Source organism: Grampus griseus (assembly GCF_964374135.1).
Source record: "Grampus griseus genome assembly, chromosome: 8".
NCBI classification, from domain to species: Eukaryota; Metazoa; Chordata; class Mammalia; order Artiodactyla; family Delphinidae; genus Grampus; species Grampus griseus.
In genome coordinates, this window is record NC_139002.1 from 21309230 (window position 1) to 21381318 (window position 72089).

The following is a 72089-nucleotide window of genomic DNA, read 5'->3' on the forward strand; positions in this document are numbered from 1 at the left end:
CAAGGGAAGCCCCCTTAGTTCATTTTGATATTTCTCTTTTCTCTTTGCACTTAATATATTCACTCTACAATTTATGTCTTCCATTAGTAAGATAATTTTATTATTTAATACCCAAATTGCATTTTGAAATCAACATTATAATATTAGAGAATGCTGGTATATATAACACACATTTATTATATTAGCCCAGAATGTTGTATATACATTTTCTTACACGCTGAGTTATTTTTAGTGGGCTAACTTGGTTTCCAACTTGATGCATGATACATACATTTTTGTGCCCTCTAGGACAATACCACTTAACCGTTGTGTGTGCTCAATAATGCACATGCAAAATAAAAATAAAGTAGGAAAAAGGCTTGTGGTAAATAAAACACTTGTAGGTAATCTTATCAAAAAGAAGCATCATATAGTTTGATTCATTTAGTTTATCAGTAAATCAGTTTCACTTAGTAGATTAGGCAGCTCTAAACTTAATTTCTTTTGGGTTCAAATTAATATTACATGACTGCAGAATTTTATTAGGTAACATTTTGCAATTTCGTTTCAACAATTAATGTGACTTCCTTTGTATGTGTTTTGAATATAATGGGAGTGAGTTCATGTGTGGGTTTTAGACTAGTTCATTGCTTTATAAAATGGTGCTGCTTAGTTGCTGTTATCAAAAAATATATACTTTCTGTCAGAAGTGGGATTTTTGCTAAAACAGCTATCTTTTTCCCCTCACTAGCAATGAAGTGCATTTGCAAACGGGTGGATGTAATTTGCAATTTAAGGAAGAGAAGCTAATGAAATCAAATGGGTCTGATTTTAAGGCTGGCTATGACATCAAAAGTCCAATCAATTTAATGTTCAATTTAGATGATATTTTAAAATTATCTTGCCTATTTGAAAACTTCTATCATAAATAGTTTCACTTTATAGGTGAAGGTTAGCTAAAACTAAGAAGACAAATGTGTCAAATTTTCGAGGTAAATCTTTATTGGAGAACCTTGAGGCTTGAAGATACCTTAGTGATCAAGTTGAATTCCCTCATGTTAAAATGAAGAAGTGTGATTCTGGAAACTGCTACTTCTACAAGGTCATTTTGGTTACTTTCATGTTTTGAACCATTTGAATCTCTGTTCCAGGCTTAATGAGAAGGTAAAGTATGTCTGTGATGCTCTGTTTCCTTCTGTTCTTCATCCTCATTCTGAGTGACCAGAAATCTCATGCATCCCCCATTTTCTGTGGTGCCTCCACCAGGCTTTCTCTGCTCTTCCAAACCTCTCCAGCCAGAACACAATTCTTTTGTTTTACTATGGATGACCCATCTGACATTGTCCAAAAGGAAATCCTGGGGAGACAATGTCTTAATCAGGGAATAAATGTCTGATAGTGGGAATTCTGGACATTACTTAAAAACAGTGGGAGAGCTGATTTTTTTGTCTTCTAAACTCAACACCCATTTTCTGTTCTACTTAAATATGAAGTTGGATTAGGCTCACCCAGGCTGAACCGTCTGCTAAATTCTAGTTTCCTTTCAGTGGACATTACTCTATGGGTATTAAATTGCCATAAAAAACTCAGTAGACCTCAATCTGAACCAACCGTTGTTCTTTTTATACGGGTTCTTCTGCTGAACTCAGTTATTTCAATGATAACATTATTGTCTTGGTTACTAATGCTTGAAACTTGAAGTAATTTTGGAGTATCCCATTTCTCAAGCTCTGTATCCAAATGGTCTTGTGTACATATCTGAGCTCTTTCTCTAGATCATAAACTTCTTGAAAGGAAAGTTGAAATTTTTTTTAAGCCCACAGCATGTAGCAGTGTCTAATATGTAGTAGATAAGTCACTGAATACACTGAGTAAATGTTAATTATAACAGAAGGTATAATTGTCATTAATGTGTAGGAGGTGATTTTAATAAGGTGTTTAAGATCATCATAAACAAGTAACTGAAGGAAGTCTTGCATGACGTATAGTTTCTGTTTGATTGTTCTTTCCTGAAGTCTAAGTACACTGTTATTCTACTGTTCTATTCACAATTTCCAAGGCCTGCCTGGACCTGTTGCAGAAAACAATGCTAGTAAAGGGTTCAAAGCCTCATCAGCTAATGTGTTTCACCAACTCAGAGGGCAATAGAATGGCATGTCATCAGGAAGGTGAAATAGTGAAAGAATTATTAAACACCATTTTAATGTTGTAAATGCAAACACAAACCATTTGAAAAGGAAAAATTTGAGTATATGCTAATAACATATGTTGCCTTTGGTTCTGAAGCAGATTTTGTTTCAGCAATATATGAGTAGTTGTCCTGATTTTCAATTTTGTCACCGCTAACATAAGTTAAAAAAAAAATCTTTGGAAAAGTTATCTCAGCAAAGGCTAGAAAAGATGAGAATAAATGATGTGAATTTGTCATAACAATTTTTGTTAAGCTTAAGGCATTACTAAGCAATCAAAAGTGTAAAATAAAATTAAAATCTCCTTGATAGCTAGGAGATATCTATCTTAACAATATTCCACCCTTGCTGCTCATTAGAATCACTTGGAGATCTCTTTTTTTTTTTTTTCCGTACGTGGGCCTCTCACTGTTGTGGCCTCTCCCGTTGCGGAGCAGAGGCTCCAGACGCGCAGGCTCAGCGGCCATGGCTCACAGGCCCCCCCCCCCGCTCCGCGGCATGTGGGATCTTCCCAGACCGGGACATGCATCGGCAGGCGGACTCTCAACCACTGCACCACCAGGGAAGCCCTCACTTGGAGACCTTTAAAAAATCCCGATGCCCAGGTTACACTCCATCCCAATTAAATCAGAATGTCCAGGGGGTAGGAGCCAGGCATTTAAAAAAGATATTTAGGTGATTCCAAGTACAGCAGTTTGGGAACTCCTGCCACTGAGTGAGGGGAATGAGAAATATATCAGGAGAAGCTGAAATAAGTAACATACTGTGGAAGGAAAAGGACATTAAGGTCCTAGTCTCACCTTTATCTTATGTGTTCTGTGCTTATAGTAGACACTTAAATACTTACTGAATTGAACTGAACTAGCCTTATTAAATCGTGCCATTACTAGACATCAAGGTGCTCACCCATCTGTTTCTATGGTCCTTATATTACCATTTCTCATACATCTTAACATCAAAGATATTACACTAGCCAGTGCACCTCCTAATATGTGTTCCATCTCAGTTCATCACTGATGAAGTTTGTAACAATCACAGCACTCCAGCATGCCAGGAGCCATCTACATCCATATTCTAGTACCACCAGCCATGAGGTTTTTATTCCAGCCAGCAGGTGAGTAATCCACTTCCCAAATCCCATTTTAGACTCTGCTTCCTTACACATTCCTGTTACAAACTGTCTTAGACTAAGCTCCTTAGGAACAGCCTCTGAGATGGGGAGTTGCATGCAGAAAGTTTATTGGGGAGTTTTCTTGAGAAATACACACATAAGGGAGTGAGAAAGATAGGATCGGGTAGAGGGAGAGGTGGACCAGTGATTTGCTTGTAGTAGAGGCCTCTGCCTATCTTATGGGGAGCTCTGGAGATGGGATGGCCCTTCAGAGTTGTTACAAATTGAACATGGGGGCCAGGCTTTTGTACCCCTACACTAGCCAGTCAATGGTTGCAGGCCACCCCTTGGGCAAGGGATAACTATACCATGAGGCAGTATCTGAGAGTAATTCCCAATGAGAGATAGAGCCTTGAGCCATCATCATCTGATAGTTCCAGTAGTTGGGGGATGATTGTATTGACGCTGAAGAGGGGAATGACTTATTGTTGGCCAATGGGAGCTCTTCATGTAGGTTTTTGTATCTTTTGACCTGACCCATTGGTTTTTTATAGCTTTCTTGCTTTCTGGTATAATACATTGCAGGCTAAGCTAACATATTACCTGAATAAGAACTGGAATCGACCATTTCTCCAAGGATTTTTTTTTAAAGTGAGAAATTGTAATTAGAGACCACAAAATTAGTGTTAGCATTATTTATTGATTCTAGGCCTTTTTAGTGGACAGAACTAAAATACATATTTTAGTATGTTAAAAAAATTACAAGTTCAGATTAATAGTGCCATTTCAAATTTAACATTATAGGATTTTTACTTAATTTCTTTGGTACTTTTATTCTTTTTTCCTTACATTGAAAATCTTAGTACATGACAACATGGAAGTAAATATGTATATTACCCTATTCTATTCTCTCTCTTTATATGTATATATTATATATATATAGCTTCAAATTGTAATACTATTACTATAAACATGGTACAGAATGACATTTTAAAAATATATCTTCATAGTTTTCTCTAGAATATATTCCAATGTGTTCTAGAATCACTTGAAATATTTCTTTTCTTTGTGTAGTTGTCACTGATATAATTTTTGTCTTGCTAGTAAAATATAAGCATAGTAGATCCTAAAATTAATTTGACTTTCCATTCATTTTGAAGTTTTGAGTGAAATTCATTTTACGATAGAATTAATTGGTTGAAGTGAAAATGACTAGTGAAGGAACACCATTTTGAAGTGGGATCTCCTAGGATTCTGTCAAATCACTCTTCTTGATCTTAATACTATTCAGCTTGTTTATTTATTACTTGTAGGAGGACATATTCTTGTCAAATTTACAGATAACATGTAGCCAAAAAGATAAGAGAATTTAGTGGATGACAAAATCAGGGTCACAAATAATCTTGATTCCCTAATGGTCTAAATTTAACACAATGACATATGACAGGTACAGCTGAATATGTAGTTATCTTTTACTCTATTTAATCCATAAAAGCATTAGAAAAGACATAATAAAATGATAAATGTAAACTTACATTTATTAATAAGAAGGGCATTTTTGAGTACTTAGTATATTCAGTAAATTCAGTTAGGATCCAAATCTGGCAGTCTGATTCCAAGACCTTAAGTACACGTCTTACCCACCTTTTTACAGATGATATTTTGAAGATTAAAGCAGTTGAGAAACCTCTCCAAGTTTCTAGTAAGCTAGAGGACTGGGAGTCAATCCCATGATGCTTGATCTTATAGCTGATTTGTTTACTACTCTGCTGTACTGCCTTCCTGTAACAACTGCTACATACCCGCCACCAGGTACTTTAATACAAAACATTATTGACTGTAGCTTGCTAACAACCCTATAAGGTCACTATCATCCCTCCCAATTTCACAGACAGGCAAATGAAAGTTCAAGAAGTTAAGCAAGGGTCTTCCCTGGTGGTGCAGTGGTTGAGGGTCCGCCTGCCAATGCAGGGAACGCAGGTTCGTGCCCGGTCTGGGAGGATTCCACATGCCGCGGAACGGCTGGGTCCTTGGGCCATGGCCACTGAGCCTGCACATCCGGAGCCTGTGCTCCGCGACGCGTGAGGCCACAGCGGTGGGAGGCCCGCATACCGCAAAAAAAAAACCCCAAAAAACAAACAAACAAAAAAAAAGTTAAGCAAGTTGCCCAAGGTTACATGGATAGTGAGTTGTAAAGTTGCCATTTATACCTAGTACTGTCTGACTCCAAAGCCCATATATTTAAAAAATTTTTAATTTATTTTTAAAAAATTAAAAAAGATTTTAATACATTTTAAAGGTTACTTTCCATTTACACTTGTTACAAAATATTGTCTGTATTTTACACCCAATAGTTTGTGCCCCCCACTCCCCCACCCCATATTGCCCCTTCCCCCCACCTCACTGATAATCACTAGTTTGTTCTCTATAGCTGTGTCTGCTTCTTTTTTTGTTATATTCACTAGTTTTTGTAATTTTTTAGATTCCACATATAAGTGATATCAGACAGTATTTGGCTTTCTCTGATTTGTTTCACTTAGCATAATGCCCTACAAGTCTATCCATGTTGCTGCAAATGGCAAAATTTTATTCTTTTTTATGGCTGAGTAGTATTCCATTGTGTGCGCGTGTGTGTGTGTGTGTGTGCGTGCGTGTGTGTGTGTGTGTGTATGCCACATCTTCTTTATCCATTCATCTGTTGATGGACATGTAGGTTGCTTCCATATCTTGGCAATTGTAAATAATGCTGCTATGAACACTGGGGCACATGTTTTCTTTTCAAATTAATGTTTTTGGTATTTTTTGGTGTATACACAGGAGTGGAATTGATGGGTCATATGGTAGTTCTATTTTTAGTTTTTTGAGGAACGTCCATACAGTTTTCCACAGTGGCTGCACCAACTTACATTCCCACCAACAGTGTACAAGGATCCCCTTTTCTCTACATCCTCACTAACATTTGTTACCTGTGTTCTTTTTTTTTTTTTTTTTTTTTTTTTTTTGTGGTACGCGGGCCTCCCACCGTTGCGGCCCCTCCCATTGCGGAGCACAGGCTCCGGACGCGCAGGCCCAGCGGCCACGGCTCACAGGCCCAGCCGCTCCGTGGCATGCGGGATCCTCCCGGACCGGGGCATGAACCGGTATCCTCTGCATCGGCAGGCGGACTCCCAACCACTGCGCCACCAGGGAAGCCCTGTGTTCTTTTTGATGATAGCCATTCTAACAGGTGTGAGGTGATATCTCATTGCGGTTTTGGTTTGCATTTCCCTGATGATTAGTGATGCTGAGTATCTTTTCATGTGCCTGCTGGCCATCTGCATTCCCTCTTTGGAAAAATGTCTATTCAGGTCTTCTCAAAGCCCATATTCTTAAGCATTATGTTGTGCAGGAAGGAAAGATGTGACAAAAACAATAACATTAGCGGAAAAGACTAAGTGCTAGTTCAGCGTGAAGCAGAGGTATGATGTCACTACCACCAAGGCGAATGCCACCTGAGGCTGTGTTCTAGAAATAAGTTTTCAGAGCAAGGGAGGTTAACAGTCCCATTCTATTCTGTCATGGCAGAGCACACATTGGGAACATTGGGCTTCTGGGCTTCACACTTTGAAAGAGGATTACTGATGCACCTGAAACTCATCCAGATGTGAATGCTGAGCATGGAGAAATATCTGAGTAACATGTTTATGGAAGAACTGTGGAAAAGCTAAGAATAGTTAGCCACTGCACCCAAAGAGGAGTCTCAAGGGATGCTGAATAGCTAGTATTTGAAGCGTCTTCATGTGGTGGAGGATTAGATACAATCTGTATGGTTCCAGAGGAAAAAAAATAAGCTGCAAATACAGGGAATCAAAGAGTTGGATGTAGTTTCTCAAGGAGAGGAAGGACCTCCTGGCATTTGGAACTTTTTAGAAAAGAAATGGGCTTCCTTGTAAGAGAATGAATTCTTTTTCAGTGACAGAGAACCTGAATGACCACTTATGATGGGTGTTAAAGACATATGCCAGGTGTTTTGGTTCTTAAATTTAGTGAGTATAAGAATCACCAAAGGGAACTTGTTAAATACTGACTCCCAGGTATGCCTTCAGAAGTATTGATTCAGTGGATCTGGGATAAGGTCCTGGAATCTGCATTTTTAACAAGCAGCTCAATGGGTCCAAATCAGGTGATCAGCGACCTACGCTTTGAGAGCTAGTGAGACTAGATAAACTTTGAGGTCTCGTCTACTTATTTTACAAATAAGCATTTTAGTGAAAAATGTGTGTAGTCAATATAATGACTATTAAAAGAGAGTTGTCTTTAGTTTCAGAATAGATCCAAGACAAACTTCTTTAATATGTTGATGGTTATGAGAGACAAAAATATTGGAATGTAGGCTCTTAGGATATGGAAGGAGAAGGCTTGATTCTTAATCAATGTCATAAAAGATAAGACTTTAAGAGCAAAATAGAAGATAGAAATCCAGTTTGAAGATCTTTAAACACTGTAAGTAAGGAACCCACTCTGCATATGCCAAGGAGCAATCTGATGGGGACCTGGAAAAAGCTGTCAATTATCCTAAAGGACAGCACCTGTGTAAGGTTAACACCTGACAGGTTTGGGGGCCCAGGTTTATATAAACTGCAGCCTAAAACTGACAAAACAAGTGTGGTGAGAGTGTCTTCTAACTCTGGCCCACTTTCTGTTGGGCTAAAGAGCTTTTGCTGGCAAGTTTAATATATATTTGATTAATCTTAACTTTTACTTAAAGCGTGCAACCTGAGAGCCGCATTTTAGGAACTACTGTATCCTGAAATGTTTTTGCTCTCTGTAAATAGGTTTTCAACACTGGTACTTGGAGTAATTTACTGTCCCATGTCCAGACTTTTAAAAGTATTTAATTTGCATAGTGATTCATTTGTTTAAGTGTATTACAGTATTTAAAAGATGTTTTTTTCTTTGAAAATCATTCAAATGATTTGAAAATCGTTAAAGGTTAGTTGAGGAATTGGTGTTCCTGGCTGTTTTGTTGATTGATAGTATTGATGTGCTTTTTTTTAGTTCATTAAAGACTAACAAGTGACCTCTGTTTTAAATTTAAGGTATATAAAGTTTCCAAATGGCAGTTACATGTTGATAATAAGTTAGACCCTTGTTTCTGTTTAATTTCTCTTGCCTCCTTTTAATGGCTGCAGACCTACTTGTCGACTCTTCTTGAATCATGAGAGATGAAATAGCAACAACAGTCTTCTTTGTCACAAGATTAGCAAAAAAACATGATAAATTGAGTAAACAACAGATAGAAGACTTTGCAGAAAAGTTGATGACGATCTTGTTTAAAACATACAGAAGTCACTGGCACTCTGATCACCCTTCTAAAGGTCAAGGCTTCAGGTGAGAGTTGATATGCATGGCAAAGGGAAGTAAGAAGTTAGCAGTAAACACCTGCAATGATTTTGTTGGCAGCCTTTAAGTAATGAAAATTTTATGGGCTCAAATTTATTTGTTTGAACTTGGACTTGAAAAAAGGAGGTGTGGTAGGTAATAGTACAAGTCAAAAACTATAGAGCAAACCTCTTTATGTGAGGTGGATTAAACAATTTCTAACTTGTGTTTACCCTGAAGGTTATACAGTGAATCTTTGGTGTGACTTAGTAATGGAATCCATGTTCTGAGTTGCTGTGTAAAAAGTCGGTATTTTACTCTTGCTGTAAAACTGGAGGGTGGCCAAGGAGTTGAGGAAAGATGGGAGTGAGGTGGGAGCTGTGTGTATTGGGTTTCTTGCCTACAACATTATTCTCCAGCTAAAGTAACTGTCACCACGTCTTTGATTCCCTTTCCTTGTTTTTAAAGGTGTATCAGGATAAACAATAATCAGAGTAAAGATCCTATTCTAGAAAGGGCTTGTGCTGAAAGTAACGTGGATTTTTCTCACCTGGGACTTCCGAAGGAGATGACCATATGGGTAGATCCCTTTGAAGTGTGCTGTAGGTGAGTAATCTCATTGGAGTTAGTTTGTGTGCTCTGTGACCCTTGGAAATCTTAGGGTATTTAGTCAGCTCTATGCACCTTTGTGAAAGGTGATGCTCCAAAGCCCTGGATTAGCAGGGAGGGCACAGGGTGGCTAAGACTAGAGGCAAACTATATCAGACAACACAGACTTCCCAATTAGGGTGGATGGAGTTGGAAGCACAAAGATTTTTGCATAGTATTTGAAATTTGACTTTAATCACTGCATCATATTGCCAACTGTAGATTATAATGTCCAAGTATTATAGGCAGTATCAAGGGGGAAGAGGAGTTATTTACCAACAGCAATTCAGTCCGTCAGTTGAATCGAAAGAAAGTAGTCTGACTTTATCTTAGTTAATTCCTAGAAAGCTTTTATAGAATCCTTGACCCCTGCCAATTACGACAGTATTAGTAGCTGAAGGTCATAATGTCTCTCAATGTGCTTTGCTGTCAAGCCATTTCAATTTGTTTTTTTTTTAAATTGCAGTATAGTTGATTTACAAAATTATATTAGTTTCAGGTATACAACATAGTAATTCAAAGTTTTTACAGATTATACCCCATTTATATTTATTATAAAACATTAGCTATATTCCCTGTGCTGTACTATATCCTTGTAGCTTATTTATTTTATACATAGTAGTTTGTACCTACCCCTATCTTTCCCCTCCCCACTTCCCTTTGCCCTGCTGGTAACCACTAGTTTGTTTTCTATGTCTGCTGAGTCTGTTTCTGTTTTGTTATATACATATGTTTTATTTTTTAGATCCCACATATAAATGAATTAGTACAGTATTTGATTTTCTCTGTCTGACTTACTTCACTAAGCATAATACTCTCTAGGTCCATCCATGTTGCTGCAAATGGCAGAATTTCATTCTTTTTTATAGCTGAGTAGTACTCAGTTGTATATATACATGCCACATCTTCTTTATCCATTCATCTGTTGATGGACACTTGGGTTGCTTCTGTCTTAGCTATTGTAAATAGTGCTGCCCTGAACATTGGGGTGCATGCATCTTTTCAAATTTCCTGGATATGTACCCAGGAGTGTTTTTTTTTTTTTTCTGGATATATACCTAGGATATATATTGCTGGATCATATGGTAATCCTACTTTTAATTTGAGGAAGCTCCATACTGTTTTCCATAGTGGCTGCACCAATTTACATTCCCACTGATAGTGTACAAGGGTTTCATTTTCTCCATGTTCTCGCCAACATTTGGTATTTGTAGACATTTTGATGATAGCCATACTGACAGGTGTGAGGTGATGTCTCATTGTTTTGATTTGCATTTCTCTAATAATGTAAGATGTTGAGCATCTCGTTATGTGCCTGTTAGCCATTTGTATGTCCATTTCTTTGGAAAAATGTATATTCAGGTCTTCTGAACATTTTTTTTGAATTTTATTTTATTTATTTTTTTATACAGCAAGTTCTTATTAGTTATCCATTTTATACTTATTAGTGTATATATGTCAATCCCAATCTCCCAATTCATCACACCCACCCCCCACCACTGTACCCCCTTGGTGTCCATATGTTTGTTCTCTACATCTGTGTCTCAGTTTCTGCCCTGCAAACTGGTTCATCTGTACCATTTTTCTAGGTTCCACATATATGCGTTAATATACGATATTTGTTTTTCTCTTTCTGACTTACTTCACTCTGTATGACAGACTGTATGACAGTCTCTAGATCCATCCACGTCTCTGCAAATGACTCAATTTCATTCCTTTTTATGGCTGAGTAATATTCCATTGTATATATGTACCACATCTTCTTTATCCATTCATGTGTTGATGGGCATTTAGGTTGCTTCCATGTCCTGGCTGTTGTAAATAGTGCTGCAACGAACATTGGAGTACATGTGTCTTTTTGAATTATGGTTTTCTCTGGGTATATGTCCAGCAGTGGTATTTTTGGGTCATATGGTAATTCTATTTTTAGTTTTTTAAGGAACCTCCATATTGTTCTCCATAGTGGCTGTATCAATTTACATTCCCATGCACAGTGCAACAGGGTTCCGTTTTCTCCACATCCTCTCCAGCATTTATTGTTTGTAGATTTTTTGATGATGGCCATTCTGACAGGTGTGAGGTGACACCTCATTGTAGTTTTGATTTGCATTTTTCTAATAATTAGTGATGTTGAGCAGCTTTTCATGTTCTTCTTGGCCATCTGTATGTCTTCTTTGGAGAAATGTCTATTTAGGTCTTCTGCCCATTTTTAGATTGGGTTGTTTGTTCTTTTAATATTGAACTGCATGAGCTGTTTATATATGTTGGAGATTAATCCTTTGTCTGTTGATTCGTTTGCAAATATTTTCTCCCATTCTGAGGGTTGTCTTTTTGTCTTGTTTGTAGTTTCCTTTGCTGTGCAAAAGCTTTGAAGTTTCATTAGGTCCCATCTGTTTATTTTTGTTTTTATTTCCATTACTCTAGGAGGTGGATCAAAAAAGATCTTGCTGTGATTTATGTCAAAGAGTGTTCTTATGTTTTCCTCTAGGAGTTTTATAGTATCCCATCTTACATTTAGGTCTCTAAACCAATTTGAGTTTATTTTTGTATATGGTGTTAGGGACTGTTCTAATTTCATTCTTTTACATGTAGCTGTCCAGTTTTCCCAGCACCACTTATTGAAGAGACTGTCTTTTCTGCATTGTATATCCTTGCCTCCTTTGTCATAGATTAGTTGACCATAAGTGCGTGGGTTTATCTCTGGGCTTTCTATCTTGTTCCATTGATCTATATTTCTGTTTTTGTGCCAGTACCATATTGTCTTGATTACTGTAGCTTCATAGTATCGTCTGAAGTCAGGGAGTCTGATTCCTCCAGCTCCATTTTTTTCCTTCAAGACTGCTTTGGTTATTAGGGGTCTTTTGTGTCTCCATACAAATTGTAAGGTTTTTTGTTCTACTTCTATAAAAAATGCCATTGGTGGGCTTCCCTGGTGGCGCAGTGGTTGAGAGTCCGCCTGCCGATGCAGGGGACACGGGTTCGTGCCCCGGTCCGGGAAGATCCCACATGCCGCGGAGCAGCTGGGCCTGTGAGCCATGGCCACTGAGCCTGCACGTCCGGAGCCTGTGCTCCGCAACGGGAGAGGCCACAACAGTGAGAGGCCCGTGTACCACAAAAATAAATAAATAAATAAATGCCATTGGTAATTTGATAGGGATTGCATTGAATCTGTAGATTGCTTTGGGTAGTATAGTCATTTTCACAATATTGAGTCTTCCAATCCAAGAACATGGTATATCTCTCCATCTGTTGGTATCATCTTTAATTTCTTTCATCAGTGTCATAGTTTTCTGCATACAGGTCCTTTATCTCCCTAGGTAGGTTTATTCCTAGGTATTTTATTCTTTTTGTTGCAATAGTAAATGGGAATGTTTCCTTAATTTCTCTTTCAGATTTTTCATCATTAGTGTATAGGAATGCAAGAGATTTCTGTGCATTAATTTTGTATCCTTCAACTTCACCAAATTCATTGATTAGCTCTAATAGTTTTCTGGTGGCATCTTTAGGATTCTCTATGTATAGTATCATGTCATCTGCAAACAGTGACAGTTTTATTTCTTTTGCAATTTGTATTCTCTGATTGCCGTGGCTAGGACTTTATGTTGAATAATAGTGGTGAGAGTGGACCTCCTTGTCTTGTTCCTGATTTTAGAGGAAATGCTTTCAGTTTTCCACCATTGAGAATGATGTTTGCTGTGGGTTTGTCATATATGGCTTTTATTATGTTGAGGTAGGTTCCCTCTGCCCACTTTCTGGAGAGATTTTATGATAAATGTGTGTTGAATTTTGTCAAAAGCTTTTTCTGCATCTATTGAGATGATCATATGGTTTTTCTTCTTCAGTTTGTTAATATGGTGTATCACATTGATTGATTTGCGTATATTGAAGAATCCTTGCATCCCTGGGATAAATCCCACTTGATCGTGGTGTATGATCCTTTAAATGTTTTGTTGGATTCTGTTTGCTAGTATTTTGTTTTGGATTTTTGCATCTATATTCATCAGTGGTATTGGTCTGTAATTTTCTTTTTTTGTAGTACCTTTGTCTGGTTTTGGTATCAGGGTGATGGTGGCCTCACAGAATGAGTTTGAGAGTGTTCCTTCCTCTGTAATTTTTGGAAGAGTTTGAGAAGGATGGGTGTTAGCTCCTCTCTAATTGTTTGATAGATTCACCTGTAAAGCCATCTGGTCGTGTACCTTTGTTTGTTGGGAGATTTTTAATCACAGTTTCAATTTCATTACTTGTGACTGGTCTGTTAATATTTTCTGTTTCTTCCTCGCTCAGTCTTGGAAGGTTATACATTTCTAAGAATTTGTCCATTTCTTCCAGGTTGTCCATTTTATTGGCATAGAGTTGCTTGTAGTAGTCTCTTAGGATGCTTTGTATTTCTGCAGTGTCTGTTGTAACTTATTTTCCATTTCTAATTTTATTGATTTGAGTCCTCTCCCTCTTTTTCTTGATGAGTCTGGCTAATGGTTTATCAATCTTGTTTATCTTCTCAAAGAACCAGCTTTTAATATTATTGACCTTTGCTATTGCTTTCCTTGTCTCTTTTTCATTTTTTTCTGCTCTGATATTTATGATTTCTTTCCTTCTACTAACATTAGGTTTTTGCTTTGTTTTTTTTTTTTTTTTTGCGGTATGCGGGCCTGCCTCTCACTGTTGTGGCCTCTCCTGTTGCAGAGCACAGGCTCCGGACGTGCAGGCTCAGTGGCCATGGCTCACGGGTCCAGCCGCTTCACGGCATGTGGGATCTTCCCAGACCGGGGCACAAACCCGTGTCCCCTGCATCAGCAGGCGGACCCTCAACCACTGCGCCACCAGGGAAGCCCGTAACATTAGGTTTTTTGTTCTACTTTCTCCAGTTCCTTTAGGTGTAATGTTAGATTGTGTATTTGCAACGTTTGTTGTTTCTTGAGGTAGAATTGTATTGCTATAAACTTCCCTCTTAGAATTCCTTTTGCTGCATCCCATAGGTTTTGGATCATCATGTTTTCACTCTCATTTGTTTCTAGGTATTTTTTAATTTCCTCTTTGATTTCTTCAGTAATCTCTTGGCTATTTAGTAACATAGTGTTTAGCCTCCATGTGTCAGTGTGTTTTATTTTTTGTTCCCTGTAATTGATTTCTAATCTCATAGTGTTGTGATCAGAAAAGATGCTTGATATGATTTCAATTTTCTTAAATTTACTGAGGCTTGATTTGTGACCCAAGATGTGATCTATCCTGGAGAATGTTCTGTGCGCACTTGATAAGAAAGTGTAATCTGCAGTTTTTGGATGGAATGTCCTATAAATATCAATTAAATCTATCTGGTCTATTGTGTCATTTAAAGGTTGTGTTTCCTTATTAATTTTCTCTTTGGATGATCTGTCCATTGGTGTATGTGAGTTGTTAAAGTCTCCCACTGTTATTGTGTTACTGTTGATTTCCTCTTTTAGAGCTGATAGCAGTTGCCTTATGTATTGAGGTGCTCCTATGTTGGGTGCATATATATTTATAATTGTTATATCTTCTTCTTGGGTTGATCCCTTGATCATTATGTAGTGTCCTTCCTTGTCTCTTGTAACAGTCTTTATTTTAAAGTCTATTTTATCTGATATGAGTATTGCTACTCCAGCTTTCTTTTGATTTCCATTTGCATGGAATATCTTTTTCCATTCCCTCACTTTCAGTCTGTATGTGTCCCTAGGTCTGAGGTGGGTCTCTTGTAGACAGCATATATATGGGTCTTGTTTTTGTATCCTTTCAGCAAGCCTGTGTCTTTTGGCTGGAGCATTTAATCCATTCGCGTTTAAGGTAATTATCGATATGTATGTTCTTATAACCATTTTCTTAATTGTTTTGGGTTTGTTTTTGTAGGTCCTTTTCTTGTCTTTTTTTTCCCACTTAGAGAAGTTCCTTTAGCATTTGTTGTAAAGCTGGTTTGGTGGTGCTGAATTCTCTTAGCTTTTGCTTGCCTGTAAAGCTTTTGATTTCTCCATTGAATCTGAATGAGATCCTTGCTGGGTAGAGTAATCTTGGTTGTAGGTTCTTCCCTTTCATCACTTTAAATATGTCATGCCACTCCCTTCTGGCTTGTAGAGTTTCTGCTGAGAAATCAGCTGTTAACCTTATGGGAGTTTCCTTGTATGGTATTTGTTGTTTTTCCCTTGCTGCTTTCAATAATTTTTCTTTGTCTTTAATTTTTGCCAATTTGATTACTATGTGCCTCAGCATGTTTCTCCTTGGGTTTATCCTGTATGGCAATCTCTGCGCTTCCTGGACTTGGGTGACTATTTCCCTTCCCATGTTCGGGAAGTTTTCGACTATAATCTCTTCAAATATTTTATAGGGTTCTTTCTCTCTCTCTTCTTCTGGGATCCCTATAATGCCAATGTTTTTGCATTTAATGTTGTCCCAGAGGTCTCTTAGGCTGTGTTCATTTCTTTTCATTCTTTTTTCTTTATTTTGTTCCACAGCAGTGAATTTCACCATTCTGTCTTCCAGGTCACTTATCCGTTCTTCTGCCTCAGTTATTCTGCTATTGATTCTTTCTAGTGTATTTTTCTTTTCAGTTATTGTATTGGTCCTCTCTGTTTGTGTGTTCTTTAATTCTTCTAGGTCTTTGTTAAACGTTTCTTGCATCTTCTTGATCTTTGCCTCCATTCTTTTTCTGAGGTCCTGGATCATCTTCACTATCAGTATTCTGAATTCTTTTTCTGGAATGTTGCCTATCTCCACTTCATTTAGTTATTTTTGTGGGGTTTTGTCTTGTTCCTTTATCTGGTACATAACCCTCTGCCTTTTCATCTTGTCTTTCTGTGATTGTGGCTTTTGTTCCACAGGCTGCAGGATTGTAGTTCTTCTTGCTTCTGCTGTCTGCCCTCTGGTGGATGAGGCTATCTAAGAGGCTTGTGCAAGTTTCCTGATGGGAGGGGCTCGTGGTGGGTAGAGCTGGGTGTTTCTCTGGTGGGCAGAGCTCAGTAAAACTTTAATCTGCATGTCTGCTGATGGGTGGGGCTGGGTTCCCTTCCTGTTGAGTGTTTGGCCTGAGATGCCCCAGCACTGGAGCCTACCTGGGCTCTTTGGTGAGGTTAATGACAGACTCTGGAGGGCTCGCACCAAGGAGTACTTCCTAGAACTTCTGCTGCCAGTGTCCTTGTCCTCATGGTGAAACATAGACACCCTCTGCCTCTGCAGGAGACCCTCCAACACTAGCAGGTAGGTCTTGTTCAGTCTCCTATGGGGTCACTGCTCCTTCTCCTGGGTCCCGATGCGCACACTACTTTCTGTGTGCCCTCCAAGGGTGGAGTCTCTGTTTCCCCCAGTCCTGTCGAAGTCCTGCAATCAAATCCCTCTAGCCTTCAAAATCTGATTCTCTAGGAATTCCTCCTCCCGTTGCCAGATGTCCAGGTTGGGAAACCTGACGTGGGGCTCACAACCTTCACTCCAGTGGGTGGACTTCTGTAGTATAAGTGTTCTTCAGTTTGTGAGTCACCCACCCAGCAGTTATGGGATTTAATTTTATTGTGATTGCGCCCCTCCTACCATGTCACTGTGGCTTCTCCTTTGTCTTTGAATGGGGAGTATCTTTTTTGGTGAGTTCCAGTGTCTTCCTGTCGATGATTGTTCAGCACTTAGTTGTGATTCCGGTGCTCTCACAAAAGGGAGTGAGAGCATGTCCTTCTACTCTGTCATCTTGAACCAATCCTATCTGTCCATTTTTTGACTGGGTTGTTTGCTTGTTGTTGTTTTTTTCATATTGAGTTGTATATTGTGGATATTAATTCCTTGTCAGTTATGTTATTTGGAAATATTTTCTTCCATTCAGTAGGTTATCTTTTTGCTTTCTTGATGGTTTCCTTTGCTGTGCAAAAGCTTTTAAGTTTAATTGGGTCCTATTTGTTTATTTTTGTTTTCTTTGCCTTAGGAGACACATCCAAAAAAAAATATTACTACAATTTATATTAGGTTTCTGCCTATGTTTTCATCTAGGGGTTTACGTGGTTTGCAGTCTTACATATAGGTCTTTAATCCATTTTGAGTTTATTGTTTATATGTGTGAAAAACTGTTATAATTTCATTGTCTACTTGTAGCTGCCCTGTTGTCCCAGCACCACTTATTGAAGAGACTGTCTTTTCCCCATTGTATATTCTTGCCTTTCTGTCATAGATTAATTAACCATAGGTGCATGGGTTTATTTCTGGGCTCTCTGTTCTCTTCCACTGATCTATATGTCTATTTTTGTACCAGTATCATACTGTTTTGATTACCAGAGTTTTGTAATATAGGCTGAAGTGCAGGAGCGTGATACCTCCAGCTCTGTTCTTTCTCAAGATTGCTTTGGCTATTTGGGATCTTTTGTGTTTTCATACAAATCTTAGAATTATTTGCTATAGTTCTGTGAAAAATGCCATTAGTATTTTGATAGGGATGGCATTGAATCTGTAGATCGCCTTGGGTATTATGGTTATTTTAACAATATTAATTCTTCCAATCCATGAACATGGTATGTCTTTCCATCTGTTTTTGTCTTCAGTTTCTTTCATCAGAGTTTTATAAATTTCTGAGTACAGATCTTTTTACCTTCTTAGTTAGATTTATTCTTAGGTATTTTATTCTTTTTGATGTGATGGTAAATGAGATTGTTTTCTTAATTTCTTTCTGATAGTTCATTGTTAGTGTGTAGAAATGTAACAGATTTCTGCAACAAATTTCTGTATACTAGTTTTGTATTCTGCAATTTTACCAAATTGTTTTCTGGTGGTATCTTTAGGATTTTCTATGTATACTATCATGTCATCTGCAAACAGTGACAGTTTTACTTCTTCCTTTCCAATTTGGATTCCTTTTCTTTTTCTTGTCAGATTGCTGTGTCTAGAGTTTTGAATACTATGTTGAATAAAAGAGGTGCGAGTCGGTATCTTTGTCTTGTTCTGATCCTAGAGAAAATGCTGTCAACTTTTTATGATGAGTATGATGTTAGCTGTGGACTTACCATATATGGCCTTTGTTATGTTGAGAGATGTTCCCTCTATACCCACTTTGTGGAGAGTTTTTATTATAAATGAATGTTGAATAGTGTTGAAAGGTTTTTGTACATCTATTGAGATGATAATAGGATCTTTTATTCAACTTGTTAATGTGATGTATTGCATTGATTTGTGGTTATTGAACCATCCTTGCATTCCTGGGATAAATCCCACTTGACATGGTGTATGATCCTTTTAATGTATTGTTGGATTTGATTTGCTAATATTTTGTTGAGGATTTTTGCATCTATGTTCATCAGTGATACTGACCTGTAATTTTTTTCTGTGATATCTTTGTCTGGTTTTGGTATCAGGGTGATGTGGCCTCATAGAATGAGTTTGGAAGTGTTCCTTCCTCTGCAATTTTTTGGAAGAGTTTGAGAAGGATAGGTGTTCACTCTTCTCTAAATGTTTGCTAGAACTCACCTGTAAAGCTGTCTGGTTCTGGAATTTTGTTTGTTGGGAGTTTCTTTTTTTTTTTTTTCCATTATTAATTCAATTTCATTACTGGTAATTGGTCTGTTCATGTTTTCTATTTCAGCCTGGTTCAGTCTTGGGAGATTGTACAGTTCTAGGAATTTGTCCATTTCTTCTAGGTTGTCCATTTTATTTGCATATGGTTATTCATAGTAATCTCTTGTGATCTTTTTATTGTTTGTAACTTCTTTTTTATTTCTGATTTTATTGATTTGGGCCTTCTCTTTTTCTCTTGATGAATTTGGCTAAAGGTTTATCAATTTTGTTTATCTTTTCAAAGAACCACCTCTTAGTTTCATTGATCTATTTTTTGTTTGTTTTTTGTCTCTATTTCATTTCTGCTCTGATATTTATAATTTCTTTCCTTCTAACAACTTTGGACTTTATTTGTCTTCTTCTAGTTTCTTTTGATGTAAGGTTAGGCTGTTTGAGACTTTTGTTTCCCAAGGTAGGCTTGTATCACTATAAACTTCCCTCTTAGAACTACTTTGCTACATCCCATAGATTTTTGGATCATTGTGTTTTTGTTTTCATTTGTCTCCAGGTATTTTTTGATTTCCTCTTTGATTTCTTCAACGATCCATTGGTTGTTTAGTTTATATTGTTTAGCCTTTACATGTTTGTGGGTTTTTTTTTTTCAGTTTTCTTATAGTGATTTCTAGTTTTGTAGCATTGTGTCAGAAAAGATGCTCAATATGATTTCAGTCTTCTTAAATGTACTGAGAGTTGATTTGTGGCCTAGCATATGATTTGTCCTGGAGAATGTTCCATGTACACTTGAAAAGAATGTGTATTCTGCTGCTTTTGGATGGAATGCCCTGTAGATATCTGTTAGGTCCATTTGGTCTACTGTGTCATTTAAGGCTAGTGTTTCCCTCTTGATTTTCTGTCTGGATGATCTGTCCATTGATATAAGTGGGGAGTTAAAGTCCCCTAGTATTATTGTGTTACTGTCAAGTTGTCCCTGTATCTCTGTTAATATTAACTTTACATATTTAGGTGCTCCTATGTTGGGTGCATATATATTTACAATTGTTATACCTTCTTCTTGGATTGATCCCTTGATCATTATGTAATGTCCTTCTTTGTCTCTTGTTACAGTTTTTGTTTTAAAGTCTACTTTGTCTTAGAGTCTACTTTGTCTGGTGTAAGTATTGCTACCCTGCCTTTCTTTTCATTTCTATTTACATGGTATACCTTTTCCTGTCCTCTCACTTTCAGTGTATGTGTGTCTTTAGATATGAAGTGAATTTCTTGTAGACAGCATATATATGAATATTGTTTTTGTATCTTCAGTCACTCTATATCTTTTGATTAGAACGTTTATTCCAGTTACGTTTAACGTAATTATTGATTGGTATGTACTTACAGCCAGTTTATTAATTGTTTTGGTGTTGTTTTTGTAGTTATTTTGTTCCTTTCTTCTTTTCTCTCTTCCCTCGTTATTTGATGACTATCTTTAGTGTTATGTTCAAATTTCTTTCTGTTTTTTGTGTATCTATTATGGATTTTAATTTTTGGTTACCATGAGGTTTATATATAGCAATCTATATATGTGATTATTTAAATTGCTCATCTCTTAATTTCAAATGCATTTTAACAACCCTGCATTTTTACTCCTCTCCCCTCATGATTACTGTTTTTTCACATCATATTTTCCATCTAATTCTTTTGTGTATCCCTTAACTACTTATTGCAGATCTAGGCAATTTTACTACTTTTGTCTTTTAACCTTCCTATTAGCTTTGTATGTGGTTGATCTTACTGCCTTTATTGTATATTTTGCCTTTACCAATGAGCTTTTTCCTTTCGTAATTTTCATGTTTCTAGTTGTGGTTTTTCTTTTTTGCTTAGCGAAGCCCCTTTTAACATTTCTTGTAAAGCTGCTTTGGTGATGCTGGACTCTTTTAGCTTTTGCTCATCTGTAAAACTTTTGATCTCTCTTTCAAATCTGAGGGTAAGCCTTGCCAAGTAGAATATTCTTGGCCATAGGTTTTTCATTTCATCACTTTAAATATACTGCAACACACCCTTCTAACCTGCAGAGTTTCTGCTGAAAAGTCAGCTGATAGCTTTATGGGGAGTCCCCTTACATGCAACCTGTTGCTTTTTTCTTGCTTTTAATATCCTCTCTTTATCTTTAATTTTTGCCATTTTAATTACAATGTATCTTGGTGCGGTCCTCCTTGGGTTGATCCTGTTTGAGGCTCTCTGTGTTTCCTGGACCTGGATATCTGTTTCCTCTGCCAGGTAGAGAAGGTTTCAGCTATATGTCTTCAAATATATTCTCTGACTCGTTTTCTTTTCTCCTTCTAGGATCCCTATAATGCGAATGTTAGCATTCTTGGTGTTTTTCCAGAGATCTCTTAAAGTATTCTAATTTCTTTTTATTCTTTTTTTCTGTTTCAGCTTCAGTGATTTCTATTACTCTGTCTTCCAGCTCACTGATCTGTTCCTCTGTATCATCTAGTCTACTGTTGATTCCTTCTACTGTATTTTCACTTCAGTGAAATTCTCTAGTTCTGCTTTGTTCTTCTCTGTATCTTCTAACTCTTTGTTTAACTTCTCACTATTTCCCTACATTCTTCTCCCAAGTTCTTTGTTCTTCTTTATGATCATTACCTTCAACTCTTTATTGGGTAGATTACCTTTCTCCACTTAATTCTTCTTCTGGGGTTTTATCCCATTCCTTCATTTGGAACATGTTCCTCTGTTTCCTCATTTTGCCTAATTTGTTTTTATTTCTATGTATCTGGTTGGTTGATAACATTTCCTGGCTTTGGAGAAGTAGCCTTTTGTAGGAGACGTCCTGTGCATCCCAGCAGTGTACTCCCCTCTGGTCACCAGAACTATATGCTCTAGGGGTGCCCCCTATGTGGGATGTGTGGGTCCTTATGTTGTGGTGGACTGACTACTGTGGGTGGTCTAGTAGGTGGGGCTGGTCCCCGATCTGGTTGGTTGCCGGGCCCTGCCATGTTTGGAGGCTGCCAGCTGCTGGTTGTGAGGTTGGGTCATTAGGAGACTGGCTGTGGAACCATGGGGAAGGGGGTCCTGGGGCTAGTGCTGGCTCACTGATGGGCAGAGCTGGGTTCTGGCCTTGGTGGTTGTGGGGTTGAGGTTTCCAGTTCTAGTGTCAGCCTGCTGGTGGGTAGGGTCAGTTCCTGATACAACTGGTTGTGCATTCTGGAGTGTCTCAGAGTTGGTGCTGGCCCATTGGTGAATGGGGCTGGATCCCAAGGTGGCTGGCCGAGGAGTTCACGGTGTCCTGGAGCTGGTGTTGGCCTGCCAGTGGGTTGGGCGGTGGTTGAGAGGGTGCAGGGGCTAGTGTTGGCTCACTGGCTCACTAGAGCTGAGTCCTGAAATTTCTGGCTGCAGGGCCTGTGGGTCCTAGAGTTAGCTGGTATAGGCTGGCTGGGGGGGGTGGGGCAGCTCCCTGACATAGCTGGCTACAGGGTCTGAGGTGTCCCAAAGCTTGTTTTTGCTTGCTGGTAGGTGGGGCTGGATCCCCGAATGGCTGGCTGAGGGACCCAAGGTGTCTCAGAGCTAGTGTTGGCCTGTTGGCAGATGGGGTCTGGGCTCAGGTGATCTTGGAGCTGATGTTAGCCTGCTGGTGGGTGGGCTGGGAAGCCAGGGCCCAGGGGTCTTGAGGATGTCCACTCGTGGGTGAGGTTCCTCCCTGGACTGGCCCTGGCTCCTTGGTGGTGGTGGGGTCAGGGTCCAGGGTATCCTGGGGCCGATTCCTTCCCACTGGTAGGCAGAGCTGGGTCCTGGGATCTCTGCCTGCAGGGCCCTGTGGGTCCTGGGGCTAGTGCTGGTGCACTAGTGTGTGGGGCCAGGCCCTGGGCCCTCTGTTGGACAGTGCTGCATCCTGGGGCAGCTGTGGGCTCAGGGGGTCTTAAGGCCGTGTACCTGCTAGTAGGTGGAGCTGTTTTCCCACCTAGCTAGTTGCTTGGCCTGAGGCATCTCAGCACTGGTGCTGAAGGGCTGATGGGCGGGTCTGGGTCCTGGTGCTAATAAGCTAGAGGAAGGATTTCAAAATGGCGCTTGCCAGCACGAATGTCCACGTGGTAGAACAAGCTCCCCAAAATGGTTGCTGTCAGTGTCTGTGTCCCCAGGATGAGCTCAAGTTGCCCCCTGCCTCTCCAGGAAGCTCTCCAAGATCAGCTGGTGGGTCTGACCCAGGCTCCTTTCAAATTACTGCTTCTGCCCTGGGTCCTGGAGATTTTGTGTGGGCCCTTTACGAGTGGCATCTCTATTTCCCACAGCCCTCTGACTTTCCCAAAGTAAGCCCCACTGGCATTCAAAGCCAAGCATTCTGGGGGCTCCTCTTCCTGGTACAGTATCCCTGGTCTGGGAAGCTCCATGTGGGGCTCAGACCCATTGCTTCTTCGGGAGAACCTCTACAACTGTAATTAGCCCCCCACTTGTGTGTTGCCCACCCAGGGGTATGGGTCTGACCTATACCATGACTCTGCCCCTCTTACTGGTCTCATTGTGGTTCCTTCTCTATAACTTTAGTTGTAGAAATCTTTTCTGCTAGATTCCAGTCTCTCATCAATAGTTGCTCTCTAGATAGTTGTAATCTTGGTGTGCCCATGAGAGGAGGTAGGCCCAGGATCTTCCTACTCCACTATCTTGGCCAAGCTTTGAGAATTTGTTTTCTTTTTTTTTTTTTAAAGTAACTCTTCTTGTAAATTACTGAGTTGTTTCCAGAAAAGATTAGAGATAAAACCTGTGAGAATTTGAATCCCTAATGAATGCTTTATTTTCCTTTCCTACTTAGGTATGGTGAGAAAAATCATCCATTTACAATTGCTTCTTTCAAAGACAGATGGGAGGAATGGGAATTATCCCAACAAATCAGTGATGCTGTTAATAGAGCCACATTAGACTACTCCTCTGGCATTTCCTCTGATGAAGAAAGTTGTAACAAAGAACCTCAGATAATTCCTAAAGTCAGAAATCCAAAGAGTATTTATCAGGTAAATTGTTCTCCATTTCTTCTCTGTACATTTTTTTTCTACTCTAATTCTAAAAAGAGTATGCTCACTGTAAAAGCAAAGAAACAAATAATTGGAAAATATGGAAAGATTATAAAGATTAAAATCACAATAATAATATTCTGGCAAAACCTTTTCTGTCTTTTTTTCTTCCTTCTCTCTCTTTATACCCTCTACTTGGCTGAGTGCACACTGATTTAGGGAGAATCTCTGACCCTTTGTATGTATGTAAATTTGTTTTCTTAATCACTTATGTATTGACACGTTAAAGCAATTTAAATATTTTACATTTTAAATCATTTGCTTCCCTTATAATTTATTTGGCTAATGTATTATTGGAAGACATCTAGGTTGTTTTCACATTGTTGTGATATTAAAAAAGCTAATTTTTACAGAGATGTCAGAATTCTAAGTTATTTCTAGAGATTTGATTCTCAGACATATAATTACTGGGTCATTGTGTATGAATATTTTATGAGTTCTTAACACAGGACAAAGTACCTTCTAGAAAGATGTCTTTGTTTGTAGTCTTACCAGCTCTATGTGAAAGTGTTTATCATTTTCCCTAAAATTGGGTATTCTCATTGAAAAATATCATTTTTATTAATTAAATTAAACATTAAAACAAAAACTCCATGTACCTAAGTGTTGTAGTTAATTACTGTCTTATGAATTTTTTCTCCTTCACCCATTTATCATTTGAGGTCCTAATGTGTTATTAAAGGCTTTTCAAAGGTTAGAAATATTTTAACCCCTTGTCATATTACTGGAAAACCTTTTTCCCCTAGCTTGTTTAGTTTTCTAAACTATATATGTAGTTTATATTTAGTTCTATATGTAAAGTTTAAAATTATGTAGTAAAATGTTTGCCCTTAATTCTATTTTTATGCTTAGAGAGATCTTCTTAATCTAAGGATCAGATCTGTAGTCAGCTATATTCTTTTAGAACAATGTCCTTTGAAAGTGTAGTCTGCAAAACATTTATATTGGTCATCTGAGATGTTTAAGATGGATGTTTCTAGACCTCAACCCCAGAGATTGTGATTAGATAGTTTTGGGTTGAGCGAGGCGGGGATCAGGTAGGAGAAAACACAGGAATATATACTAATTTGAGTAAATTTTTAAATTTTTTGTTTTTAAAATTCTTGGTTGGACTAAAGAATTTTGTTAAAAGATATGAAGTGACTTACTTCATACCCTAAAATGCAACTCAATTTTCCAAAGATAAGGATCTACTTTGATTTCTATTCATTTGTATTTCCTATGCTTTTGAAAAGTTGAACCTGTGAGTTATGGGTTTATATTTAATCCTTAGAAGTGGCTTATCAGTTTACAGAAAATCATCATGCTCCTTTTTTCTTCTTTTTTTCTCCCCAGGTTGAAAACTTGAAACAGCCCTTTCAATCTTGGTTCCATATCCCCCACAAAAGCAATATGGGGGATGGCCGAATGGGCCTCCTAGGAAATGCTTATCATGCATTGCATAAGATCCCTAAGGGTCACAGGCCTGCTGCTGGGCACCGGGTGGACAGGTACCACTGGGTCAACACACACCGATAGTGCAGCGGCTGGGCCCTCGCGGAGTAGAGCTCAGCAGAGCTACTTTATTTTCTCTGAAATGAAAACAAGTCTAAGCTCGAGAGGCCCAGGAAACAGAAAAAATAACCACATTAGGGACTAGGGTGCATGATGGTGAATCCTCTCATGGAGATCATGACTGTGTTCTTAGCTGTACTTTTAATTCTTTAATTTTAAATGAAGGTTTATATAACACAAATGAATGTACCCAATAAGGTAATAGAATGAAGATATTGACCTGTAATAAGATTCAATGCATTATGAAGAGTAACAGTTTAAATAAACGTGCTGTGTTTTTAATACCTTCTTAGTTGAGTTTGTTGCAAGAAAGTTTTAAAAGTTCTTGTTTTTCATTAGCCATTAAAAAAAAAAAGTAGACCTTCATTTAGGGAAGAGTGATCCTCATAGTATTCAGGTTCTACTTTATTACCTGCCATTACTGTTCTATTTTATAAGGTCAGTAAGAGCTTGTCTGAAAACTACTTTTTAAGACATCATTCCTTTAAAAAATTTGGCATATTTCTAAACCTCATAATAGCCTTAATTATGACACTTTGTGGATGATATATCTCACTATGAAGAACTCAAGTGAAGCAGAAAAAAGCATAGTACCAAGGAAATAAAAATCCTTCCCATCCAACCAGAAATTACCATTATTAACATTAAATGGTGACCATCTTTCCAGTGATCCTTTATATACATACAAATGTAAGAATTGACATATAGAAAATTTAATAAGAAAACCATACTACGGGAGCTACTTGATAGATATTTAGATTTAATTTTACTTGACCTCAGAAAAAAAGAAACCTAAAGTGAAACTGAAAGTTGTTGAAATAGTCATAAGATTTTCTACCACAGAGTATTTTATTTTTTGAAATATTTCTTTTATGGTTTAAAAAAAGGAACACCAGGAGGCCAGACAGTCTTTAAAACTTAAAAAAAAAAATACAGTATTGCTTATTTCTTACTATGAAAGCTGCAGAAATTAACATTCTTCATTTTTTTCTTTGCTCCTTATCTTCCATGTCACTTTACAAATTGAGGTATAATTGACATATAACATTAGTTTCAGGTGCACAACATGATCTGATATTTGTATAGATTGTGAAATGATTACCACAATAAGTCTAGTTAACGTCTGTCAGCATAAATAGTTACTTTTTTTGGGGGGGGATGAGAACTGTTTTTACTCTCTTGGTAACTTTCAAATATGCAACGTTTTTAATGTCAAGGTTTAACATTTAAGTTCTCTCCTGAAATAATTATTCTTAATAGTTGATTTTTCTTAGTTCTATATTTCAACTTAATCAATGAATGCTCATCAATATTTTCTATATGTGAAATCTATTTTGATTCACCTTTCTTTTTTATAAATTTTATTTTATTCATTTTTTTATACAGCAGGTTCTTATTAGTCTACAGTTTTATACACATCAGTGTATACATGTCAATCCCAATTGCCCAATTCAGCACACCACCATCCCCACCCTCCCGAGGCTTTCCCCCCTTGGTGTCCATATGTTTATTCTCTACATCTGTGTCTCAACTTCTACCCTGAAAACCGGTTCATCTGTACCATTTTTCTAGGTTCCACATACATGCATTAATATACGATATTTGTTTTTCTCTTTCTGACTTACTTCACTCTGTATGACAGTCTCTAGATCCATCCATGTCTCAACAAATGACCCAGTTTCGTTCCTTTTTATGGCTGGGTAATATTCCATTGTATATATGTACCACATCTTCTTTATCCATTCGTCTCTTGTTGGGCATTTAGGTTGCTTCCATGACCTGGCTATTGTAAATAGTGATGCAATGAACATTGGGGTGCATGTGTCTTTTTGAATTATGGTTTTCTCTGGGTATATGCCCAGTAGTGGGATTGCTGGATCATATGGTAATTCTATTTTTAGTTTTTTAAGGAACCTCCATATTGTCCTCCATAGTGGCTGTATCATTTACATTCCCACCAACAGTGCAACAGGGTTCCCTTTTCTCCACACCCTCTCCAACATTTGTTGTTTATAGATTTTCTGATGATGGCCATTCTAATTGGTGTGAGGTGATACCTCATTGTAGTTTTGATTGGCATTTCTCTAATAATTAGTGATGTTGAGCAGATTTTCATGTGCTTCTTGGCCATCTGTATGTCTTCTTTGGAGAAATGTCTATTTAGGTCTTCTGCCCATTTTTGGATTGGGTTGTTTGTTTCTTTAATACTGAGCTGCATGAGCTGTTTATATATTTTGGAGATTATTTCTTTGTCCATTGATTCATTTGAAAATATATTCTCCCATTCTGAGGGTTGTCTTTTTGTCTTGTTTGTAGTTTCCTTTGCTGTGCAAAAGCTTTGAAGTTTCATTAGGTCCCATTTGTTTATTTTTGTTTTTATTTCCATTACTCTAGGAGGTGGATCAAAAATGATCTTGCTGTGATTTATGTCAAAGGGTGTTCTTCCTATGTTTTCCTCTAAGAGTTTTATAGTGTCTGGTCTTATACTTATGTCTCGAATCCATTTTGAGTTTATTTTTGTATGTGGTGTTAGGGAGTGTTCTAATTTCATTCTTTTACATGTAGCTGTCCAGTTTTCCCAGCACCATTTATTGAAGATACTGTCTTGTCTCCATTGTATACTGTTGCCTCCTGTGTCATAGATTAGTTGATCATAGGTGCGTGGGTTTATCTCTGGGCTTTCTATCTTGTTCCATTGATTTATATTTCTGTTTTTGGCCAGTACCATATTGTCTTGATTACTGTAGCTTTGTAGTATAGTCTGAAGTCAGGGAATGTGGTTCCTCCAGCTCCGTTTTTTCCCCTCAAGACTGCTTTGGCTATTCGGGTTGTTTGTATCTCCATACAAATTTTAAGATTATTTGTTCTAGTTCCGTAAAAAATGCCATTGGTAATTTGATAGGAATTGCATTGAATCTGTAGATTGCTTTGGGTAGTATAGTCATTTTCACATTATTGATTCTTCCAATCCAAGAACATGGTATATCTCTCCATCTGTTGGTATCATCTTTAATTTCTTTCATCAGTGTCATAGTTTTCTGCATACAGATCTTTTGTCTCTCTAGGTAGGTTTATTCCTAGGTATTTTATTCTTTGCGTTGCAATGGTAAATGGGAGTGTTTCCTTAATTTCTCTTTCAGATTTTTCATCATTTGTGTATAGGAATGCAAGAGATTTCTGTGCATTAATTTCATATCATTCAGCTTAACCAAATTCATTGATTAGCTCTAGTAGTTTTCTGGTGGCATATTTAGGATTCTCTTTGTATAGTATCATGTCATCTGCAAACAGTGACAGTTCAACTTCTTTTCCAATTTGTATTTCTTTTATTTCTTTTTCTTCTCTGATTGCCGTCACTAGGATTTCTAAAACTATGTTGAATAATAACGGGGAGAGTGGACATCCTTGTCTTGTTCCTGATCTTAGAGGAAATGCTTTCAGTTTTTCACCATTGAGAATGATGTTTGCTGTGGGTTTGTTGTATATGGCCTTTATCATGTTGAGGTAGGTTCCCTCTATGCCCACTTTCTGGAGAGTTTTTATCATAAATGGGCATTGAATTTTGTCAAAAGCTGTTTCTGCATTTATTGAGATGATCATATGGTTTTTATCCTTAAATTTGTTAATATGGTGTATCACACTGATTGATTTGTGTATATTGAAGAATCCTTGCATCCCTGGGATAAATCCCACTTGATTGTGGTGTATGATCCTTTTAATTTGTTGTTGGATTCTGTTTGCTAGTAGTTTGTTGAGGATTTTTGCATCTATATTCATCAGTGATATTGGTGTGTAATTTTCTGTTTTTGTAATATTTTTGTCTGGTTTTGGTATCAGGGTGATGGTGGCCTCACAGAATGAGTTTGGGAGTGTTCCTTCCTCTGCAAGTTTTTGGAAGAGTTTGAGAAGGATGGGTGTTAGCTCTTCTCTAAATGTTTGATACAATTCACCTGTGAAGCCATTTGGTCCTGGACTTTTGTTTGTTGGAAGTTTTTTAATCACAGTTTCAATTTCATTACTTGTGATTGGTCTGTTCATATTTTCTATTTCTTCCTGGCTCAGTCTTGGAAGGTTATACCTTTCTAAGAATTTGTCCATTTCTTCCAGTTTGTCCATTGTATTGGCATAGAGTTGCTTGTAATAGTCTCTTAGGATGCTTTGTATTTCTGCAGTGTCTGTTGTAACTTCTCCTTTTTCATTTCTAATTTTATTGATTTGAGTCCTCTCCCTCTTTTTCTTGATGAGTCTGGCTAATGGTTTATCAACTTTGTTTATGTTCTCAAAGAACCAGCTTTTAGTTTTATTGACGTTTGCTATTGTTTTCTTTGTGTCTATTTCGTTATTTCTGCTCTGATCTTGACGATTTCTTTCCTTCCGCTAACTTTGCGTTTTGTTTGTTCTTCTTTCTCTAGTTCCTTTAGGGGTAAGGTTAGATTGTTTATTTGAGATTTTTCTCGTTTCTTGAGGTAGGCTTGTATATAAGCTTCCCTCTTCTTTCTTTTTGATTTCCTCTTTGATTTCTTCAGTGATCTCTTGGTTATTCAGTAACGTATTGTTTAGCCTCCATGTGTTTGTGTTTTTCACGTTTTTTCCCCTGTAATTCATTTCTCATCTCATAGCGTTGTGGTCAGAAAAGATGCTTGATATGATTTCAATTTTCTTAAATTTACTGAGGCTTGATTTGTGACCCAAGATATGATCTATCTTGGGAATGTTCCATGCGCACTTGAGAAGGAAGTGTAACCTGCTGTTTTTGGATTGAATGTCCTATAAATATCAATTATATCTATCTGGTCTATTATATCATTTAAAGCTTCTGTTTCCTTATTCATTTTCATTTTGGATGATCTGTCCATTGGTGTAAGTGAGGTGCTAAAGTCCCCCACTATTATTGTGTTACTGTTGATTTCCTCTTTTATAGCTGTTAGCAGTTCCCTTATGTATTGAGGTGCTCCTATGTTGGGTGCATATATATTTATAATTGTTATATTACCTTCTTGGATTGATCTCTTGATCATTATGTAGTGTCCTTCCTTGTCTCTTGTAAGAGTCTTTATTTTAAAATCTATTTTATCTGATATGAGTATTGCTATCCAGCTTTCTTTTGATTTCCATTTGCATGGAATACCTTTTTCCATCTCCTCACTTTCAGTCTGTATGTGTCCCTAGGTCTGAGGTGGGTCTCTTGTAGACAGCATATATATGGGTCTTGTTTTTGTATCCTTTCAGCAAGCCTGTGTCTTTTGGTTCGAGCTTTAATCCATTCGTGTTTAAGGTAATTATTCATATGTATGTTCTTATGACCATTTTCTTAATTGTTTTGGGTTTGTTTTTGTAGGTCCTTTTCTTGTCTTTTGTTTCCCACTTAGAGAAGTTCCTTTAGCATTTCTTGTAGAGCTGGTTTGGTGGTGCTGAATTCTCTTAGCTTTTGCTTGTCTGTAAAGCTTTTGATTTCTCCATTGAATCTGAATGAGATCCTTGCTGGGTAGGGTAATCTTGGTTGTAGGTTCTTCCCTTTCATCACTTTAGATATGTCATGCCACTCCCTTCTGGCTTGTAGAGTTTCTGCTGAGAAATCAGCTGTTAACCTTATGGGAGTTTCCTTGTATGGTATTTGTTGTTTTTCCCTTGCTGCTTTCAATAATTTTTCTTTGTCTTTAATTTTTGCCAATTTGATTACTATGTATCTTGCCTGTTTCTCCTTGGGTTTATCCTGTATGGGACTCTCTGTGCTTCCTGGACCTGGGTGGCTCTTTCCTTTCCCATGTTCAGGAAGTTTTTGACTATAATCTCTTCAAATATTTTCTCTGGTGTTTCTCTCTCTCTTCTCCTTCTGGGAACCCTATAATGCGAATGTTGTTTTGTTTAATGTTGTCCCAGAGGTCTCTTAGGCTGTGTTCATTTCTTTTCATTCTTTTTTCTTTATTCTCTTCTGCAGCAGTGAATTCCACCATTCTGTCTTCCTGGTCACTTATCCGTTCTCCTGCTTCAGTTATTCTGCTATTGATTCCTTCTAGTGTGGTTTTCATTTCAGTTATTGTATTATTTATATTGTTCATGTCTGTTTGTTTGTTCTTTAATTCTTCTAGGTCTTTTTAAAACATTTCTTGCATCTTCTCCATCTTTGCCTCCATTCTTTTTCTGAGGTCCTGGATCATCTGTGCAATCACTATTCTGAATTCTTTTTCTGGAATGTTGCCTATCTCCACTTCATTTAGTTGTTTTTCTGGGGTTTTACCTTGTTCCTTCTTCTGGTACATAGTCCTCTGCCTTTTCATCTTGTCTATCTTTCTGTGAATGTGGTGTTTGTTCCACAGGTTGCAGGATTGTAGTTCTTCTTGCTTCTGCTGTCTGCCCTGTCTCACCAAGTCATGGCTGGAAGAAACTCTGGATAAAGGTCAGAGGCAGAGGGTGCTCAGTCGAAGCACCCAGTCCACCTCATGGAGGCGGTTGGCACTGAAGTCCAGCAGGCCCTCTCACAGCGAAGTGTGCACAGTAGGTGGAGGCACCAAGTACTGCAGCCCGCAGTGGTTCTCACAGCATGAGAAGAAGTTGGCTGAGCTGTCGCGGCACAGCTTCACTGAGTGATCATGGCCTGAGCAGGGCCTCGTGAACACTCTCTGCAGACAAAATGCCCACACCTGCCTGGGGGTCACGGCTCACCTCCCAGCCACTCAGGCGCACAGAGCCCAGTGGCTGCAGCCCTGCAGCCTTTGCAGGACCGGCATCGCAGTCAGAAGATGCAGGGCCATGGGCTCCAGCTAGGTCAGCCCCTCGATGCTGTGCTTCCACACCTTGATTCACCTTTGATTAGCTGGATTTTATTGTTAAGCAGCCTTTTCACAAATAGCTCATAGGTGTTCTATCCTGTGGGTTCATTTGTGCTTGAGGCTCTTTATTCTTTTATACTTGAAGAACAACTCGTCTGAGGATTAAAATGTTAGGTCATGTTTTCTTTCACTTATAGCTTCATAGCCATTACTCTAATCTAATGTTTCTGGCATTGTACTTGCTGTAGAGAAACCTGAGACCAGTTTGATTTCCCCCACTTTCCGACACTGACACAAACATGTATGTTTACTTTTTTAGGTGAATCCCTTTGCCTGACAGTCTGAAAAATTCTTTCTTTATACTTGAAGTCTATGTCTCAATCATTCTGTGTCATTCTTTTCCTGAAACATTGTGGCTGTTTCTGATCTGCAAATTTAATTTTTCTAAAGCTATCTTCTATAATATTATATTTGAATGTGTTCTTTGTCCATTTAGGGGATACCAAGTCTCTTTATGCTGGAAAATTTTCTTTGTCATAACTATTATTTGATTGCTTTCATATCTTTCTTTCTTCTTTTATAAACCATAATTGTTTTAAGCTTTCCTACTGCCAGTTTGATTCTCAGTCCTGTTTAGTCTTTCTTGTTTTTACCTTATATATTCCATAATGATGTTACGTTGAATTTCAATTAATGATTTTCTCTGTAGGTTTTATTCACATCTCAAATTTGTTGGACTAAAAAATGAAACAGAAGTGTATAAAAGTTACTATATCTAAAATATAATGTAATACTTGACTGTGACAGAAGAATGGGTTTGTAAGAACTTTTGCAGAGATGGTTTTATTAACAAAGTGCTTCATGAAATTTGTGAGGTTGGCTTGAAAGAACTTCCAGAAAACAGATGGTAAATCTGTGGCACATGTATTACTACTCCTGTACCCCTTGATGGATGTGCTAATAAATCACAGTGTTCTTATTTGGGTGCAGAGATTGTCTCACAACTCTATGCAACATAGTACTAGAGACAGCCATTAAAATGAATTGTTCAAAGTTGTACTCAAGAAGAAATCAATTCCATCACTGTTCTAGAACTTGGCACAGATGGAGCCATCCATGAGCTTTATAGCCCTGCAAATTCTTTAGAGCGTCTCATGTTTCCCTGAAGCAAATGTATAGGGGAAAATATAAGGAACTATGTATTTTTTGCTGTGATTAAAAGTAATCAATATACAAGTCCAGGAAGTGAAGAGAGTCCCAGACAGGATAAACCCAAGGAGGAAAACACTGAGACACATAGTAATCAAATTGACAAAAATTAAAACAAAGAAAAAGTATTAAAAGCAACAAGGGAAAAATGACAACATACAAGGGAACTCCCATAAGATTATCACCTGATCTCTCAGCAGAAACCCTGCAAGACAGAAGGGAGTGGCACAATATATTTAAAGTGATGAAAGGGAAGAACCTACAACCAAGAATACTCTACCCAGCAAGGCTCTCATTCAGATTTGACAGAGAAATCAGAAGTTTTACAGACAAGCAAAAGCTAAGAGAATTCAGCACCACCAGACCAGCTTTGCAACAAATGTTAAAGGAACACCTCTAGGTGGGAAAGAGACTAACAACTTAAAAAAAAACCCCCCAAAACCCTTGCACATATATAGACTGCTATATCAAAACCACATGGGAACAGGAAACCCCCAAAGTACAAGAGATACACACACGAAAAAGAAAAAGCAATCCAAACACAACACTAAAGATGGTCATCAAACCACAAGAGAAGAGAGCAAAAGAAGAAGGGAAGAAAAAAAGCCCTACAAAAACAAACCCCAAACAATTAAGAAAATGGCAATAGGCATACACTTATCAATAATTACCTTAAATGTAAATGGATTAAATGTGCCAGACAAAAGACATAGACTGACTGAGTGGATTCAAAAACAAGACCCGTATATATGCTGTCTACAAGAGACCCACCTCAGACCTAGGGACACATAGAGACTGAAAGTGAAGGGATGGAAAGAGATATTCCATGCAAATGGAAATCAAAAGAAAGCTGGAGTAGAAATACTCATATCAGACAAAATAGACTTTAAATTAAAGACTGTTACAGGAAATGAAGGAAGACACTACATAATGATCAAGGGATCAATCCAAGAAGAAGATATAACAATTATAAATATATGTGCATCTAACAGAGGAGCAACTCAATATATAATGCAAATGCTAAGAGCTATAAAAGGGGAAATCGACAGTAACACAATAAGAGTGGGGGACTTTAAAACCTCACTTACACCAATCGACAGATCATCCAGACAGAAATTAATAAGGAAACACAGCTTTAAATGACACAATAGACCAAATAGATTTAATTGATATTTATAGGACATTCCACCTTAAAGTGGCAGAATACGCTTTCTTCCTAAGTATACATGAACATTCTCCAGGATAGATCACATCTTGGGTCACAAGTCAAGCCTTACCAAATGGAAGAAAATTGAAATCGTATCAAACTTCTTTTCTGACCACTACATATGAGACTAAAAATCAATTACAGAAAAAAACTATAAAAAACACAGTGCACTACTAAGTAACCAAGAGAACTCTGAAGAAACCAAAGAGGAAATCAAAAAATACCTAGAGACAAATGACAACGAAAACACAATGACCCAAAATCCATGGGATGCAGCAAAAGCAGTTCTAAGAGGGAAGTTTATAGCAATACAATCCTACCTCAAGAAACAAGAAAAATCTCAAATAAACAATCTAATCTTACCCCTAAAAGAACTAGAGAAAGAAGAACAAACAAAACCCAACGTTAGTAGAAGGAAAGAAATCATAAAGATCAGAGCAGAAATAAATGAAATAGAAACAAAGAAAACAATAGCAAAGATCAATGAAACTAAAAGCTGGTTCTTTGAAAAGCTAAACAAAATTGATAAACCTTTAGTCAGACTCATCAAGAAAAAGAGGGAGAGTATGGAAATCAATAAAATTAGAAATGGAAAGGAAAAATCACAAGTGACATTGCAGAAACACAAAGGATCATAAGAGACTACTATAAGCAACTGTATGCCAATAAAATGGATAACCTGGAAGAAATGGACAAATTCTTAGAAAAGTACAGTCTCCTGAGACTGAACCAGGAAGAAATAGAAAATATAAACAGACTTATCACAAGCACTGAAATTGAAACTGTGATTAAAAAATTCCTAACAAACAAAATGTCTAGGACCTGATGGCTTCACAGGCAAATTCTATCAAACATTTAGAGAAGAGCTAACACCTATCCTTCTGAAACCGTTCCAAAAATTTGCAGAGGAAGGAACACTCCCAAACTCATTCTGTGAGGCCACGATCACCCTGATACCAAAACCAGACAAAGATACCACACACACACAAAAAATACAGGCCAATATCACTGATGAACATAGACACAAAAATCCTCAACAAAATAGTAGCAATCTGAATCCAACCATACATTAAAAGGATCATACACCATGATTGAGTGGGATATATCCTAGGATGCAAGGATTCTTTAATATCTGCAAATCAGTCAGTGTGATATACCACATCAACAAATGAAGACTAAAAATCATATGGTCATCTCAATAGATGCCGTAAAAGCTTTTGACAAAATTCAGCACCCATTTATGATAAAAACTCTCCACAAAGTGGTCATAGAGGGAACCTACCTTAACACAATAAAGGCCTTATCGACAAACCTATAGCTAAAATACTCAATGGTGAAAAGCTGAAAGCATTTCTTCTGAGATCAGGGACAAGACAAGGATGTCCACTCTCGCCACTTTTATTCAACATAGTTTTGGAAGTCCTAGCTACAGCAATCAGAGAAGAAAAAGAGATAAAAGGAATCCAAGTTGGAAAAGAAGTTGAACTGTCACTGTTTGAAGATGACATGATACTATACATAGAAAATCCTAAAGACACTATCAGAAAACTACTAGAGGTCATCAATGAATTTGGTAAAGTTGCAGGATACAAAATTAATGCACAGAAATCTCTTGCATTCCTATACAATAACAATGAAAGATCAGAAAAAGAAACTCAAGAAACAACCCCATTTACCATCGCATCAAAAAATAAATAAATAAAATACCTAAAATAAATAAATAAAATATCTGAGACAAAAACCTGTACTCCAGAAACTATGAGATACTGATGAAAGAAATTGAAGAAGACACAAACAGATGGAAAGATATACCATGTTCATGGATTGGAAGAATCAATATTGTGAAAATGACTATACTACCCAAAGCAATTTACAGATTCAGTGCAATCCCTATCAAATTACCAATGGCATTTTTCAAAGAACTAGAACAAAAGAATCTTAAAATTTGTATGGAGACACAAAAGGCTCTGAATAGCCAAAGCAATCTTGAGAAAAAATAACAGAGCTGGAAGAATCAGGCTTCCTGACTTCAGACTATACTACAAAGCTATAGTCGTCAAATCATTATGGTACTGGCACAAAAATAGAAATATAGATCAATGGAACAAGAAAGCTCAGAAATAAACCCACGCACCTATGGTCAATTAATCTATGACAAAGGAGGCAAGACTACACAATGTTGGGAAAACAGTCTCTTCAACAAATTGTGCTGGGAAAACTGGACAGCTACATGTAAAAAATGAAATTAGATCATTCTTTAACACCATATACAAAAATAATCTCAAAATGGATTAAAGACCTAAATGTGAGGCTGGACACTATAAAACTCTTTGAGGAAAACATAGGCAGAACGCTCTCTGACATAAATTGCAGCAGTATCTTTTCTGATCCATCTTCCAGAATAATGGAAATAAAAAGAAAAATAAACAAATGAGACCTAATTAAACTCTAAAGCTTTTGCACAGCAAAGGAAACCATAAACAAAACAAAAATATAACCCACAGATTGGGAGAAAATATTTGCGAATCATGTCACTGACAAGGGATTAGTCTCCAAAATTTACAAACAGCTCATGAGACTTAATATCATCAAAACAAACAACCCAATCCAAAAATGGGCAGAAGACATGAAAAGACATTTCTCCAAAGAAGACACACAGATGGCCAAGAGGCACATGAAAAGATGTTCACCATCACTAACTATTGGAGAAATGCAGATCAAAACTACAATGAGCTATCACCTCACATCAGTCAAAAAAATCATCAAAAAATCCTCAAACAATAAATGCTGGAAAGAATGTGGAGAGAAGGGACCCCTCCTACACTGTTGGTGGGACTATAAATTGGTACAGCCCCTATGGAGAACAGTATGGAGGTTCCTTAAAAAACTAAAAATAGAGCTACCATATGACCCTGCAATCCCACTCCTGGGCATATATCTGGAGGAAAACATGGTCTGAAAGGATACACGCACCCCAATGTTCATTGCAGCACTGTTTATGATAGCAAAGACATGGAAACAATCTAAATGTCCATCAACAGAGGAATGGATAAAGAGGATGTGGTACATATATACAATGGAATATTACTCAGCCATTAAAGAGAATGAAATAATGTCATTTGCAGCCACATGGATGGACCTAGAGATTGTCATACTGAGTAAAGTAAGTCAGACAGAGAAAGAGAAATATCATATGATATCCCTTATGTGCAGAATCTAAAAAGAAATGATACAAATGAACTTATTTACAAAACAGAAACAGACTCATGGACTTAAGAGAACGAACTTATGGTTACTGGGGGGAAGGGTGGGGGAAGGGATAGTTAGGCAGTTTGGAATTGACATGTACACACTGCCATGTTTAAAACCTTTACAGACAAGCAAAAGCTAAGATAATTCAGAAGGAGAAATTAAGGATACAATCCCATTTACCATAGCAACAAAAAGAATAAAATACCTAGGAATAAACCTATCTAAGGATGCAGAAGACCCGTACTCAGAAAACTATAAAACACTGATGAAAGTAATCAAAGATGACATAAACAACAAATGGAGAAATATACCACGTTCTTGAATTGGAAGAATCAACATTGTGAAAATGACTATACTACCCAAAGCAGTCTACAGATTCAGTGCAAGCCCTATCAGATTACTAATGGCATTCTTCACAGAATTAGAACAAAAATTTTTACAATTTTTCTTTTGTATGGAAACACAAAAGACCCCGAATAGCCAAAGCAATCTTGACAAAGAAAAACGGAGCTGGAGGAATCAGGCTCCCTGTCTTCAGACTATACTACAAAGCTACAGTAATCAAGACAGTATGGGGGCTTCCCTGGTGACACAGTGGTTAAGAATCTGCCTATCAATGCAGGCGACATGGGTTCGAGCCCTGGTCCGGGATGATCCCACATGCCACAGATCAACTAAGCCCGTGAGCCACAACTACTGAGCCTGCATGCCACAACTACTGAAGCTCGTGTGCTTAGAGCCCATGCTCTGCAACAAGAGAAGCCACCACAATGAGAAGCCCGTGAGCCACAGCAAAGAGTAGCCTCCTCTTGCCACAACTAGAGAAAGCCCGTGCACAGCAACAAAGACCCAATGCAGCCAAAAATAAATAAATAAAAAAAAAAAGACAGTATGGTACTGGCACAAAAACAGAAACATAGATCAGCGGAACAGGATAAAAAGCCCAGAGATAAACCCACACACATATGGCCATCTAATTTATGACCAAGCAGGTGAGAACATACAATGGAGAAAAGACAGCCTCTTCAATAAGTGGTGTTGTTAAAACTGGACAGCTACATGTTAAAGAATGATATTAGAACACTCCCTAATGCCATACACAAAAATAAACTCAAAATGGATTAAAGACCTAAATGTAAGACTGGACAATATAAAACTCTTAGAGGAAAACATAAGAAAAACACTTTTGCCATCAACCATGGCAAGATCTTTTTTGACCCATAAACAAATGGGATCTAATGAAGCAAAGGCTTTTGCACAGCAAAGGAAACTATAAACAAGATGAAAAGACAACCCTCAGAATGGGAGAAAATTTGTAAATGAAGCAACGGACAAAGGATTAATCTCTAAAATATACAAATAGCTCATGGAGCTCAATATCAAGAAAACAAACAACCCAATTAAAAAATGGTTGGAAGACCTAAATAGACATTTCACCAAAGAAGACATACAGGTGGCCAAGTGGCACATGGAAAGATGCTCAACATCACTAATTATCAGAGAAATGCAAATCAAAACTACAATGAGATATCACCTCACACCAGTCAGAATGGCCATCATCAAAAAATCTACAAACAATAAATGCTGCAGAGTGTGTGGAGAAAATGGAACCCTCTTGCACTGTTGGTGGGAATGTAAATTGATACAGCCACTATGGAGAACAGTATGGAGGTTCCTTAAAAAACAAAAAATAGAACTACCATACGACCCAGCAATCCCACTACTGGGCATATACCCTGAGAAAACCATAATTCAGAAGGACACATGTACCCCAATATTCATTGCAGCACTATTTACAATAGCCAGGAAATGGAAATAATGTAAATGTCTGATAGATGAATGGATAAAGAAGATGTGGTACCTATATACAATGGAATATTACTCAGCGATAAAAAGGAACAAAATTGGGTCATTTGTAGACATGTGGATGGACGTGGAGTCTGTCATACAGAGTGAAATAAGCCAGAAAGAGAAAAACAAATATTGTATATTAACACATATATGTGGAATCTAGAAAAATGGTACAGATGAACCTTTTTGCAGGACAGGAATAGAGACATAGGTGTAGAGAATGGACATGTGGACACATGGCAGGGAAGGGGAGGGTGGGACCAATTGGGAGATTAGGATTGACATATATACAGTACCATATATAATATAGATAGCTTGAGGGAACATGCTTTATAAAAGCACAGGAAGCTGAGCTTGGTTCTCTGTGACGACGTAGATGGGTGGGATGGGTGGGGTGGGAGGGAGGTCCAAAAGGGAGGGGATATAGGTATACATATAGTTGATTCACTTTATTATACAGCAGAAACTAACAAAACATTGTAAAGCAATCATACTCCAATAAAAAAATAAGTAAAATAAGAGAATAAAACCATAAAAATAAAAAGTAAATAAAAAATAAAAAGAATAATAAAAAATGAACAACAACAAAACAAAATGAAAAAAACAATAGTAATAATAATAATATTTTCCTGTGGCCTCAGCTGTCAGTGTCCTTGCCCCCACAGTGAGCCACAGCCAATCCCTGCCTTCCTAGGAAGTCCTCCAATACTTCTAGGTAGGTCTCTGGACCTGCAGTGGGCACTTGTGGCCAACTCAGACTCTGTCTGATCTGGCCTTACTCCTGCGTGTACTTGCTCCCAAAGTCCACAGTTGCCGCCAAAGTCCATAGCCTCAATTGTGGGAACACTCGTTAAATCAGATATTCCACAGATGCAGGGTTCACCAACCGTTTGCAGGGACGCAATCTGCTGCTCCTGTGGCTGCAGGGAGAGAGCCCTTCCTCTTCTTTGATCCCATTGCCCCTGGAGTTCAGCTTTGGTTTTGACCCCGCCTCTGCGTGTGGGTCACCCTCAGGCATCTGTTCCCCACCCAGGCAAGAGGGGCGAATTCAGTGGCTGATTAGTACCCACTTGCTCACTCAGACCAGGGAGAGGGAGGGATAAGCAGTCACAATTGGGATGTGCGGGGTGTGCCTGCGACGGCAGAAGGCGGCAGGAAGTTGCAACAGCCTGAGGTGCACTGTGCGCTCTCCTGGAGAAGCTGGCCCCAGAGGAGCGCATGGCATGCTTCAGACTGCCGTGGGACCCTCGGCAGTGGTGGGCTGCATAGGCTCCCGGGAAGGTGTGGGCAGGAGCCTGCACTTGCTCACAGGACCCGCGGTGGCAGCGGTAGCCATCTTGCCCGCCTCTGGTGTCCAAGATAACAGCTGTGGCTTGCACCCGCCCCTGGACCTTGTGTAGGCGGTGCCCTGCCATTTGTGAGCGCACGGAGCAAGACGCTCCTATGTTGGGCCCACCCCTTTCCTTGCGCACCCCGCAACAATGGTCTCTTGCCTCTCTGGCAGGCCCAGGCTTCTTCCCGGACCCCCTCCCGGTTAGCTGTGGTGCACTGGCCTCCTCAGGCTGTCTTCACACAGCCAACCCCAGTCCTCTCTCGGGGCCTGACCTCCGAAGCCCGAGCCTCAGCTCCCAGCCCCCACCCGCCCCAGAAGGTGAGCAGACAAGCGTCTCAGGCCGGTGAGTGCTGGTCGGCACCGATCGTCTTTGCGGGAATCTCTCCGCTTTGCCCTCCGCACCCCTGTGGCTGTGCTCTTCTCTGAGGCTCCGAAGCTCCCCCTACCCACTCCTGCCAGTGAGGGGGCTTCCTAGTGTGCATAAACTTTTCCTCCTTCACAGCTCCCTCGCAGAGGGGCAGGTCCCATCCCTATTCCTTTGTCTCTCTTTTTTCTTTTGCCCTACCTAGTTATGTGGAGATTTTCTTGCCTTTCTGGAAGTCTGAGGCCTTCTGCCAGCGTTTAGCAGGTGTTCTGTAGAAGCTGTTCCACATGTAGATGTATTTTTGATGTATCTGTGGGGAGGAAGGTGATCTCCACGTCTTACTCCTCCACCATCTTGAAGGATTTCCCCAACCTTAGATTTTTGATTCGAGACTTTTCCTCTTTTCTAATATAGGTACTCAGGGCTATAAATTTCCCTCTCAACACTGCTCACCTGTTCCGACAAGCTTTTATATGTTGACTTTTCATTGTCATTCAGTTCAATGTATTTTAAAATTTTTCCTTAAGACAACTTCTTTGATCCTTGGATTATTTAGATGTTGTTTAGTTTCTAAGTATTTGGAGACTTACCTGTTATTTTTCTGTTACTGGTTTCTAATTTGATTATATTCTGGTTAGAGAATATGCTTTGTATGTTTTTAATTCTTTTAAATTAGTTGAGATTTGTTCTATACTCCAGGATGAGATTTATCTTGATAAATCTTCATTGGGCCCTTGAAAATAATTTATTCTACTGTTGTTTGGGGGGATGTTCCACTAATGTTAAGTAGTACTATTGATTAAATGTTGAGTTCTTCTATATCCTTGCTGATTTTCTGTCTAGATGTCTTATAAATTGTTGAGAGGGGATGTTGAAGTCTCCAATTATAATTGCAATTTGTCTATTTCTCCTTTCAGTTCTATCAGTTTTTGTTTTACATTTGGTACAACTCTGTCGTTGTTTTATATGGTACAACTCTGTTGTTTTATACATTTAGAACTGCGTGTCTTCTTGATAGACTGACATTTTTATCATTATATAATGTTCCTTTCTGTCTCTAGTAATTTATTTTGCCCTGATATTGCTTTATCTGGTATTAATGTAGCCACTCCTGCTTTCTTTTGATTAATGTATGCATGGTGTATTTCTTTTGATTAATGTATGCATGGTGTATCTTTTCCCATCTTTTTACTTTCAACCTGCTGTGAACCTGGTTATAGTTGATGATGTCCATATAGTTGAGTCATATTTTCTGCCAATTTCTGTCTTTTAATTGGTGTGTTTAGACTATTTATATTATTATAATTATAGATATGTTAGTTCTTGAGTCTGCTATTTAATTTTTGTTTTCCATTTGTTCTCTCTGCTTTTCATTTGTCTTCTAGTGGTTGCTTTAGGTATTGCATTATAAGTACATAACTTGTCATGATCTACCATTGTTATTTTATCAGTTCAAATGAAGTGTAGAAACCTGAACTCCCTTCATTTCTCATTATCCTCCTCCACTTATAATTGTATTAAATATTTCCTCTACATAGATTTTAGAGCCACATCTGACAGCATTGTAATTTTTACTTTAACTTTCAAACATAATTTAGAAAACTCAAAGGAGAAGGAAAGAAAGATATTGTTTTTATCCTTATTTTTGCTTACTGTGTCCTTCCTTCCTGGTGTTCCAAGGTGTTTTCTTTTGTTTCCTTTCTTTTTAGGGAATTTCCTTTAGCCTTTTTTTAGGGTAATCTGGGTTAGTTTTTCTTCATCTGTGAATGTATTGATTCTTCTCTTCATTTTTAAAGAATATGTTCACCAGATATAGAGTTCTGGATTGATGGTTTTTATTTCAGCACTAGAAAAGTGTGCTACTTCTTTCTGGCTTCTATGCTTTCTAATGAGAAATCTGCTGTCATAAAAATGTTTTTATTCTGTAGGTGAGGTGTCATTTTTCTCTGGTTGCTTTCAATTTTTTTCTCTGCTTTTAGTTTTCAGAAATCTAATTATGGTGCATTTGGTGCGGATTTATTTGGATTTATCTTGTCTCATATTCACTCAGCTCCTTGAATCTGTAGGTTTATGTCTCTTTCCAAATTTGAGGAGTTTCAGCCATTATTTCTTTGAGTACTTTTATAGCCTGCTGTCTTTCTCTTCTCCTTCTGAGACTTTGATGACCTGAATGCCAGATCATTTGTTATACTACCATAATTCCCTGAGGCACTGATACATTCATTTGTTCAGTCTTTTTTTCTCTCTGTTGTTCATATTGGGTAATTTCTATTGTTCTATCTAAAAATTCACTTTTTTCCTCCCTCTATTCCTTCCATTTTACTGTTGAGCCCATCCATTGAGCTTTTTATTTTGGTTTGTATATTTTTCAGTTCTAAATTTTTCATTTGTTTCTTCTTTTTCTTCTATTTCTTTTTTGTGACTTTATAGTTCCTTGCTGAGACTTCCATTTTTTTCATTTGTTTCAAGCATGTTCATAATTGCTTGTTGAATTATTTTTATGATGGTTCTTTTAAACTCTTTTTTTTTTTTTTTTTTTTGCGGTACGCGGGCCTCTCACTGTTGTGGTCTCTCCCGTTGCGGAGCACAGGCTCCGGACTCACACGCTCAGTGGCCATGGCTCACGGGCCCAGCTGCTCTGTGGCATGTGGGATCTTCCCGTACCGGGGCACGAACCCGTGTCCCCTGCATCGGCAGGCGGACTCTCAACCACTGCGCCACCAGGGAAGCCCCTAAACTCTTTGAAATATAATTCTAATATCTTTGTCATTTTGGTGTTGGCATCTATTGTCTCTTTTTCCACTCGGTTTTATATCTTTCTGGTTCTCTGACTGAAACCTGTATATTTTTGATATTATAAGACTTGGGATCTTATTTAAACTTGTTTTAGCTGATTTCCTTTGACACTATTCCACCCACTTTGGGCGGGAGGGGAGAGGATGCTGCCTTGTTACTGCCTGATGGGAGATGAAAGTCCAGGTTCCCCACTTGGCCTTCACTGACATGCAGGGAAGGGGTTTCTCATACCTGCTGGGCAGGTATGGGAATTCCACCTCCCCATGTGGTACCCATAAATGCTTTAATGAGGGTGGTATCATTACCAGTGGGCAATGGTAAAAGTTCTGACTCACCACTTGGCCTCCACTGATGCTACTTCAGCAGGGAGGTGGTGGTAATAAGGTAGCGCATTACTGCCATATGTTGGTAGATTCACCATGTGGTCTCCACTGATACCATGAGGTGTAGAGGGGTTTGTTACTGCCTGGAGAGGATGGAAAGGTAAAAACTCCTAGTTCTCTGCTTGGTTCTCTTCTCTGACACCACCCCCAAAGGAGGTTGTGGTGTCTTGTTGCAGCCTGGCAAGGGTGAAAGTCTAGATTCGTCACTCATCCTTTGCTGGCATGGGTGGAGTCAGCTTTTTTCTGATATTTGACTAGAGTAAAGCAGTTATTATCTCAAAGTTTTCTGTCTCGCTAGGCTGCCCCTTTCTTAGTCCTTTGGCTAGAGAGAGAAGGCTTTTGGGGGGCTTTTTTGGTTTGTGCTCATTAGTATTTATGGGTTACTGGCTTCTTTATATCCAAGTCTGGAATATTAAGGGAAAAAGGGACTCTGTGGAGTTCACTACCATATCCTGCTTTGGGTTCTGAGATCCCTACTTGGTCTACTTTCTTCTCTATGCATTTCAAAATCTTCTTGTTTGTTTTTGTATGTAATGTCCAGAGGCTTAGTTGTTCTCAGTGGGAGGAATAGGGAAAAGTATGTCTGATTCATCCTTCTGGAAGTAGAAGTCTATGTACCACTTTTGAAATAAAAATTGTTTTAAGAAGAATTATTTTAAGCATTGTATTTTTGGGAAAGGGTTCTTATTGCTGGTAGTTGGTAAAATATGGCTTCTGTATCTATTGAGGTTTTCTTATTCTTTTTTTTTTTTGATCAATGAGTTGTGCATGTGTATATATGTGTGCACACAAGCTAATTCCTTAAAGATACTAGAGTCTCAAAACTTTAAAAGCTTACTATCGATTTGATTCAGCAATAAAACACATAATGCAGCAGGAAGAAGAACATGATCTCTGCCTTATAATCTATGGTATTTCCATTAAAAATCATGCACTTAGTAAAAGCCTGCAGCTGTTAGTGTATTAATAGAATCAAATGGAGGGCCCAAGAATTAAGCCAAGAGGTTAATAGAGTCATGTTTTGGTAGGTGCCTTGTTCAGCAAAGAATGAGGAATATAAAAAAAATAACTTTAGTTTTTGCATGACTTTTTCTTTGCCATCTCTCTGAGGATCTGGAGTTTTAGTCTAACTATTCTAAATAGTCTTGTATGTCTGGCTTAGTTAATGTTCACGATGCTTTCTAGGAAATACATTTCATAATTTATGTGAATAATTAAATAAAGTTCTTGACACACACTCAATATTTATCATATCAAAATAAGATTTACATTCTCAGAGTATTGGACAAGCCTTTAATCTTATGAAGTTATTATGCAATGATTTCGGAGGTATGCTTTATGTAAGAATTCCCAGTTCATGGAAGAGACAGAACAGCTGCCACATAGCCCATTATTATTATTTTTTTTGCGGTACGCGGGCCTGTCCCGTTGCGGAGCACAGGCTCCGGACGCGCAGGCTCAGCGGCCATGGCTCACAGGCCCAGCCGCTCCGCAGCATGTGGGATCTTACCGGACCGGGGCACGAACCCGTGTCCCCTGCATCAGCAGGCGGACTCTCAACCACTGTGCCACCAGGGAAGCCCCACATAGCCCATTATTAAGGGCAACTATCATTTTATTGGTATCTATTCTATGAAGGCAGCAGGTGATTTTAACTGAGATAGTAACTAATGAAACAGTTTTTTAAAAATTAAAAAAAATTTATTTGCCTGCTCTGCGTGGCTTGTGGGATCTTAGTTCCTCAACCAGGGGTTGAACCCAGGCCCCTGGCAGTGGAAGTACAGAGTCCTAACCACTGGACTGCCAGGGAATTCCCACTAATGAAACAGCTTTAAGGCTGACAAATTTTGTACTTGCTTTGCCTGATGGCTAATCTATGATTTAAACTGAATGAATGTTTAAGATGACTAAGTGACCAATCTCTAGCAACAAAGAAATGAAAACCCAATGTCAGTGTAAGATTGGAGAAATGGAGAGGTTAGATGTAGTGAGTTGATTCTGAGCAGATCATCCTTAGGGCTTGATTTAAAACTCTTCGTTAAACCTTAATTGTAAATCTTCATGTCATGTTGTCTCAGTGTTTTAATTTTTCTCTAAAGTAATTTACTGTTAGTATTTTGATTGGTTGGATTTAAAGCTAAATCCTCAGCCATATCTGAACATATTTTAATTAGGACAAAGACCTGCAGGTCTAAAAATTTGACTATGAGATGGTCACTGAATTAAATGATTAGCTATTATTCATTATCCATCCATATAATGTTTAAGTTACAGTTTTAATTCTTAACTTGTCTGCTTTCCTTGCATTGCTTGGGAGACTCAATAACAGTTTATATATTAAAAAAAAACCCTTCTGCTATCTTGAAACACAGTAAGAAATTTATCCATGTGAGAAACAGCTTGAATTGCAGACTTTGGATTGTAATCTGAGGTTTGGAGTTTGTATTAAAACATTTTTTTTGGCTTACACTGAATTCATGTGATGGTTGTATCTCTCCTACTTAATATTCAAATCTACCCTGAAGCTTCAGTTTTAGGTAACTGCTTATCCCTTTGAAATTTTCCAATCAGGGCCTCCAAAGTGAATTTTACATATGCCACATGGCCTATATTTTATGTATTCTCATTCCAGATCACCAAATATTTTGTAACTATATCCATCTCCTTTTGTGTGACTTGGTAACAAACAATTTTAGATAAGTTAGCCTGATAAATGATGATATATACAAATTTTACATTTTTATAAAGAGGTTCAGTCAATATCTTTAAATGAATATTATAATAATATATGTGGTCTAATCTTTTAGCCACAGTGAAAATGTCAGCATGTTTTTCTTTTGTGTCAGGAAGTAGCCCTTTATGTTATGTATCTACCCCAAATTATAATATACATTTATGTGATTTATATATGAATGTTCTCTTATCAGCTTCATTGGATGTTATACTGATATATTTAACACCTTTTAATAATGCAGACTTGAAATAAGGCCACCATTTTCTTTCTAGATCTAAAAATAAAACAGAAAAAGAAACATGCAGTTATTTCTATAAAAAGACAATCCACAGAATGAGGAAAAATAGTCGCAGAATAAAGAATTCCTGCAAATCAATTAAAAATAGGCAATCCAATGACAAATTGGCAAAAGGCTTGAATAGGCATCTCTCCCGAGAGGACAGTCAAATGCTGTATAAATATATGAAAGATGTTCGGTTCCATTGGCCATTAGGAAAATGCAAATTAAAACCACACACCCAGAAGTATGGGTAAAATAAAAAAGATGGAAAATGCTAGTTCTGATAAAGATGGAGAACAAACAGAACTCTGTTCCACGGCTGGTGGGACTCTGGTTGATAGCAGATACTAACATTGAGCATATCCATACCCTCAGACCCAGAAGTTCTAGTCCTAAGTAAATACCTGACTAGGTATAGTCATCGAAAGGTGCACAACTATTTGTAAAAACCCTAAGCTGGAAAATACCCACCTGTGCATCAGTATAGAGTGAATAAATTGTGATATATCTGTACAATGGAATACTTTACAACAAAGAGAATCAACAAGCTACAACTACCTGCAACAATATGGATAAATCTCACAAATTTGAGCAATAAAGTAACTCATAGTTTATGATTCTATTGATATAAAATTCACGAATAAGCAAAAACAATTTATGATGTTTGGTATCAGGATAGTGGCCACTCTCAGGTGACTGGGAGGGGAGACATGGGGTGCTTCTGGGGAGCTGGTAACATTCTATTTCTTGGTCTGGTTGCTTACCTGGGAACGTTCATTTGGCTAGTTCAAGAGGTGTACGTTTATGATATGTGCACTTTAAAAAGTTGTATTATACTTTAATAAAGTTTTAAAAGTAGTTTTCACCCCAGACTCTGGTGATAACTTTAAAGTGGACGGGGGCCCAAGGCTGGAGTCAGTGCTCGGTTACGTCTCTAGGGTGCTTGTTTCTGATCTTAATCTCAACATGTTTAGATCACTGCTCTGCATGAGAAAAATGAGGATGCTTGGGGTTTTCTCTTTGCTAATTATACATTACAAAATATTAATTCTGATCACTTGGAACCAAAATATTTATTGGTTTTTAAGAGTATAACAACATTTTAAGTGCTTAAGATTGAAAACAACCTTTTATAAAACAGCAGTAGGTATCATTACTGTACAGTGGGAGAAACCCTGAATGAGAAGGCAGTGGACCTAGTTGCTGTTTGTCTTTTCCTAGCTGGGTGAACTGGGGCAAGTCTGAGTCTCAGTTCCTGCTCTCTAAGATTAATGCCTGACCTGCCTCAAGGCAGAGGGATTAACTCTAAGATCCACCATCTGTTGGTAAAGTTTTTAATAAGTGACTGATGATGTTACCTGTTCATACCACCATTAATTTCCCATCCTTTGTTCTGCTGACATGCTCAATGATAAATATGGCCCTAAACATACAATAAAAAGTTCCAAAGTATATAGCAGAGTACAGTCTCAATGCTGTAGATCATATGGGCATCTTACCTTATCTTCATCCCCAAGCTGATCTCTTGGTTTTCTTGGGATTTGTTGCTCTGCAGCGAGAATGCTTTTCAGGAAGTGTTCCATGTTGGTAAAAAGGAGAAGATCTTTGTTTTTCCTAATATACTGTAGAGGGTATGGAAGAGAAATGATAATATACTTAATATCTTGGCTCTCATTTCTTTTAAGTACTCTTGAATCTTCTTAACCAGTACCTGAGTGTACTATATACAGTTCTGCTATTAAAATAAAATGAGACCTCTCCATAGATGGTGGTTGGCAGAGTGCTAACATCCCAGCTCCACAACTATCTCTGTCTTGGAAAAGTTGTTTTTTTTTTGTTTTTTTTTGCGGTACACGGGCCTCTCACTGTTGTGGCCTCTCCCGTTGCAGAGCACAGGCTCCAGACGCACAGGCTCAGCGACCATGGCTCACGGGCCTAGCCACTCCATGGCATGTGGGATCTTCCCGGACGGGGACACGAACCCATGTTCCCTGCATTGGCAGGCGGACTCTCAACCACTGCGCCACCAGGGAAGCCCAGGAAAATTTGTTTTTAATACTTCTAAGCCTCAGAAGATTTCTCATCTGTAAGTTAGGAATAAAAGTAACATCTACCCTGTAAGGGCATGGGGAAGATTAAATGAGATAATGCATATAAAACTCCCAGCAGAACATCTGACGTGTGGCAAGTGTGTAATGTTTGCTATTATCTGCCTCCTAGTTAGCTCTGGTAGATTGAAATGTTTTACTGCATAGCATCAGGGTTCATATAAATCTATTCAATAGCATAGTAAATATATTGAAAGCCTGTTCTTAGAGTGGCACATGGGCTATAGCAGAAAAAGCAAAGAAAACAACTCTGCGCTCATGGAGCTGACATCCTAGTATGGGAAGAAAAGCAATAACCAAATGTAAGTAAATTATGTAGTATATTAGGACATGATATAGGATAAAGAAAAGTAGAGCAGAGTAAGGAAAAGCTGATGAACAGGTAAAGAGGGTTGCAGATTAAGACAGGGTTGCCACGGTAGTCATTAAGAAGGCGACACTTGAACAAATTCATGAAGGAGGCAAGGGAGTCAGGCCTAGACCAGGGTCTCTCAACCTCAGCACTAGTGACACTTGGGGATAGATGATTTTTTTGTTGTGGGGCTGTCCAATGCACTGTAGGATGTTTAGAAGCATCCTTGGCCTCTACCCACTAGCTAAGAGTAGCACACACCTCTTCTGAGTCAGACAATCAAAAGTGTCTCCAGACATTGCCAAATGTCCAGCCAGGGATAAAATTGCTCCTGGTTGGGAGATACTGCCTTGGAGGAAGGAACATTGCAGGCAGAGGGAAGCCTTAAGAAGGGAGTGTCCCTGGTGTGTCTGAAGAACTGCAAGGAGGGAAGTGTGGTTGGAGTTGAATGAATGAGGGGAAGAGTAGTAGGTGAGGGGGTGAGACACAAGGGAGACTTGGCTTCTTTGGCTTTTACCCTAGTGAAATGGGGACCACAGCAGGACTTTGAGCAGTCTCAACTTTCAATTTCAAAGGATGACTATGGGACTATGCTGAGAACAGACTGAAGAGAGGCAAGGTTGGACTCAGGGAGATCGGTTAGTGAGTCTGATGGCAGCCCAGGCAAGAGATGCCTTGCACCAGGCTGGTAGCAGCACAGGTGATGAGAAGTGGTTAGATTATGGATATACTTGAAGGAGGAGTTTGTGAAGGAAGAGTTTCTGAAAAATATCCTGATGGATTTGTTGGGGGTGTATGTAACAGAGAGACAGGTTTGGCCTGAAGAGAAGACTTTGGCCTGAAAAATCAAAAGAACACAGTTGCCATCAACAGAGATGGGGAAGGTTTCAGGTGGAGCAGGTTTGGAAAGAAGATTGGTTTGGGGCATGTTGAGTTTGAGATACTTACTAGGTATCCCAGTGGAGGTGGTTAGTAAGCTGCTGGATATATGAGTTGGGTTAGAGAGTTGGGTCAGGGCTGGAGATGAAATTTGAGAGTTGTTGACATATAGGTGGGATTTAAAGCTAGATCACTAGAGGAGATCCCTGAGGGGAGTGAATATAGAAGGGACGAGGACAGGACTGAATCCTGTCCCTCCAACATTAAGAGGCCAGGGAGAAGAGGAGCGACCAGCAAAGGAGAGTGACAAGGAACAGTCATCGAGGCAGGAGGAAAACCAGAGGAGGCCGGTGTACTGGGAGCCAAGTAAAGAAGGTAGATGGAGGAGGAGAAAGTAATCATATTGTCAAATGCTGCTGTTAGGTGAGGATAGAGAATTGACCAACACCACCATCACCTCCAACAACCACAAATAAATCTGACTTAGTAACTCATGGAGGTTTGATTACAGGGAGATGTATATGGAATATTTCCTTAGGCGTCAGGTGATCTAGAATCTAGTCTCAGATCCACCACTACAAATAGCTGTATGGTTGAGGGCAAATTGCTTAATTTCCCCTTAAATACAAAATGTGAGTAAAAATATGTATGGTACCTATTTGCAGGATTGCTGCATGGCTCAAATGAGACATACATGTATATATATATATATATATATATATATATGCCTTGAAATTTATGAAGTCTTACATACATAATGAAAAAAAGAATATGTTCTTATTTATAACTCAAGAATGAATTGACCTTTAGTGGAAGATGGTCTTTTAGTGGAAGTTCATAGATTTAAACTTTATATTTTAATAGTTAAAAAGGTGAGATAGGGCTTCCCTGGTGGCACAGTGTTTGGGAGTCCACCTGCCGATGCGGGGGACACAGGTTTGTGCCCCGGTCTGGGAGGATCCCACATGCCACGGAGCAGCTGGGCCCGTGAGCCATGGCCGCTGAGCCTGTGCGTCCGGAGCCTGTGCTCCGCAACGGGAGAGGCCACAACAGTGAGAGGCCCGCGTACCGCAAAAAACAAAAACAAAAAAAAAAGCTGAGATAATATCCTTAGAAAAGTGCTTAATAAGTATTAAGAATACCATTGTCGGGGCTTCCCAGGTGGTGCAGTGGTTGAGAATCTGCCTGCTAATGCAGGGGACGCGGGTTCGAGCCCTGGTCCGGGAGGATCCCACATGCTGTGGAGCAACTAGGCCCGTGAGCCACAACTACTGAGCCTGCGCGTCTGGAGTCTGTGCTCCGCAACAAGAGAGGCCACGAAAGTGAGAGGCTCGTGCACCGCGATGAAGAGTGGCCCCGCTTGCCACAACTAGAGAAAGCCCACGCACAGAAACGAAGACCCAACACAGCAAAAATAAATAAATTAATTAATAAACTCCTACCCCCAACATCTTCTTAAAAAAAAAAAGAATACCATTGTCAAGCTTGCACAAAAAACAGCACACAGTAAGCCTGGGTAAATAGGCTACTACTTGGGCATCTGAATTTAATCTCTAAGTCACAGTGAGTTTTATAGATGGAATTCTGCTTACTTATTGATAATATGTTAGTGGGACATGAATTAACTGTGGAGCCGTGTTTGCAATCCCCACGAGCCAGGTCCCCACTGTCTGCCCTGCAGAATATAGGATTTAAAAAATATTGTCATATGTGGTTTGAGAAGCAGCCTGAGTGTCAAGGCAATGTACCACCTAGGGAGGCCAGAAATATCTGAATAGGTCATACACTGAGGCATTTACTCTGTGAAGGAGTCAATTTTAAAACCATGTGCTACACAAGTTAAAGCCAGTTACCTCCTCTGATGACTCTGGCTCCAAGTGAGACTCATGTTTCCTTTCAATGAGTTTAGAGAGAAGATCTCTTCCTCTTTCAGACATGGGCTGCTCTCCCACCAGAATAGTGCTTATGCTTTGGCCAAGCTTACTGTCCTGGGAAACTGCTGACATTCGCAGAGTGATAGAGAATGCTTCCCTGAAATAGGCCTTCAACCCCTGGTCAAGGAAAAGGTGAGGTGGGCATATCAGTTCAGCTTCCAGGCAACTGCTATTAAAGCTTTAAAGTAATAGTTGAAAGAAAAATGGGGCTTGAGATTTATCATCTTTACTTGCCCCCACCACGGGCTACTATTATCATTTGTAATTCTGCTGAGGCTCCAAGTGTTGACAACGAAACATCCACAGAAAGCTGTGATGCTGTTCTCGTAGGAAGACCACTTCTCTCCAGAATTCTTAGAGTGGTGCGTGCATTCTATCATATGCTGCCACAGGAAATTTGATTGGGAAAGGCAGTAGGAACCAAAGGCCGCCAGTGGGACTTAAGTAGATTTGAAATGTTGCAAAGCTCATAGCACTTACTGTCCTGGGGAATGGGGCATGAGTCACAGAGAAGGAGAAGCAAAACGCCTGTGCATGCTATAAATACCTTGTAAAATGACCTCAGGAAGGTGGGGTTGGAGTCCTGTTGGAGGTCATCGACCGCGATGTGGGCCAGGCAGTGGATCAACAGCAGAACGAAACTTCCCACTGATGCCAAACACTCTCTCCTAACAAACAGTGTGTTTTCAGCACTCTGAGTGGAGAAAATACCCAAACACAGAGAGGTCAGCCTTGGGGAACATTTCCACCGCCTCTTTTCTTTTTCTAGTTTTATATGATCTAAAACAACTTTGGGAATCATAAAGTCACGGACTCCCTGGGCTTAATGAAAATTTACTGAAGGGAAGATACAAAGGTCAAGGGAAAAATTATCGTTTTAGCTCAACTCTCTGAATAAATCATTTTCCCAATAAATCTGTCTCCCAATTTTTTTGCTACCCCTAGCTTACAGAAAACAAACTTGGAAATTCAGAGAAAAATTATTCATATATCTCTGTTTTTTTTTTTGCGGTACGCGGGCCTCTCACTGTCGTGGCCTCTCCCGTTGCGGAGCACAGGCTCCGGATGTGCAGGCTCAGCAGCCATGGCTCACGGGCCCAGCCACTCCGCGGCATGTGGGATCTTCCCAGACCAGGGCACGAACCCATGTCCCCTGCATTGGCAGGTGGACTCTCAACCACTGCACGACCAGGGAAGCCCCACATATCTCTGTTTTTTTATCAATGTCCTCCAATTACTGTTTCTTTTTTCTTTTTTTTTTTTTTTAAGCAATACGCGGGCCTCTCACTGTTGTGGCCTCTCCCGTTGCGGAGCACAGGCTCCGGACGCGCAGGCTCAGGGGCCATGGCTCACGGGTCCAGCCGCTCCGCGGCATGTGGGATCTTCCCGGACCGGGGCACGAACCCGTGTCCCCTGCATCGGCAGGCGGACTCTCAACCACTGCGCCACCAGGGAAGCCCCAATTACTGTTTCTTTACTCAGTGGTTCTCAAACTTTAGTGTGAATAAGAATCACCTAGGAGTGATTGTATTTTGGGGGCCCATCCCAGAATTTCTGGTTCTGTGGGCTCACCATTTCCATTTTTACCAAACTCCCCAGGTGGTTGATGCAGGAGATCCAAGGACCAGAGTTTGAGAAGCATTGCCTTCTCAGGGCTCTCAGGCTTTCTGTGTCTTTTGTGCCATTATTGTAATCAGGTTCTCAAATCTCCTGTCTTGCCTAATTGATTTGAAATAACTCCTTGTTCATTCTCTTCAGAGGCAATAGGTTGGCATGGAAAAGCCTTAGATGATTTGGAATCAGACTGTCTGAGGTCAATTTCTGGAATTAGCTGTGGATGGCAGCACAGACTAGTGATTTAAAAAGTTTGATGTCAAATACACCCAGACTTGAGTTTCAACTCTTGCCACACTGTGATCTCCGGCAAGTTACTTGGCCTCCCTGGGTCTCAATTTCCTAATTCATAAAATGGAAACGACACCCCCTACCTTGGGATTAGGGTGCTGTAAGTTATAAATGAGATAATGCATGTAAGGCATATGGCCAAGTGCCTGGCACATAGCACTCAATGAATCCTGAGTTTGTTTCCCCATCATTAAGAAAGGATTAAATTCTTGCTTACTTCATAGGATTGACCTGAGGATCAAGTAAATTAATGCCTGGAGAATATCATATATGAGTAATTTTTGGTTTTATTAAATCCCCTAACAACCTACTAGCCAAGTATAAGCCCTTTACTAGTCCTCTAACATTGGTTAGCAGTTCCCCTCTCACAATCATTGTTTACTGTTGTAGTGTTTAAGGTCGATATATACCAGCTGAGAGTTCCACCAAGGCACTGCCAGTCTACATATTTGAGGAACTACCAGGACAGGAACAATTTAGATCCCTCTCTGTAGAAAGATGCTGAATGTGCAGGATTTCCTGAGCTGGGACCATGACTCTTACGGGAAACACCAGTCTGGAACCACCCGCTTTGATAGGACAGAGATTCATTAATGGGCACAAAGCCATTATGATTCTCTGGGCACAAGCCAGGACATAGTCATTTCACTAATTAGAGAAAGCTCTTACATGGGGACATTTATTATGCCTTACCTAAATGACATTACCTAGAGGGAATAAAATATGTGAGGACTTGAGAGAGAAAAATGTTCTATTACATCTGTTCTTTTTGCTTCTGTCTCTCTTTACTAGACCCTAGAATTCTACAAACTCTGCATCTGAGACTGGGAATTTGAAGCACCTGATAGAAGGAACCTTGGAAGGCATTGTCTGAGGCTTCCATGGCAGGAAGACGAGAAGCAATCTGCAGGGTGATTTCTGGAGCCTGAAAAGAATAAAAAACAAACAAAAACAAAACCCACCCTTTTGCTAAAAAATTCTCATGTAGCTCAGTTATGTAGCACCAACCAAGAAAGAGAAGTCAATGCATTGAGACATCAATTTAAATTGCAACAGGATAAGTGGATTCAGTATAGACTACAGGAAAGTGGAAGGAGTATTTAACTCAGTGTTTGAAATTTATGCTAACTACAAGCATTGATTTACTACTTTTCTAAACAGAGGTAAAGTGGCAGTCAGGCATGAGGGCTCTCAGGCCATGGTGCCTGGATTCTAACCTGGCTCTCCCCTTTTGGTTGTGTGCTCTTGGATAAGTTTACTCAACCATTCTGTATCTCCCCCGCTGCCCCCCCCCCACCAGTTTTAAAATGAGAAAAAAAATAACATCAGTGCCATAGGGTTTTTGTGAAGATTACATGAGTTAATTCATGCAAACTAATAGAACATTTTCTGTCATGTACAAAGTACCTAATTCATTCTACGTATTATTCTATCATTTGAGAGATTAGACTTTTGATTGGTAAAATGACTCCTATCATTCTCCTTAAAGGGGAGACTTAGAAAGTTCCCTGTTCTGAGTGCTTCATTCTAAGGAATATCCACACCTCAAAGCCTCCTTCCTGGTGACCCTGACCTTCTTGGCTCCAGGGATGACTGCTCCACAGAGCGACCAGAACCAGACTCACATGAAGCTGTGGGATGAGGAGATGCAGGATGGAAAGGCCATGCTGGTAAACCACAAACTCCCTGGCAGAGAGGTCTGTGGACAGTTGTCAGCTCTTCCTTCTGCGTTATCTGAGGTTTTGGGAGATCCTGCAAAGAGGTTTTGGGGGCTGCAGAGATCAAGAGAAAACAGTAAGATTTCACTGACTTTTGCATACAGTAATGATATATTAATGAAAAGAACAACAACAACAACAACACAATTCAGCTTAGGAAAAGGTGTATTTGTATCCAGCCATCCATCCTCCAATGCTGTATATACACTGTGGATCAGGCTGTCCTGCCAGTTGTCATGGAAAAGCAATTGACTTCCAGTCATTAGGAACAGAGGTTCCAGAACAACAGAATGAGGGTCCAGAAAAGATGGCGACAGACTTTCTTCTATTGCATAGGGTTGTTTGGAGCATTAAATGTAATGTACTCAGAACAGGAACTGACACACAGTAAACACTCAGGAAATTCTCAGGAAAGAATGCTGAGCTAGCAGTCAGAGGACCTGAGTTCTGGTTCAGGTTCTGTAAGACCCTGGGAAAGTCACTTAACGACTTTGACTATCAGTTCTCTCATCTATTAAAAAAATTCTACTGTCTTACAGAATCAGAATTTGGGTTACCAGGTATAAACAAGACAATGTATACAAAATTGCTTTCAACATTATAAAGTCAAATATAAGACAATGAAAATTGAAGTAGTGGTGGGAACTCTCAAAGGAGGACCCACCTCTCTGCCCATATTCTTCTTAGTTTACCCCAAGGGGAGACAGAATTAATATTGAGAATGGTCAAACGTTTTCTGTAAAGGGTCAAAAAGTAAATATTTTAGGTTTTCCAGCCAAGAGACAAAATTGGGGTTCAGATTGAGTGTTCCCTATCATCAGGGTAGAAGTGTGGCTTTATTCCTTTACAAAGGCTTCCCTTGCTTCTCTGATACAGTGATCTACCCTCCTGGGAACTCAGCAGAATATGTTGCCTGCATCTCCCTTTCCGCACTGCCTTTACAGTATTGGATAATTTTTCATATGGGGAAGCAGGTTAAGAGCACAGGCTCTAGGGTGAGACTCTCTGGGACTGAATTCCACCTGAACTTCTCAATAGCAATACAATTTTTCACTGCTTGCTTGACCTATTCAGAAGCTTCAGTTTCCTTAACTATAAAATGACTAATACTACTTACTTGGCTGCATTGTCATAAAGATTTAATGAGCTAACATAACCAAAGATTTAGAATAGCACATGATATATTGTAAAGCACTCCATAGAAATGTTATTCTTCTTTTGACATTTTTTCCTAATCATTTAAAAATGTAAAACCATTCTAAGCTTGTGGGCCATACAAAGATAGATGGCAAGTTGGAGTTGGCCTGTGGGCAATAGTTGGCTGACCCCTAGTCAAATTCAAAGATGTTTTTGGAACTGTGCTTACTAGTGGCCTGCATCATGGTCCCCTGAAAGGCCTACATTCATTTCCTGTTCATCTTCTCCCACTTGGGAGGTAGGTGAGTTGAAACAGACCCGAGTCTTCAGTTCAAGCCAGCCACTTTCTCTTTCCAATTTCAAGGAGGTGGTTTTGGTAAAGTGATTTGGAGTCTCTTTCTGGGGCAAGGTCGTCTTTCTCTGTCTCCTCTGTCTATCTCCCTGTGTATCCCACTTTTCCATTAACTCCTTGTAACATATGGATGGGGTAAAATCCCAAGATTTAGATTCAGTGTTCAGTCGGGGGATAGAGGGCCTTTAGGAATTCCCTTTGGGGGAACTGGCCAAGTTATTATTACAGTGGGACTTTGATTTCTATGTGTTATTCCTCATATGGAAAAATCCCTTGGGAATCTTAGGATATGGATGGGGAGAAAGGGATGATTGGCAAGGCAGGGTTCTGATACTCCTAGACCTAGGGGTTACACCATTGAATACCTTCAGTGCGCCGTGATAATTCTAAACAAGAGCTCCCAGGGGAAGGAGATTACCTCGTCTGTGATGCACCTGTCCTTGCAGTTCAGCTCCGTCCTTGTGAGCTTGGGACCTGATATCTAGTTTTCTCAGGGTGGAGAAAAGTGGTGAGGTCCATGTGACATCAACTTTATCTGCATCTGAACAGAGGAGAAGAGAGTAGCTGTCGGGAATAAGGGCACAGGACTGTGGCCAAAGACAAAAAGAGCTAGACGTAGCAACAGGTGTGGTATGTGGCTTCTACAATGGCCCCCGTGATCCCCCATGTGTATCCATGCCCTTGTGTAATCCCCTCCGCTTGAGTGTGGGTTGGATCTACTGATTTGCTTCTAATGAATGGAATATGGCAAAAGTGGTGAGATGAGGATACAAAAAAACCTGTAGTTTCCTTTTTTTGGCCCTCTCTCACTTGCTCTGAAGGAACAGTTACTGTGTTGTGAGTTGCCCTGTGAAGTCCATGTGGCAAGGAATTGATGTTTCTGGACAAAAGCCAGTGAGGACTTGAGGTCTGCCAATAGCCACAAGAGTGAACTTGGACTCTGCAGTCAAACCTTGAGATGACGGCAGCCCTGGCCTGATGATACCTTATTGTAGCCTGTATGACACCCTGAGCCAGAGGCTCCCAGCTAAGTTGCACCCAGATTCTTGACCCACAGAAACTGTGAGATAATAAATGTTTGTTGCTTTAAGCTACAAAATTTTGGAATAGTTTGTTACACGGCAGTGTATAACTGATACGTTGGGTTTCTTTTTCTTTTTTTTTTTTTTGCGGTACGTGGGCCTCTCACTGTTGTGGCCTCTCCTGTTGTGGAGCAACAGGCTCCGGACGTACAGGCTCAGTGGCCATGGCTCATGGGCGCAGCCGCTCCATGGCATGTGGGCTCTTCCCAGACCGGGGCATGAACCCGTGTCCCCTGCATCGGCAGGCGGACTCTCAACCACTGCGCCACCAGGGAAGCCCACGTTGGGTTTCTTTATGTTCTTCCTAAAGAAGCTACCATGGCCACACTCTTATGGAGCTTGAAGCTCTGATTATAGTCTTAGAACTTATCAAAACATGATCAGCATTAGCAGCAGAAGGGAACATTGGACCCGTGACCAGCCTTACCTGTTCCCGGCCCCCCATCCTCCAATCCTAAGCCATGGCCTTGAGCTCCCACTAGCGCTGCAGTGAGGCTCTTCAGGAAGGGGATCAACAGCGGGCAGGCAGCAGCCTGGTCCCTGGGAGAAGTGACGATTGTTCCGTAAAATCTGTCTCCAGGGTAATTCTCCAAACACACAGGGGTTCCTGAGGCAACAGTCTAGGATGAAATAGTCAGAACCTAGTCCTGTGCTTGGTTCCTACATGTCCCATGTGGCTGCTTTGGGAGCTTCTCTTTGAAGCCCCCAACAGAAGTTGGCATACAGATCCCCTTGGCCAAGTCCGGAGGTCAGTACCTGGGTGTGCAGGAGTTGGAGGCGGCTCAGCTCCCGTTGGTACTGTAACCGACCGAGGGCCCTATCCAGGAAGATCTGTCTCGCTCTCACCGCCTCCTGAAGCTCATTGGAGAGATGCCGAATCACCTAGAACACAGACAATGAAATGCCCCAAGTAGAATGGAGATTCTTTCTCTTTCTTCCTGCTCCCCTCCCAGACTACCAGCTGCTCCTTGAGTCCAGCCATCCTTGAATTGTCCTGAAGAGCCACATCTGATGACATGGGCACATGTGCTATCTCACACGGGTCCCCTTGTCAGCCTCCGAGCCTCACCTTCCTGGGATGGTCCCAGACCTGGGGGCTCTGATTCCTCCTCTGCTGTAGCCACATCTCCTCCTCCTGGCCCCTCAGCCGGCCAGCTGCTTGCTTGAGCTTTCCTGCCGCCTGTCCTAAACTCTGCAGGACTTTCTGCAGGCCCAGAGTCACCTGCGCCTCCTGTATCCACTCCTCCCGGTCTGCTGCAAGGGGCAGAGAAAAGGACCACATGGCAGTGCCACCTCTGGGGTTAGGGAGGAGAAGGAAAGACACAGTGGTTTATTGGAACCAGGGGAACATGCCAGGTCAGAGCCAGGGCCCGGCTGGAAACCTGGGAGGTAGAGGAGCATGTGGAGAGGGCAGGAGGACCGCCGCTGGGCACCTGGGATTGGTGGCACCACTCCCAGGAGGTTTCTGCTCTGGGAATCTGGGCCCCGGGGATGCTGCTTCCCCACCTTGAGAGAGCAGGACCCGCTCTGGGCCGCTGTGGCTGCTCAGGGCTCCGGCTCTCCTCTCCGTCTCCCGCAGGCAGCAGGACTCCAGGGCCACGCAGGCCTCCTCAGCAGCCCTCAGCTATGGGGCGGGACAGGGGGCACTGAGGGATGCGTCGTGGAGGAGAAGGCAGGAGCTCGGGCACGGGCCAGCTCCTCCCCCCTCCCCCCCACCTCCATCCTGCGGAGACACTTAGTTTGGGCTTGGAGCTGGGAAAGCCTGGGATTTTTCTGCCCTGAGATGGGCTCCATTCCTGTAGTTGGGGAGAGAAAAGGGCTCCCCACTTCCAAGAGGAGCCTGTGCAGTCTGGGCAGATGGGTGGGTGAGGCCATGAGGCGGGGCCTCTGGGCCTCACCTGCTGCCCCACATCTTCGCCTGGAGTGGAGAGCAGCTGCTGGCTCAGGGCGCTCAGGTGTTCCACCAGCCGGGCCTCTTCGTGTCCCTGGTGGTGCCAGTACTGCTCCCGGGCTCTCAGCTCTTTCTCCAGGGTGTCCAGCTGCAATGTCCAGCTTGTTTAGGGCCCACACACTTTTTCTCCTCACTGCCTGGGCTCTGGCTGAAGAACCCCAAAGCCTTTCGAGACCTGGGCCTCCCCCACTCTGGGCATCTGTGACTAAGCTTGGTGAGCCAAACGACTTGATGGTAGATGAAAAAATAATCACCACACACCTTCTGCAAGCTCCCAGGCCCTCCCTCCCTCTTTCTAACACCTGGACTCTCCAGGGTCACCTGCCCCCTGCCCACCTTTCTCCTGGGAGGCCAGGGGAGATGGGCACGTGGCAGCAGGAAATAGTTCTCAGATCCTCGAATTGCTCCTTCAAACTCATCTGTGAAACTGTGAGTGGGGGGGGGCTGGAATTTATATTTCTTAGCTTGTACCAAGAATCTTTTATAACATATCTATCTTTGTTTCTGAAATTGCAACTAGGCTGAGAATGCATGGGAGGACCCTAGATCATTTTCATTTCAGTGGAGAACCTGCCAAAGGCTGAATTACTGCCATGACCTCTTGACAAGGCTTCATGCTCTAGTCTGGCCCTGCTCCCATCCATCCTCTGCACAGCTACCAGAGGGAACTTTCTAGAATGCTGATTATATACACACATACTCAAGCATAAAGATGTCTGGGAGGAGGTGTGCCAACCTGTTAATAGTGGCTGCATTTGGAGGGAGAGACTGGAGGAGAGGTGAGTAGTGTCTGGATAGAGGAGCAAAATGGGGTAGTTGTTGATGGCAGATGGAGTAGAGAGGAATGGCGAGGAGGGAGCTCTTGCATCTTTATTTAGATACTTTAAAAAATGTAGTAGGATTTTGAGTAATTATTTTCTTTTTGTATTGTTCTAAATTTTCCAAATTTAACAGTCTTGAAAATATTCATATCTGATCATATCACATGTCTACTTAGAATCCTTCAGTGGCTCCCCATGGCTTTCATGATAAGTTACATTTCTTGGCCTCAGCCGGGCACACAAGGCTGTTCATGATTCGTTTCCTACCTTCTTCATTGGCTCCACCTGCTGCCTTTGCCCCTCTGCCTTCCTCATTCTCCTGGAACCTTCGTGGTCTCACACCTGCCACCTTTGCACTTGCTGGTCCCTGAGGCCTTTCTCTGACTCCTTCCTCAGGTTTCATCCCAAGTGTTGCCTCTTCAGGGAAGCCCTCCTTGAACTCTCACCTCGTGATTTAGATGCCCCCCCTCTGTGCTCCCTTAACACCCTTGTAAACCATGATCACGGCTGGCACCTACAGCTGCCCAGTGCCCTGAGGGGCCCTGTCTAGCTCTCTGCATTCAGCACCAAACACAGTGCCTGAGACACAGAAGGTTTTTGATATGTAGTTGCTGAGTGAATGAAGAAATAGAGTCATTGCCTCCTACATACCAGACCAGGGTTTCTCACTCCCCGAGGTAAGGCCTCCAGCACCTGGACAACGGGCACCACCACCCTGGCAGAAGGGTCCATGTGAGCGCCAATGATGGGACCAGGTTCCCCAGTCAAGGGGTCTACGGCTTGAGCCCCAATTGCAATTGGGACCAGACCTGTGGGATGCCAAGCCCATCACCGGCTTCAGGAACCAGTGATGGGGAAAGAAGGAAGGGGCAGTCATGGGAAGAAGGAAACACGGCTGGGAGGGAGCTAAAGGAGCCTGAGAAATCCGCTCACCCTTCGAGGGGCTCTGAGCGGGATTAGAGGGTTTCCTGGAAGCCGCAGACCCTGAGGGTGAGGGTGCGTGGGGAGTTTCTGAAGCGCTCATCTTTGAAAGGACCCAGTTTTCTCAGTAGGGGATAAGTGATCTGTGGTACCAGTGTTCTGGAATCACTGAGCACCTCTATTTTGGGTCTCAGCAGCCCTAGTGGTAGTGTCAGAATGACCCCACTCTTTGGCTCCTGAGTGAGTGGACTGGGGGTACCCTTCTGGAGCTTTACAGGGTTTTCAGTTACATTCCTGATCCCCCAGGCCTTTAGGAGGCGCCAAATTCCCTCCTACCTTTGCCGTTGGCATCTTCCACTGAACCTGCCAGGGGTGTGGCATCACTGGAATTCCCATCATTCTCCATGCCCAGGATTCTCCATGCCCAGGATGGGTACCATGAGCCCTGAGCCCTCAGGGTCTGGAATCTCCATCCCATATAGGACCGGGACCCACAGCGCTGTCCCAGGATAGCACATCATCCCTAACACAAGGGGGAGGGGGCACAGGCAGGAGGAGGTGAGGGCCGAGTGCCACACTGAGGGGCTTTCCAGGCTCAAAGGGCTACATCTCTGACTAGAAAGGCTTCCCTGCAAAGACTGCATTTGTTTCCTTTGGGGCCCAACTTAGCGTTTTGAATTCATAAAGGAAGGATTGAGTGGCAGCAGGACTTTGGGGAAGCTGAGAACAATTTCTAGGCTAGGCTGAGAAGGTGGAAAAGAAGGGGACAAACATTCTTGAGCACCTACATGTGCCAGAGTCTGAGCTCAGAGCTCCATATAAATTATATTTTATTTGGTCCTACAACGAAATCTCTGAAGTATATACTATTTTAATCCTCATTTTAAGAATGCTATAACAGAGGCAGAGCGAGGTTTAGTAAGTTACCCAAGGTCAAAGAGGTAATAAACAGTGGGGCAGGTCTTCAAACTCAAGTCAGTTGTGATCCCAAACCCTGGTTCTTTTTTGTACACACCCTGGATAGAAGGTTCTAGAAAGAGCGAGTGAGCTAGGCTCCAGGAAGATGCCACTCCTACTTCCTTTCCCTGAAATTCCTGTGCTAGTTAGTGCTGTGGGGTGGTAGAGGAGTTGAGTGGGCTCCTCTCCTGAGTTTACTAATGGAAAGCCGAAGGCTGCTGCAGGAATGAAAGTGACAAGAGGACTGAGGACCCAGGAGACTCAGGCTTTATGCCTGGCTGTGCAGCTAACTAGCTATGGGACGCTGGTGGTCAAGTCTCTTAGCTCCCTTGACTTCAGATCCTGCAATGTAAAATGGGTGTCATGACATGTTATGGTGCTTGGGGGTCCTATGAAGTTACATGAGAATATACACTTTACAACCATCAAGTGTAAGACCCAGTGGAACTGGCAAGAGCTTAAAAGACAGATTAAAAGCCAAGCCATTCATGAGCTTGGGGCATGAAGTCATCGAAATCCTTCTCTCTTCCTTTGGTCACATGTGTGCCTGGCCAGTGGGACTGTTGTCTTGTCCCTGGGTTTACTGGCTGAGGGGCACTGAAGCATCAGGTCATTCTGGGCCTGGGATTTCAGGGCCTGGGAGCCTTTGGCCCAGGTCAACACGTACCTATCCTGCCGCCACCGGCCTCCATGCTCTCTGCTGCTTCCCGCTGTCTCTGCAGTCTCCGAGCCTGCTGCAGGACGTGGTGCAGACTCAAAGCCAGCGCCTGTCTCATGTCCTTGATGGCAGTCTCCAGAAGCCCCTGTACCCTCCGCCCTGGCCTCTCCTGGGACCTCCGGAGCACTGCAATTACTCGCCTCTGGGCCACCAGCACATTGGCATCCAGCAGGGCCTGTGACCCTCCAGTATGGGGCACAGTCTGGCCCTCCTGTCGGGAAGCTCCCTGGAGCCAGACTGGCTTCCTGCTCAGTGGCTCCACAAAGCTGTCACCAGGCATCATGAGGTTCCCCGAGGTGTCTCGCAGTCCTCCCAGGGCAAGCACCTGACCTGGAAGCAGGAGGGAAGGGATATAGGCAGAGGAGGCACGTGAGAACCAGGACCCAGGACAGAGTGAGTGACAGGGTGCGCGTGAAGGTTGCAGGGGCAGGGCAGGGGATGGGGTGAGGGAGAGGGCGGCGGGGGGGGGGGGCACGTGTAGTACACGCTGGTGGCAGGAGGAGGAATGGCCTTCTTGGTTGAAAAACATCCCTATGTTTTTGCTGCAGAAGCAACTCTGTTCTCTCCCCAGTGGGGGACACCAAAGATGGCAAAGGGTGAGGGGAACTGGGAAGGAGAGGAAAGGTGGGGGTAAGAGGCAGAGGGAGGATGAAGTGTGGAAATACGGGCTTGGGGTGGAGTTTGCAGACTAGACCAGAACGTGGAGGATCTGGGGGGCTGAGAGGAGAGGATTGGGAAGCCAGGCCAGGCAGGGAGGAGAGGCAGAAGGATAGCACCAAGGGCTGCCAGGAGACCTGTGTTTTCATCCAACCCGACTCCCAGGATTGGTGAGATGCCTCCTGTGACCGGATCTTCCATGGGGCCCCCCAACTCTAGAGGGGCCAAGGTCTTGGTGAGGGGATTGCAGTAGGTCCCCCCAAGAGTGAGCCACTGCCTCGTTTGTGGGTGCAGAGTCACAGCCAGCACAGGCACTTCGATGCCAGTTATGGGGTCCGTCATGAGAGCCCCCAGCTGTGATGTCCTCCTTGGCTGCAGGACAGGCAGGCAGGTGGCTGAAGGGGAGCGTGTGGCCGGACAGGTTGGGTAGGGCACATAGGGGAGGATGGCAGCTTCTGAGGTTCGGACGCCACCTGGACAGGGAGAGAGGGAGGTGCTGACACCCGTTGGCATGCCCTGCAGGGCAGGGGCAGAGAGCACCGCTTTCCTTCACCTGGCAGCTCTCTCCAGCATGGTGCCTCCTCAGCAAGAATGTTAAAGTGAGGAAGGGGGGAGAAGGCATTCACTGCTCTGCTGCTCACCGAGCCCCACTGTCCAAGGAGAGAGCCCTGCCTCCTATGCTGTGCCCCTGGGGAGTTCATTCCAGAGGGCCCCAGTGGGCCCTGTGCTGGGTTGGGGCTAGGTAATTGTCAGAGTCTCACCAGAACTGGAGTCAGTGGTGGGCACCAGGGTAGCTTCCTGCAGATCATAACCCAGATTTCCAGCCTCGGGCAGCACACGTCCAGTGTCAGGGTGGATGAAGTAGCCAGGGGGTATGGGCCCTGTGTGGCCACTGGCCGGGAGCATCATACAGTTGGGGCCAGGGACCATTAACTTGGTGACAGGATTCACGCTGATGTCTTCGGCGTCCCCTGAAGGGCTTGCTGAGGCTGCAGGAAAGCAAATTCCTGCTCAGCCCTGGGTCTGAGGCCATCTGGCAGGTTAGGGGCTCCCTTGGCTGGAGACTGGAAGGCATTGGTGAGAACCCTACCCAATCCACACCCTGGTATGGGGGTGTAGCAGATGCCCCCCATGGGAAGGCGATCTTGTGTTTGTGCCGAGTCCAGGTCAGGACTCCGCATTCGGGATGTGACCCTGACATCATCATATTGCAGGATCCTTCTCCCTCTCTTCCTTTCCAGGTAAGTCCAGCATTTTCCACACGTGGCCTTTGCATTCATCAGTCAGGCTTTTGCTCTCAGGAAGTGCTACCTTATATGTAAAGCTATACTTTGTGGTGTTTTTTTTGTTTCCTCCTCTGCTCTTCCCATTTTGGAGGTTCCCTCTTCTGTAACACAGACCTTCGCCCAGGACGCTGCACAGGAAGCCCCTCCCAACCTTGGGGGTTTCCACTTGGTTTAGCTTTCCTCCTCCCTTCCTTCCGCCTGAAAACAGGGCCAGGTTTCCGGGGCGGGGGCGGGCGGGGCCCTGTCTGAAGGCGAGCAGGGCTCACCTGGCCGCAGCAGCTCCGCCCCAGTGCCGGTGCCCAGGACGCCCCAGGCCTTCAGGCGGTGGCCCTCCTGCAGCACGGCCTGCGACAGGCGGTCCAGCACAGCGTCCAGCTGGGGGACTTCCCTGCAGGAGGATGAGGGAGGACCCATCAGAGGGAGGGGCAACTAGGGATAGAAGAAGGACACTTTGGTGCGGCCCGTCCCGGGACCCCAAGAAGCCACACGGATCCTCCCCAGATCTCACTCAGCCTGACTCAGATTCACCAGGTACACACCTTTCTGGGTTCCGCCCAGCCCGGGAGGACTTCGTGGGCCTAGAGCCTGAATACGCCTTCAGCAGCCGCCGCGCTGCCATCAGCACTGAGCAGAAAGAGCCCCAGTGCTCTCGCCTCGCACCGAGGTCTTGGCGAAGGAGCGTCAGCTGGTGACTGAGGCTTGCTGCGTACTCGCCTGCCAGGTGCCCCCTCCGCCTGGCCTCCTCCTCCGCGGCCCTGGCAGCTGCCTCCGCAGCCTGGGGTCAGAGACCACCCTGCCTGCTTACCTGCAGGGGCCGTAGCCGCCAGAGACAGCAGCCTCGGGGACTGGACACCCCGCTCCCCCTGGGCACTGCAGAGCAATGAGGGTGGGCGTGGCAGCAGTGGCAAAGGGGCGCAGGGTGTGGGGCTAAGACACCTGGGGCCTGGGAGATGGAACAGGTGCTGAGGAGGTGCGCAGCCTCAGTGAAGGGAGAGAGTTGCATGTGGGCACCGGGACCAGACGCGAAGCGTGAAAACAGCCCAACCTGTTGCTGCTCCCTCTGGGGGCTCTCTGGAAGCTGGCCACTGGAAGCTGGGATGCGGTGCTCAGCACCCCACAGCTGCTGGAGAGACCGGGCTTCGTTCCCAAGTTTGAGGCAGAGGAGTTTGAGCTGCGAGAGAGGGCAGAGTTTGCCCCAAGAGGCCCCAGCAGCTTTCACGGCTGTGGTCGCAGCGCCCTCTGCTGCCAGTTTGTGGAGGGACTCCAGAGGACAAAGTGACCTTACACTGGAAGGAACCGGTGAAGACCAGCCCAGCCGTAGGGCAAGACACCTTCCCCCTAGGGAACCCCTAGCCCAGCTTAGAAACTTGGACTTCTAGTGTGCTCCTTTGGCTCCCAATATCTGTCACCTACTGGCCTGCATTTTCTCACCCAGATGGGCTACCCAGATCAGGAGTGGGGATCTCCAGAGGTGGTCTGGATAGATTCCCTACCAGTGATCTGAAGCCTGAGGGCTCATACAATCAGCCCTAAATTTAAGCTGAAATCTTCTTCTTCCCTTCCCCCGAATGAATTTTTTTTTTTTTTTTCTGGTTCATTACGGATACACTGAGGATTTCTTTAGGCCCTCTGTCCCATCACTAACGCTCCCAGAGACAAATTCGCTTGCCCGCCCAGCTTCTCTACTCACCTCCTCCTTGGTCTGGCTGAGTTTGGTCGTCACTGCCAGAGACTGCCTGAGCAGGATCCTGAAGAAGTTTTCTGTGTCAAAGCCCTCCAGGTCCACCTGCTCCTCGGCTTGCCAGTCCCCACCTGTGGGGGGATGGGAAGCAGAGTTATCTTCCTGAAGCGTAAATACGAGCTTCCCTGCAGCTTCTCAATGTATCTCCCTCCTCAGATCCTCACAGACTTGCTACTGAAAGTGTGGTCTTCGGATGAGCAGCATTAGCTTTGCTGAAGAAGTCGTTAGAAATGCAGAATTCCAGGCCCCATTCCAGACCTATTGCAGCAGGAGATCCCCAGCTACTTCATAATCACCTTGAAGTTTGAGAAGAACAAACTGCTGTTCTCTGAGGCTCATACTTGGAGTAGCAAGAGTAGAAGGGGAAACACCTCAGCATGACACGTAATGCCTCCTTTTTTTTTTTTTTATTGTCCCTGGTTTATAGCTGAGGAGACTATTACTTTTCTTTTTAGAAGATGTTGGGGGTAGGAGTTTATTAATTAAGTAATTATTTTTGCTGTGTTGGCTCTTCGTTTCTGGGCGAGGGCTTTCTCTAGTTGTGGCAAGCGGGGGCCACTCTTCATCGCGGTGTGTGGGCCTCTCACTGTCACGGCCTCTCTTGTTGCGGAGCACAGGCTCCAGACGCGCAGGCTCAGTAGTTGTGACTCATGGGCCTAGTTGCTCTGCGGCATGTGGGATCCTCCCAGACCAGGGCTCGAACCCGTGTCCCCTGCATTAGCAAGCAGATTCTCAACCACTGCGCCACCAGGGAAGCCCCACGTAATGCCTCCTTTAGAAGTACTTGTCATTTCCTAACTTGGCCACTTTGTACGTGGTTATTGTACATTTCTTTATGAAAGTTTGTATTTAGCTGTCTCTGTCCCCTTCTACACTCCGTATGCCTAGAAGCTAGCAGTGTGTGGCATACAGTGGCTACTCAATAAACATGTACTGAGCAATGAATGAATGAGTGGAGAGGAATGAAACAATGAACAAAGGAAGCAGGAGCTGGCCAGTTGGATTTGGGGACACCTCTGGGATTCCAGCCCAAGCCTGTCACTCACCATGACCTCTCTCAACCCTGGGGACATCAGAGTCTTGGTGTGGTCGGCCTTTCCTCAGAGATGTTATCCTGGTTCTTGGGGAAATGTAGGCATCCAGGTTGTAGCCCTGCTGATGCTTCCTGAAGGTGGGCTGGGGAGCAGCCTTCCGGGCCCAGCTCAGTCTGTGACACTGAATCTACAGGGTACATCATGGGCGATGTGAAGGAAAGGGAAGCTGAAGGAGAAGCATCCTTTCTGAGGACACTCGGAGGAGAAGGACCCCCACTCAGCGTGGTTAGGGAGCACCTCATCTTTGCTTCTTTGGACCATTCTAACAGCCTCTCTCTCTGTAACTTTCTCCTTTCTAATCCATCTCTGTCTTTCACCTTATTGCTAGAGTAAACATAAAAGTCTTACCAGGTTTTCTCCCTTGCTCAAAATTCTTAATTGATCCCCACTGCCTAGAGGATAAAGTCCAAACTTCTTATCACGGTCCGTGAGACCATCCACATTTTGTTCTCTCCCCTGGTTCCAGCCTCATCCCTGTCCTTGCACCTGAAGCTGCAGTCACAGGGACCAGGTTTGGTTCCCTGAGCAGGTGAACCTTGTTTCATGCCTCTGTGCCTTGGCTCATAACACTCCCCACCTCTCCTCCTAAGTGCATTATCCTCCCACCCTCAACTCACTAACCCCTTTGTCAGTACAGGGACTGAACTTTTGTTCGTGTCATATTTCAAGCCTCTTTCAGGGATCACCTCCTCAGGAAGGCCTGTCTTTACCACCCAGGGAGAACAGTCATCTCCGTCCTTTGTGCAGCCAGGGCCCCCGGCACACTCTCACCAGAGCTCCACAACACTCGCTGACATTTATTTGTCTCCTTGTCTATACTCTCCCTGCTCAACTTTGACTGCTGGAGGCCTGAGGCTGCACCTTTGCCACTTTGGCATCTTAGCAACTAGGATAATGCCTAGTGCAGACGGGCCCTGGAAGACCCATTTCCACGGCATTGGGGAGGTGGTCTGGCACAGTGGTTAAGATGTCACTTGTCCAGCTGTACTCACCAACAGAAGCACGCAGAGCCCCAGGAGCAGGACAATCTCCCCAAGGACTCCTGGCCAGTCGGACCTCTTCAGGGGCCTGGGGATCTTGGCGATGCCAGTTTGGATGAAATACCTGGGAGTTGTGGGGACAAAGGGCCCTTCCCCAAAGCACTGGCCCCCTGGCGGGAGGGTGTGGACGTACTGGGGAGAAAGAAACCTGTTCAGCCTTGGTCCCACTGTCTGCCAGAGCCTGGCCAGGGGACAGAGTGGGAAACCAGGCCTGTTGACACTAACCAAATAGTCCAGATCTTTGCGCATACCTGGATCCCTGGGAAATGAATCTGTATCAGATAGCTGTCTGCATGTTATGGGACTAGGTCAACACAATCTCTTGGAAGCTGGACTGACAGGTTGAGATACTAAATCCTGTGTGTGACCAAGACAGTGCACCCGGAACAGTGGTGGCATCAGCACAGGTCATGTAGATAAAAGCCTGCATAGATTGGCTCGGGATATGTGCCTTCGGGATGAGAGAGGGGTGGGCAGGGGAGGATGAAGTGGAGGGCCGTGAGAGATGGCTAGACATTCTATATCCTTCGAGACACATTGGATTTTCATCCTCACAAGCATCCCTTCCTTACACATTCCAGGTTGGGCTGCTTTGGAGTGAACCTTGGCATCCCCAGAATTATCTGTTAGGACTGTGGGACCCTGAGACTCTGATAGGGTCATTCGGGGCACCTCCTTCCCTGGAGAGCTGTCTGGGGTGATTATGAGGCAGTATTTTTTAAAGAGAAGGGAAATGGTGGGATAATGTCTTAAAAAAGGCAAAGCCATCACAGACAAACCATCTTCCGATGCCAGTTGCTGTTCAGGCGAAAGACATAGACCCCAGGCTGCTGAAACTGCTGCAGAAAGAGGTGAGGGCTTTGGTCTTGGAGCCGGGACTCCTCAGCCAGGGCCCGGAGGCGCCCCCAGTCAAATTCGCCCTGTGTGTTGTAGAAGTGGCCCCTGGGGTGGAGGAAGGAAGGGGCGTGTTGTCTCTTGGCTGTAGGCACAAGGAGAATTTCCGGTGGTGGCAGGGCCGTGCCCTCTGACACTCACAGGTCATACTCGGGGTAATGCTCACGGGTCACCAGGAAGGCAAGTGTATCGTTGGTTTGGAGGCAGACTGTGGGGTTTCGGATGCTTGGCTCTGGGGGAGACAGATTCCCAAGGTGCGTGGAGTTGAGGCTCAGTGTTGAAGCAGAGCTCAGATATGCTTCCCTGGACTTTCCTGGGCAAGATTCAGAACATAAGGAAAGGCAGCCACTCTTCAGGTGGATTTGTGCCAGGATCTGGGGAGGTTGGAGTAGGGAGAGCAGAGGCAACACGTGTCAGCCAAAATGCTCACCTGCATCCTGGCCTGGGAGCCTGGGATCCCTGAGGGGCAGGCCGAGGGAGCGCAGTAGGTCACGGCCTGGTCTGCTCAGGCCCAGGAAGCCAGTCCCTAGAACAAGACGGGCATCTCCCTGAGCCTGCAGGGCCGGGGAGAGAGTTGGTCCTAGTGTGTGGATACAGCAGAAGCTGTCCATTCCCGACTTGCACTCGGCAGGATACAACTTTCTAAAAAACTGTAGGAGGGATGTCAGGATTCACATACATTTCTTGGGGACCCCTTTCTGGAGAGGAGTTGCCCATCACCCCCGCAGCTTCCGTGTACAGGGGCCACGTTTATGCCGTGGTAAGGACAAGATTTGCCCACGTGTGGACCTGAGCCACAGGCCTCCCTGGGGCCTCCTTCTGTCCAGCTTTCTTACCATCCACGCTGACCACATACAGAGGGACAGAATTCTGCCTTTGGTCCAAGTGGCAGGGATGGCCCACAGCACGTGGTGAGGAAGGCCTGTCTAGAAGGTAAAATTCCTGGGAACAGGGAGGTCCAGTGTTAGGTCTTCTCTTAAGACACAG

The 72089-nt window shown here is 41.9% G+C and overlaps 1 protein-coding gene across 1 annotated transcript; it reads left to right on the forward strand.

Annotated features, from left to right (window-relative positions):
• Positions 1-8476: 8476 nt before the first annotated feature.
• BTG4 (BTG anti-proliferation factor 4) lies at positions 8477-25340 on the forward strand (the record flags this gene model as incomplete). Its single annotated transcript, XM_082660557.1, has 4 exons — positions 8477-8649; positions 9109-9246; positions 23564-23762; positions 25158-25340. 4 exons carry the CDS (start codon positions 8477-8479, stop codon positions 25338-25340), a joined length of 693 nt encoding a protein of 230 aa, XP_082516683.1.
• Between the last annotated feature and the right edge of the window lie 46749 nt (positions 25341-72089).